Here is a 67,791-nt window from a genome sequence, read left to right as displayed (position 1 = left end):
GGTTGGACTGGGCAGAGGAACTTTATGGAGTGGGCGGAGTAACTGTGTGGAGTGGGCGGAGTGAGTAAAGATAGTAAACATTACACTAACCAATTGATTGATGAAATGTAAACAGTGCACATGGCAAGCTTGATAGAGTGAGAAATTCATTTGAACTTTTAATTATTTCTATAGCACATTGAATTGCAATGTTGTTGCCCAAAGTGCTTCACAGTCACATGAAAACATACATTTATAAACACATTCGCAGCATTATCACCTCAAATACTCTCTACTGTAGAAAACTTATTTCCAAACCTTTAACCAGAAGCCGGCCAAACTGTCACCAATTCAAAATTAGATTTCAAATAGGGCAGAGAAGAGCGGTTAAAAACAAACTGCTCCAACTTGCTCACTTCACTGGCGTCTTCAAACGGTCGTAGTTTTAAAAACTATAAATCTTACAGCGAAGAGCTTTATATTGTAAGAATCACAAGACCCAGACCTACATTTTGATGCATAGTATGTCTCTGAAATATTAAAAATGAAGGCACAGTCGCAGTTTAGAGATTGCCCTTCAAATTTGAGGTGGCCAGAGTGGAGTTTCAATGAATGTCAATGGACGGCGTGAGTTGCAAACAAATGGTCATAGTGTGAAAACTATCAGGACTATGGCTTAGCCGTGGACATTTTTAGTGGCAGCAGGGATAGCTGAACGTTTTGATATAAGATTTTTGTAGGTGGGCTTGAAAATGAGGGAGTGATGGCAGTTTAGAAATCATGTCCTGATTTTTCAGCTCACACTCTAGCTTTGAACATTCCGCCATTCATTCCTAGGGGACCAATTTCACCACAAAAACGCTGATATTTTGTGAACCATTCCACGAAACGTTCCACAAAGTAATAGCAATCCAATCGGGAACAATCCGCACGTTTCCGTATATTACTGTCTATGAGGTGTAAAAACTGTGGGAGGAGTTAGGGGGGTAAATTTGGCTATAATAATATATATGTGAGATAACAGGAAGTGGTCTCCATGCAAAAATACTTCATAAAATGCCAGAACAGCTGGTAGTTGAAAGCATGCAGCAGCATTTAACCACGTCAAGTCCGGACACTTTCACCCCCTTCCTGCCCCCCAGACCAATTTTCAGCTTTCAGCGCTATCACACTTTGAATGACAATTGCGCGGTCATGCAACACTGTACCCATATGAATTGTTTACCATTTTTTTGAGACAGATAAAACTTTAATTTGGTGGTATTTATTCACTGCTGGGATTTTTATTTTTTTGCTATATAAATTAAAAAGTCCAAAAAGTTTGAAAAAAGTGTTTTTTTCATAAAATTTTGCAAATAAATAATATTTCATCATAAACCTTGGCCAAAATTTATTCCGTTATTTTTTTAGTAAAAAAAAAATCCAAATTAGTTTCTAACCAAAAATTATAATTTTTAAACTTTTTTTTACATTTTTATGTTATTTTTTATATTATTTTTTTTACATACTGTCACCCTAGCAGAATAGTCTCACCATGGTGACACTGTACTACTTGTGGGGGGGTGATGAAGATTTTTTTTTTTACACTGATTGCTTTTACACCCATATAGGATGTAAAAGCAATCATTTCTCCTTCTCTCTGGCTGCATTCTTGCAGACATTGAGAAATACTGTGTGAGCTGTGATTGGTCACAGCTTGTCACATGGTACAAGGCTGTTGTGAATAGCCCTGTACCATGTGACCTCTGTGATCATTCACAGATTTCACACGTAGTAAGCAATGTTGTCACAAGTGACATCTTGCTTACTACTTTGCATGTGATCACTGATTGGCCAATCAGTGATCACATGATCGGGACCTCGTACAGAGCTCCCGTCCGACGATCGGTGTTTCACTGTGTCAGGAGGACACAACGGGCACCGGATCAGGTAGCATGCACAGCTAGAAAAGGCGGGTGCCGTTTATGGACTGCCACCCTGAACCACCAAAATAAAGCATCAATCTCTGCGTGATTTTATGGAATAAAAAATAACCCTTCAAATAAAAAAAAAAATTGTTGGGGGACCAGGGAAGGTGACATCTAAGCAAATTAAACTATAGTTTACAAAGAATGGTTTTTTTTTTTTTTTTCGATACATAGTGTAAGGACCTAAATCTGACCCGGTATTTGGTCCCTGTACAGCAAAGCTCAGACAGGGGAGGGAGTAGCAGAAGACAATCATGTCTGCTGCTTCTCCTTTCACTGTACAGCTATAGGATGGGAGAGTGTTACTGACCTGCAGAGGAGGATATCAGGAATCCCCCTTCCCGCCGGACGGGGTTTTACTGTGTGGCAGGGCTGTGTAAATCTCAGAACTGGATGGACAAAAAAAAAAAAAACCCAAATCCTTTGGCAGGTAAAACAGGCCCCATCTTTGTAGTTTATCTTTGTTTTTAGCTTTTTGCCTGAATTTAAAGTGGCTGTAAACCCTTCCATATACCCAGTGAAGTGACTGGCCTCAGGTGATACACAGAGATGATACAAATCCTACTACAAGGGTTGTACCTGTTTATCTACAGCAGTCTGTCCCCTACATCCATTTAAAGTGTCGAATTTCCACAGGATCTCTCAGCTATAAAAAGCAGGGGGCGGGGAGCTGAAAATAAATGAGAACTCTGGTAGTTCGTTGGAGGGAAGGAAGACCCCCCCACCTTCACACTACAAACAGGAACCAAGTTGATGCTGTCAATCACAGGCTGTGCCCTCCTCCCCCCCGTCACCTCTTTTCTCTTGGTGTCAAGAAGGCTCATCAGAAGTGACTCGTTTATAGCAGAAGGAAGACGCAGCGAAGAGAAATGGTACATAGTGCTTCAGATTGAGAGAAGTACACACTATAGAGGATATGCTTTGTTCATATTTCATGTCTCAGGTTTACAACCACTTTAACCATTAGCCACCTGGCCGCAAAAATGCTTTAGCTTTCCGGGGTGTACACCATTTGGCATCCTCCCACACATGTGCAGTTCGCGCAGTTGCAGAGCCGCGCAGCGGCGCGATCTGTCACCGGCCGTGTACCTCGGACACGGCCGATGACAGATCTGAGTACCGACCCCCGTTGCCGGTACCATGTGACCTGCTGTGACCAATCACAGCAGGTCACATGACAGTTGTATACAATGGATGGCTTCATTCATGCCATCCATTGTAAACTACTGTATAGCTGTGAATGGTCACAGCAGGTCACATGCACATGTCATGTGATTAGCTGTGGCCAAATCACAGCTAAGCACAAAAAAAAAAAAAAACCCTGAATCAATTGATGTCATTCAGGTAAATGCTTGCTTATAGCAAAGTAATTCTTTGCTATAAGAAAATTGTGTAAAAAAAAGAAAATACTGATCACTTCCCCAAAGTAGTACAATGTTACTATGGTAACATTGTACTACTTTGGTCATAGTAAAATATGAAAAAAAAATCTTAAAAAAAAGTAATAAAAAATTAAAAATATAAAAAAAATAAAAAAAATATATATATTTTTTTTCATACTGTCACCAGTCAGTGTCCCTGATCACCGCCATGCCAGTTATATGATGACGCTGTACTGCACTGGTGACAGTATGTAAAAAAAAATAGTGAAAATAATTTTTTTAATTTTCCGAAAAATAATGACAAAAAAAATACAACTTAAAAAAACTCGCCATTCCTCTTATGAAGTACTTCGGATTGTCTACTCTGCAAAAAGGGGTCATTTGGGGGATATCTGTACTGTCCTGACATTTGGGGGATATCTGTACAGTCCTGACATTTGGGGGATATCTGTACTGTTCTGACATTTGGGGGATATCTGTACCGTCCTGACATTTGGGGGATATCTGTACTGTCCTGACATTTGGGGGATATCTGTACAGTCCTGACATTTGGGGGATATCTGTACTGTTCTGACATTTGGGGGATATCTGTACAGTCCTGACATTTGGGGGATATCTGTACAGTCCTGACATTTGGGGGATATCTGTACCGTCCTGACATTTGGGGGATATCTGTACCGTTCTGACATTTGGGGGATATCGGTCCTGTCCTGACATTTGGGGGATATCTGTACTGTTCTGACATTCTTGGACCTCAAGAAATTAGATTGTCTGTCAGTACTTCAGGATTGATCAATACTCAGATCTATCCCATAGTTTGTGAACTCTATAACTTTCCTACAAACTAAATAATACATCCTAATTTGGGTTATTTTCACCAAAGACATGTAGCAGAATACATCTCGCCCTAAATTTATGAAGAACAATTATTTGTTTGTAAACTTTTATAACAGAAACAAAGAAAAACGTGGTTTTTTTTTTCCTAAATTTTTGGTCTTTTTTTTGTTAATTTAGCAAAAAATAAAAACCCCAGCAGTGATTGAATACCACCAAAAGAAAGCTCTAGTTGTGTGAAGAAAATGATAACATTTTAGTTTGAGTACAATGTTGTATGACCGCGCAATTGTCATTAAAAGTGTGAGAGCGCTGAAACCTGGAAAATGGCCTGGGAGGGAAGGTGTAAAATTGCCCGGTATTGAAATGGTTAAAGCAGAGCTAACCTCCGCGATGCTTACCTCCCTTCAACGGTGACATATCTCACCAGCATCTTCTTTTAGATGCTGGGCTGTGGTCATTCTCATTAGCTGGCACAGAATCTACACATGCATAGGACTGCAGTCATCCTGGCACACATTCGCCGTGCCGGAATATAAACTGAGCTTCTCTTGCATAGGTAACCCATAGGGAGCCCATTGTCCTATGAGAGACCCACTGCTGTTTTGCTGACATCACCATACGCAGCCCAATGTCCTTATGGAGAACCATCGCTGTGTAGCCACCACCATAGAGAGCCCATTGTGCTCTCAGTGACCCACTGCTGTGTGGTCACCACCATTGGGAGCCCACTGTCCTATTGGTAGACCCAATGCCAATCTGCTGCCATCACCAAAGGGATCCCATTGTTCTGTCACAGACCCATTGCTGTTCTAATCCGCTAGGACAATAGGCAGCATATTGTCCTAATAGAGACCCATTGCTGTGTAGCCACCACCATAGGGAGCCTATTGTCCTATTAGAGACCCATCACTGTGTAGCCACCACCATAGAGAGCCCATTGTGCTCTCAGTGACCCACTGCTGTGTGGTCACCACCATTGGGAGCCCACTGTCCTACTGGGGACCCAATGCCAATCTGCTGCCATCACAAAAGGGATCCCATTGTTCTGTCAGAGACCCATTGCTGTTCTAATCCGCTAGGACAATAGGCAGCATATTGTCCTAATAGAGACTCATTGCTGTGTATCCCCCACAAGTAGCCTATTTTCCTATTAGAGACCCAGCACTGTGTAGCCACCACAAGTAGCCTATTTTCCTATTAGAGACCCAGCACTGTGTAGCTACTACCACAGGCAGCCCATTGTCCCATCAGAGAGACCCATTGCTGATCTGCTGCCATCGCCACAGGGAGCTCATAGTCTTACCACAGACACATCACTGTGTAACCACCACCATAGTGAGCCCATTGTCCTATCAGAGACCCATCCCTGTGTAGTCATTACCATAAAAAGTCCATAGTCCTACCAGAGACTTTTCTGCGTAGCCCCACCATAGGGAGCTCATTGTCCTATCTGAGACCCGTTGCCAATCTGCTGCCATCGCTCAGACATTACCATCTATGTAGCTGAGGCCTTGTAGGAAGCTCTACTGGGAACACAATGAGGCTGATTTAATAAAGAAGATGAGAATCTTCTGTAACTTGTAGCTCTGTGTACTCCAATTATGAGAAAAGGTCATTCCTATATACCTTTCCTTCTTTATCGTACATCACGGGACACAGAGCAGGCTATTCATGACTATGTGGGTTATAAGCCACCTATAGGTGAATGGACACTGGCCGACCAATCAGAGAGGAGGTCTTCCCCTATAGAACCCCTCCTATATAGGAAATACTTCAGTTTTTCATCAGTGTCTGTAAGGTGGATGGTCACTGAAAGTGTTGCTGTGCTCTTGGAGCATACATGAAGGTCCAGAACGGTTCCATCAGGGACTTTAATTGGATCCATCCGGAAAGCAATGAACCAAAATGTATGGTACCCAAGCCTCGCTGGATACGGAGAAGAATCCTCGAGATTTTGTCTGTAATGCAGCCCTACGGCGTTGAACCCCGCAGGGATGGAACCCTGTGCAGTTTTAAATCTGACTAAGGCACTTCCAGTGGGGTGCTATACAAGTCCAAGGCAGTGGCCCCTCAAAATGGGGACTGAGTCCTTGAAAGTCTGTATGACAATGACCGCCATGATGGGTGAAGGTTGGTGCCTGGCAGACGTCAGGGACCTGCAGCAGGACTGGTAAGATAGCTCTTTTTTGCTCTGTAAGGGAAAACAAAGCTCTAACTCCCTGTACACACTATAAGAAAATCGTACGAAAATTTTCGAACGAGGACCGATCGTTAGTACACAGCTTTCGAGAGCCAATCACGACAATTCGTGCAACAATATCCGAAGGGACAAGCGCTAACATTTTTTTCATATGATACCAGATTGTACGATTTTCGTTTAATCAGCACAGTAGTCATCCAAAAGTACAATACATGACATCACTTTCAAAATTCTTTTCTTTCATAGGAGAATTTTCGTATCTTTCGTAACCTTTTCACTTTCGATGTGAGACTAGCAGGTGAAAAAAAATGGGCGATCATTTGTCCGATATTCTCATCGTATGTATGGGGCTTAAGTTGGAGGAAAAAAGAGAGGTGTGGTGACTGTGAGTTTCCAGCAGGGGAAGTGCTCGCCATTGTTCCCGGGATGTGCTTGCTCTTCTGTTTTTCAGCCACTAGAGGGAGAACAGCCGGCCATGGTCAACGTGCGCACGAGGATTGCGCACACATGTGCAGTAGTGACTGGAAATGGAAGTCGGCCATATTGGTTTATCTGGAGGCCAGGACACACGTGGGCTGCTGCTGAGGAATCTGTGGCCGGGACACAGAGCGCACTATTCAGAAGGGACATATGAGTACTCCCCTGAGGGGGAAGCGTGGACCAGTCAGTCAGGACCCGCCCTAGGTGGCTCATATGGCAGCATTTGCATTGAGTGTTTTCTTCAGTACACTTCTTGCATAGCTGTATCTTGAGAACCGTGTTTACTAGTGGATGTACACAGGTATGCACTATCTGAAGTAATGTCTTCCAGAAAGCAAAGTGGAGGAGGCACTAATGTACCTCTGCCAGGTCCTGAGGAACCTAGCCAAAGGTCAGCTGTATTATCCTCTCCTGCCAGGCCAGACGCAACTGGGCAGTCTGAGCCGCTGCGTCTATCTGGCATTGTGGCTACTACTGGGGCTTCTGCCTCAACATATGTAACCAAGAAGGATCTTGCTTCAGCAATGGCAGGGTTAGAAGATAAAATCGCTGGGATGACTGCATCGGTTTCTCAGGGGACTAAGAAGCGGGATAGAACCCCGTAATTAGAACCACCAATCCTGGAGCAGGAAAGTGTGGAACCTGAGGATGAGGAAGAACTGGAGGAAGGTCAGGCAGTAGAATCTGTCTGAGGAATCACAGCCTGAAAGGAAGCAGGTCTCTGCCTCCCAGTCTCAGAGAATTTTAGTCCAGGACCTCACTGATATGGTACAGTCTGGACTCAGGCTACCACCGATGGAAACCCCTGAGGGTACTTATTCTCTTGGCTCTTTAAAGCCTTCATAGAGTACTCAAGCCTTTCCGGTGCATCCTCTTCTGGAACAGATAATGTATGCAGATTGGGATCACCCAGACAGGATTTTTGTTTCACCAAAGAGGTGTGTTGCACCCCATGGAAGAAAAGTTTAAAAATGGGGTTTGCCTGTAGTAGATGCAGCGGTTTCATCCCGGAATAAATCTTTAACATGTCCTGTGCACAATGGACAGGGTTTCAAGGACCCAGAGGATAAAAAGCTGGAGTCTCTCCTTAAAACCTCCTTCTCCCTGGCAGGTTCTGCGGCACAGCCAGTTGTGGCAGCTATTGGCATTTGTCAGAGTCTTTCTGACGATGTCAAGCAATGGATTGGAAGACTCAGTGCAGGGGGAATGCTCGCCGAGGATTTGGAGGATGTTCTGCGTGCTTTGCTGTTGATAAGGATTTAGTTCAGCAAATTTCTCGCTTGGCCCTCTTTATCAGTGCACATGCGCAGGGTTTTGTGGCTACAGAGTTGGTCGGCAGAACTGCCATGCAAAAAAATTGTTGGCAGGTTTTCCCTTTCATGGGGAACGGCTGTTTGGGGAAGACTTGGACAAATATATACAAAAGATTTCAGGGAGTAAGAGTTCTCTTCTACCCTCTAAAACGCCCTTCTTTTAAGATGTCAGTGGCTTCAAGTTTCTGGGCCCTCATCTACCAGGCAGTCGTTTCGTCACATACAGGTTCCAGCCTCCAGAGGTAGATCTCAGAATCAAAACCCAAGGAGGCCCTGGGTGCAAAAGTCGTCTAAGACACATCCAAAGGCCGTCTCTTTATGAAGGGGTGCCCCCACTCGTTCAGGTGGGAGGAAAGCTTGTGAATGTTGTGGCCGTGTGGAGGGCTCTAATCAAAGACAAATGGGTAATTTCCATGATTTCTCTGAGGTAAAGACTAGAATTTTGGGTATTTCCCTCTCCCTCTAAGATCAATTGCCTATTGGCTCAAGGAATAATCATGGTGGTTCCAGCGGACGAAAGGTTTCAGGGGTTTTATTCAAACCTGTTTACAGTAAACCAAATGGGGATGTAAGGCCTATTTTGGACCTCAAGGGGCTAAATCAGTTCCTAAATGTCCGATCCTTTCATATGGAATTGGTTTGTCAGTAGTGGCTTCCGTACAGGAGGGAGATTTTTTAACGTCCACAGACATCAAGGATGCATACCTGCATGTACCAATATTCATTCCCAGTTCATAGCACTACCGTTTGGGCTGACCACAGCTCCCAGAGTTTTCACATAAATTCTTGCTCCAGTATTGGGGCTACTCAGAAATCAGGGAGTTTTGGTTATAGGTTATCTAGACGCTCTCTTGTTCAGAGGTCGGTCGGTGCCAGGTCTGAAGCAGGATGTGGTCCTTACGATGCAGATCCTGGAGCAGCTGGGCTGGGCGCATAGCTTCAAGTCAGCCCTGGGACCAGTGCAGAGCCTGGAGTATTTGGGGATGGTCCTAGACACGGCTCAGGCAAAGGTATTTTTTGACTCCAGGGAAATGTTGCGCCCTGATCAAGGTTTGCAGTTTGAAGGCCAAGACATATCCTTTAATTCACCTCTGTATGAGGTTGCCAGGGAAGATGGTGTCCTCGTTTGAAGCTATTCCTTATGCTCAATTCCACTCCAGACCACTGCAAAGGTACATTCTGTCTGTTTGGAACAAGAAGATTCTGGTCCTGGATTACTGCATATCTTTCTCCAGGGTGCAGCAGAGCCTGAATTGGTGGTTGATAACTCACAAGTTGGAGAAGGGAAGATCCTTTTGGCCAGTGGTGTGGAAGTTGGTAACCACCGATGCCAGCCTTTCAGGTTGGGGGCCGTTCTGGAGGAGCCCACAGTTCAGGGAACATGGCTTCCACAGGAAAGTGTTCTTCCCATCAATGTGCTGGAACTTTGAGCAGCGAGGCTGGCTCTGAAGTATTGGACATCCAGGCTTCAGGGTTGGCCTGTAAGGATTCAGTCTGACAACGTCACAGCAGTGGCATACATCAGCCACCGGGGCGATATTAGGAGACAAGGCGCTCTTTCTTGCAGAGAACCAATTCTGGTTTTTCATAATGAATAAGGTGGTGTTGCGACCTCAATTGACTTTTTTTTTTTTACCAAAAGTGGTTTCTAGTTTTCATCTCAATCAGGACATAGTTCTGTCCTCATTCTTTCCTAGGCCTCAGTCAGCAAGAGAAAGATCTCTGCATACCTTGGATGTGGTACGTGCTGAAAAGGTCTTTTTGAAGGTGACAGCAGAGGTCAGATGCTCTGTTTGTGCTGCCAGAGGAGCCTAGGAAGGGGCAGGCGGCATCCAAGGTGACTCTTTCACATTGGATCCACCAATTGATCATTCAAGCCTATGGTTTGAAAGGTAAAGTCCCACCCTTTCAGGTGAAGGCACACTCTTCCAGGAGTGTGGGGGCATCTTGGGCAATGGCTCAGGTTTGCAAGGTTGCTACATGGTCTTCGCTTCACACATTCACAAGGTTCTACCAGAGCATTCTGCCTTTGGCCGCAGTGTTTTACGGGCAGCTGAGTAGGTCCTAAGGGATTATGGACGGAGTTATCTTGGTGTCACCCCTCAAAATTCTTATTGCTTTGGGACATCCATAGTCATGAATAGCTTGCTCTGTGTCCCGTGATGTACGATAAAGAAAATTGGATTTTTTCTACATACTTACCTGTAAAATCCATTTCTTGGAGTACATCAGGGAACACAGAGATCCCCAATATATCAAATAGGCATGCGCTAAATATATATATCACCACATAAATAAGTGTCCATATTAAATCTGTGCAAAGTCCAAAAAAAATCAATCAAAAATCCTTTGTGAACTTGTGAATAATCCACCACCAAATGAATTAAATAAACTCCCCAGAGCTAAATGCTGATCAGATTATAGACCAGCAATGGCACTTGTGCTCTGGGAGCGATGGGTGAAACGATATCCAGGTATTAGATGGAATAAATAATCAAATCCTGATGATCAATAATGGCAGTCGGCATAGAGAACAGCATATCACTACCAGAAGCAATACTCTGCAGCCAGGGATCTCATATTATATCTCTCCATTCAAATCCATCTCTCCAAAATGCATGAGGTGCACTCAGGGACAAAAAGAAAAAAACATAATGGTGCAATACGTTTTTTTTAAAAATGATATATTTAATAAATTTTCCAAGGTACCGTCCCCCTTGATGACGTTGTGGTGACGAAACACGTTGGGCGTGGCCTACTCGATGCTGACGTCAGGACGCTCTGTTCCCAATGTGTGTTGGAGGTGATCCGCAGTGAGCGGGGATCTTCGTTTGCTCAGTTGCTGTGTATCGCTGATTAAGCTGGTGTTTGTCTGGACACCTTTTTTGTGAGTTCCTTGGAAAATTTATTAAATATATAATTTTTAAAAAAACGTATTGCACCATTATGTTTTTTTCTTTTTGTCCCCGAGTGCACCTCATGCATTTTGGAGAGATGGATTTGAATGGAGAGATATAATATGAGGTCTCTGGCTGCAGAGTATTGCTTCTGGTAGTGATATGCTGTTCTCTATGCCGACTGCCATTATTGATCATCAGGATTTGATTATTTATTCCATCTAATACCTGGATATCGTTTCACCCATCGCTCCCAGAGCACAAGTGCTATTGCTGGTCTATAATCTGATCAGCATTTAGCTCTGGTGAGTTTATTTAATTCATTTGGTGGTGGATTATTCACAAGTTCACAAAGGATTTTTGATTGATTTTTTTTGGACTTTGCACAGATTTAATATGGACACTTATTTATTTGGTGATATATATATTTAGCGCATGCCTATTTGATATATTGTTGATTTTGCCAAATTTATTATATATAATTTTTGGTGGGGTGTTGCTGCTATATACACAATTTTATTTGATATATATATTATTTTTTGGCGCTTTTTCTTTGTTTTTTTTTTAGGACACAGAGATCCCGCCCCTCTTTTTGGAATTTCATTGCTTGCTACAAAAACTGAAGTACTTCCTATACAGGAGGGGTAATATAGGGTAGGACCTCCTCTCTATGTGGCTTTTAGGTGGCCTATAACCCACATGGTCATGAATAGCCTGCTCTGTGTTCCGTGATGTATGCGAAAAAATACATTTTATAGGTAAGTATGTAGAAAAAAATCCAATTTTCATCTACGAGGGGCATTCAAGTCAAACTGGGACTTTTGAGTTTATATAATAATAGAACAAATTTCAAGGAGTGGAAACTGCATTTATTTTTTGACATACTCCCCTGCTACATTTATACACTTATCTCAAAGTTTAACTAATGCCTGGAAAGCTTCAGCTTAGAAAGATTTGTCAGTACGCCTGAACCATCCTAGGACAGCCAGCTTAATTTCATCAATGATCATGTTCATCGTTCCCACAGAAAGATTCGGGTGTTCCACGCGCTGAATGTTCATAGGAATGGCTGCTGTGGGCTGGGAACCACCTCGACCGGGATCGTCACTGACGTACGGCCATCTGTGACATGTTTATACCATTCAAATGTCTTCCTGCGGCTGAGCGTCTCCTCACCGTACTGTGCTTGAAGTCTTCTGTAGATGTCCGTGGGTTTTGCGCCTTCGTTCACAAGTGACTTCATCCCCACACGCTGTTCCATGCACGCGCCAACACTGCAGTCTGCCATCTTGATTAACAGTCTCTGGACTGGCCTGCGAGCAGTGCGTCACCGATCAGTAATAGGACACACTTACTACTGCGTGTAGTAGCACCACGCTAGCATCCCTCTTTAGACCTGGAAAATTTAAAGTCCCAGTCCCTCGTATTTTTGTAGCTGGATGCTGTCTCCAGGCCTTTGTCCCAGAGACAGCGAGGAAACCTGAATGTTGAGAAGCAGGTATTGGCAGCCCATTTTTTTTTTCCCCCCTAAGTCCAGGTGTCATTTAAATCTAAAAATCCTCTAAGTCACACACAGCCAGGAAATCAGCATCTTCAGGAAGTTATGATAAGCCTCCTGCATTTTTCGCAGTATATTATGTAGAAATGGCAAATTCACTTTAAAATCAGCCGCAGACCCCCGTACAATTCCCACATACACATCACGTAACTACAGTCTTCACAACAAACTTTATTGAGCTGCTTGTGCTTGAACAGTGGACGAGCTCCACCCCATGCAGTGCCCACCACTCCCCCTCCCTCCAGACTCCTCCTCCTCCTCCCCCCCCCTTGTGGTTGAGATCAGCAGGTTGTGCCAGTGATAAAGTGCCGGGTTTGTTCCCCTGTGCAGAATCATATGTATATATTCTATATTTATATATCATTTATATCTGAACCCTGTCATTTCCCCAGGAACTACTGTCCCGGGACACACACACCATCAATAAATACAATCTATCCGTGTTCTCGCTGATCTGTGCAATATGTGAAGAGGATAGCCATGTCCTCGGACGTGCAGCCACTCAGGACGCCAGGATTCGGGTTATCCTGAATAAGTGCCATGTCGTATTAATGTGCTCACATCTCCGTCTCAGCGAGGAGGCTGTCCCCCAGGCCAGAGGTAAGGAGGACTCTGTGCGGTCCAGGACCTGTGGAGGAGGATACACAGAACGATCATAGATACTATGGGTAACACTCCACCCAACTCTGTACTGGATACACAGAAAGTATGACAATACACATACTGCCCTCTGCCATACCATGCACGTTCACAGTACATAGTGCCCACTGTCATACCCTCCACACTCCTCTCCTGTACATACTGCCCACTGTCATACCCTCCACACTCCTCTCCTGTACATACTGCTCACTGTCATACCCTCCACACTCCTCTCCTGTACATACTGCTCACTGTCATACCCCCCCACTCCTCTCCTGTACATACTGCCCTCTGCCATACCATTCACGTTCACAGTACATAGTGCCCACTGTCATACCCTCCACACTCCTCTCCTGTACATACTGCTCACTGTCATACCCCCCCACTCCTCTCCTGTACATACTGCCCACTGTCATACCCCCCCCCCCACACTCCTCTCCTGTACACACTGCCCTCTGTCATACCCTCCACACGCTTCTCTTGTACACACTGCCCACTGTCCTACCCCCCCACACTCCTCTCCTGTACACACTGCCCTCTGTCATACCCTCCACACGCTTCTCTTGTACACACTGCCCACTGTCATATCCCCACACTCCTCTCCTGTACATACTGCCCACTGTCATACCCCCACACTCTTCTCCTGTACATACCGCCCACTGTCATACCCTCCACACTCCTCTCCTGTACGTACCGCCCACTGTCATACCCTCCACACTCCTCTCCTGTCCGTACCGCCCGCTGTCATACCCTCCACACTCCTCTCCTGTCCGTACCGCCCGCTGTCATACCCTCCACACTCCTCTCCTGTCCGTACCGCCCACTGTCATACCCTCCACACTCCTCTCCTGTCCGTACCGCCCACTGTCATACCCTCCACACTCCTCTCCTGTCCGTACTGCCCACTGTCATACCCTCCCCACTTCTCTCCTGTACGTACTGCCCACTGTCATACCCTCCCCACTTCTCTCCTGTACGTACTGCCCACTGTCATACCCTCCACACTCCTCTCCTGTACATACTGCCCACTGTTATACCCCCACTCCTCTCCTGTACATACTGCCCACTGTCATACCCTCCACACTCCTCTCTTGTACATACTGCCCACTGTCATACCCGCCACACTCCCCTCCTTTACATACCACCTGCTGTCATATCCTCCTCTCTTATACTTAATACCTCTTGCTATACCATCCACACTCCATTCCTGCACATACTGCCCACCGTCACACCCCCAAAGTCCTCTCCTGCACATACTGCCCACCGTCATACCCCCACACTCCTCTCCTGTACATACCGATCACCGTCATTCCACCACACTCCTTTCCTGAACATACTGCCCACTGTCATACCCCCACACTCCTCTCCTGAACATACTGCCCACTGTCATACCCCCACACTCCTCTCCTGAACATACTGCCCACTGTCATACCCCCACACTCCTCTCCTGAACATACTGCCCACTGTCATACCCCCACACTCCTTTCCTGAACATACTGCCCACCGTCATACTCCCACAGTCCTCTCCTGCACATACTGCCCACGGTCATACCCCCACAGTCCTCTCCTGCACATACTGCCCACAGTCATACACCCACACTCCTCTCCTGAACATACTGCCCACTGTCATACCCCCACACTTCTTTTCTGCATATCCTGCCAGTTGTCATGCCTTTTGCACTCTTTTCGTGCACACAGTGTTTCATGTCATATCTCTCTCCTCTCCTGTACATACTTTCCTGCATGCGCTGCCTCTCCACACAGCTTTTTCCTAACCTTTCATAAATAATAGATTAATACCTCTGAGCAGTCCCCTTCCCCTAAACACTCCTCACATACCTAGATTGCTCTTCAGCCCTTTCTCCCTTACAGGGGGCTCCTGCCTGGGACCTTCGTTCTCATCCTCTTCCTCCCCTTCGGAGAGAAGGTCGGCGATCTGCTGCTGCAGCTCCATGCTGATGTTGTTCTCAGACAAGATCAGAGTCCTCAGGGGTGTCGGATAATTCTGGATCATGTCCAGCAGGACCTGCAGAAGACAGACTGCAAAAACTGAACATTTCCAACACACTTTGATCTTAGGATAATGTCCACGCACCCTGCGGTCTCAGGACAGTGGCCATCTGTGCGCACTGCAGACTCAGGACCGTGGCCATCCGTGCGCACTGCAGACTCAGTATCGTGTCTATCCATGCGCACTGCAGACTCAGGACCGTGGCCATCCGTGCGCACTGCAGACTCAGGACCGTGGCCATCCGTGCGCACTGCAGACTCAGGACCGTGGCCATCCGTGCGCACTGCAGACTCAGGACCGTGGCCATCCGTGCGCACTGCAGACTCAGGACCGTGGCCATCCGTGCGCACTGCAGACTCAGGACCGTGGCCATCCGTGCGCACTGCAGACTCAGGACCGTGGCCATCCGTGCGCACTGCAGACTCAGGACCGTGGCCATCCGTGCGCACTGCAGACTCAGGACCGTGGTCATCCGTGCGCACTGCAGATTCGGGATCATGTCTATCCGTGCGCACTGCAGACTCATGATAGTGTCCATGCGTGCGCACTGCTGATTCAGGATCATGGCCATCCGTGCGCACTGCAGATTCAGGATAATGGCCATCCGTGCGCACTGCAGATTCAGGATAATGGCCATCCGTGCGCACTGCAGATTCAGGATAATGGCCATCCGTGCGCACTGCAGATTCAGGATAATGGCCATCCGTGCGCACTGCAGATTCAGGATAATGGCCATCCGTGCGCACTGCAGATTCAGGATAATGGCCATCCGTGCGCACTGCAGATTCAGGATAATGGCCATCCGTGCGCACTGCAGATTCAGGATCATGGCAAACCGTACTAACTGCAGTCTCAGGATAAAATCCATCCATCCATTCATACTGTGGTCTCAGAATAATATCTGTTTGTTCATACACACTGCGCTCTCAGGATAATGTTTGTCCGTCCATACACATTGCGGCCCCGGTAGAATGTCCGTCCATACACATTGCGGCCCCGGTAGAATGTCCGTCCATACACATTGCGGCCCCGGTAGAATGTCCGTCCATACACATTGCGGCCCCGGTAGAATGTCCGTCCATACACATTGCGGCCCTTAGTAGAATGTCCGTCTATACACATTGCAGCCCCAGTATAATGTCCGTCCATACACATTGCGGCCCCGGTAGAATGTCCGTCCATACACATTGCAGCCCCAGTATAATGTCCGTCCATACACATTGCGGCCCCAGTATAATGTCCGTCCATACACATTGCGGCCCCAGTATAATGTCCCTTTGTACATATAGTATTCTCAGGATAATGTCCATCCGTCTGTACACTAGTGATGCACCGATACATCGGCTGTTGAAAACGATTGGAGCAAAAAAAGGATAATCGCCATTTTACCGATAGGAAAAAAAAAAAAAGTGTGCCTATAACGATAAGTGACTACAACGCATAATTGCATTCTGTTGACTTCAATGCAAAAATCAAGTCCCATTGCCTTCAATGCAAAATCACATCTCACTGACTTCAATGCAAAAAATGCCTCTATTTAAATTTTATATATATTTTATTTTATTTTCTGTCCAATTTTTGTGTTACTTTCAATAAAAGTTATTTTACATGACAGAATTGTAATTTTTGTTTAAAATTCATATTCATTTAGATTTATCATATTAATTAAAAAGTTGAAATAATATAATTATATATAAAAAATATTTTTTTGGATTAAAAATTGTCCATTTTAGTTTTGGTTTTCAGCCAAATGCATTCCTGAATTTTCAGTTTTGTTCCAGAATTTTCATTTCGGTGCACCACTATTGTACACACTGCAGTCTGAGGGTAAGGTCCATCCATCTGTCCGTACACAATGCGGTCCCAGTATAATGTCTATAGGTGCACACTGCAGTCTGAGGGTAAGGTCCATCCATCTGTCCATACACAATGCGGTCCCAGTATAAAGTCTATAGGTGCACACTGCAGTCTGAGGGTAAGGCCCATCCATCTGTCCATACACAATGTGGTCCCAGTATAATATCTATAGGTACACACTGCAGTCTGAGGGTAAGGTCCATCCATCTGTCCATACACAATGTGGTCCCAGTATAATGTCTATAGGTGCACACTGCAGTCTGAGGGTAAGGTCCATCCATCTGTCCATACACAATGCGGTCCCAGTATAATGTCTATAGGTGCACACTGCAGTCTGAGGGTAAGGTCCATCCATCTGTCCATACAAAATGCAGTCCCAGTATAATCTCCATAGGTACACACCGCAGTCTGAGGGTAAGGTCCATCCATCTGTCCATACACAATGCAGTCCCAGTACAAGGTCTATAGGTGCACACTGCAGTCTGAGGGTAAGGTCCATCCATCTGTCCATACACAATGCGGTCCCAGTATAATGTCTATAGGTACACACTGCAGTCTGAGGGTAAGGTCCATCCATCTGTCCATACACAATGCAGTCCCAGTACAAGGTCTATAGGTGCACACTGCAGTCTGAGGGTAAGGTCCATCCATCTGTCCATACACAATGCAGTCCCAGTACAAGGTATATAGGTGCACACTGCAGTCTGAGGGTAAGGTCCATCCATCTGTCCATACACAATGCAGTCCCAGTATAATCTCCATAGGTACACACTGCAGTCTGAGGGTAAGGCCCATCCATCTGTCCATACACAATGCAGTCCCAGTATAATGTCCATGGGTGCACACTGCATTCTCCGTTCAGTTCAGTCCATCCACGAATATAAATGCTGTAGTGTTAATCGATATGGGCAGCCAAAATGAGAGAAGCCAATGACAGGACACCTGTCACCTGACAGCCAGTGCTCATGGAAGACATACAATCATTATGAACCATCTGTGTGTGTGGGGTGACACCATGACTAGATGAGATCTCATATGACACAAATCCAGCAGTGGAATATCAGGACTCACCTGGGCAGACAAATTGCTGAGACCCGTCCCTTCCAAATCCAGAATTTCCAGAGTCCGGCTAGAGGCCACACACACTGCTAGCATAGAGGCGATGTGGTCACCTGCCGGGACACAAGCATGGACATAGGATGTATGCCAATGCAGTTCAGGGGCCCATCTCCCTATTCAGCCAGAGATATAGTATCCTGGGGGCCCCCCAAGTTGAATGATTGTGGAATGTGGTCATCTGTCTCGCAGGATCTGACAGCAGCCCACACAGCACTGCAGACCGTGGAGGCTTCTGACAAATGCTAGAGCTGCCATCCCACACCTGCCATACAAACATAACATTATCTGGGTGCAAATAACATGGGGGGCCCTCTTCTTACCCAGTGGGTTGTAGTCCAAGTTCAGGGTTCTCACTTGAGAACTGTGAGCCACAGCGACAGCCAGACGAGCCCATCCAGTGCAGGTGATGGCTGGATTAGCGGAGAGGGTCAGTTCACGAAGTCCTGTACAGACAGATATAAAGACACTGCCAATGGTACGGCGCCAACCATTCGGCCGAACGCATCAAACAGACAGGCAGATATAACAATCATAAACAGGCAGTCAGAAGGGTCCACCTCACACCATTACTAGATACTGGGTCTAGATCAAAGATAGGAAACCCAAAGTCAGGGTGTCATGATGTCATTTGCCGTGGCTCCCAGAAGATCATCATGTGGCATGTGCAGAGACTCGGACTGGTCTGCCAGGGGACCGTGATATCCCAAGGTGGGCTCCTGCTCTCTACAAATACCCCTCCGTACCCACGGCTTACTGACCTCCATGACATGAAGGGCCCATCTGACTCCTTGCAGTAGCAGCATAGGCCCCCCTGCGGACGTTGTAGAAGCCCACCGTCCGACCCTCTTTTTCCACCTAATGGAACAACCAGCTGCTGCGACTATCAATGTAAAGCCCCTGCCTTTATGTGCAAAAGCTTGTTGGCCCCTCATCTAGATATATTCCAGCCCCCACCCCCGAAATCATTTGCGACTCTTACATGGATATTAATAGGCCAATAACAGCTTTGTAGGTGGATGGATTGGAGCTGGGAATCAATGTGGAAGGGTATCACCAGGGGCGGACTGACAACTCATAGGGCCCTCGGGCAATAGGGGATCATGGGGCCCCTGTGTCCTTGCCCAAACTCAAAAAAGCCTATGAAAAACGTACCAGGGGCATCTTGTGGGTCCCCTACTGACCATGGGCTCTCGGGCAGTCCCGGGTTTCCAAATGGTCAGTCCGCCCCTGGGTTGTTTTATGGGTTTTTTTTTTTTTTAGAGACAAAAACAAAACAAAGAAAGTAGACGTGATAAAGGGATCCATGCCCCTGAAACGCGTTGTCCCAGCAACTCAACACAACAACCTATCCCACGTCATCTCCAGCTGTCTTCCTGCTTGTACTGAGGGGCGCCAGCTGTTCGATAGCCACCACGCTCTGTGGTCTCTACCGATCAGTCTGTCCATTGGAGCACGGCTGCCTGAGCCTCGGGGTAACACACTTTGCCTAGCGGTCTGCTAACACCTCCCGGGACGGACTCATGAGTACTACACGGACCGATGCAGGATCATCTGGATGTTTATAAAGCACCCAGGAGAACGATTATCTGGACTAATTATTCCTGCTGGGTTTTCCCCAAGTCGCCCCTTTGTGAATTCAATGATTTTGTGTTTTTGGTTTGGCTTGTTATTAAAAGGTTAACTGCTCTAGGGGCTGTGCACTCTTTGTCTTGTTTATTTTTTTCTCTACAGTTAACTGGTTCATCAAGTTCTATATCAACCTTTTTACCATGGAGTAACCCTTGAAAAACCTTTTTGCCTTCACAGAACCCCTACTAATAATAATTATATTTACAGCTTGCAGTACATTGGTGTGATGGTCAGTGGGAAAAATGTTCCTTACACTTGTGGTCATTGGGAAGAATTCCCCCCTTACAGATTGCTAAAAAGATCATAGGTGTCAGTGGGAACTTATCTGAGAGGCAGAAATTGCTCATTGCTCAAGGAACCCCTAGCAACCTCTGGAGGAACCCTGCTCTACATGATCTCCTCTATGGACCAACTAGTTGGGGGTAACCTACAGGACATCTGGTCCTACAGGGAATGTACACAGACCATCTCCTTTCATCTGGTAAGGTGACCCAACTTATAACAAATCATCTGAACAGGAATGATCAAGGATTATCATTCCCTCCTCATGTACCACCAACTGGTATAGACTACCTGGACATCATACCAATAAATAACCAGAAGGTTTGGCAATCAGCATCTGAGGAAAAGCTCCACCTGCCACCCCTGTCCTGTAGCCGTTTCAGAAGGCTATGACCCAACTACACCCTTGATGAGGATTTTAACCACTTTTAACCATGGCCTACCTATCAGCAACAACCATCTCCTACCTACTGCAGCCTACCTACCACTGCCAACCATCTCCTACTTACTGCAGCCTACCTACCACTGCCAACCATCTCCTACTTACTGCAGCCTACCTACCACTGCCAACCATCTCCTACTTACTGCAGCCTACCTACCACTGCCAACCATCTCCTACTTACTGCAGCCTACCTACCACTGCCAACCATCTCCTACTTACTGCAGCCTATCTACCACTGCCAACCATCTCCTACTTACTGCAGCCTACCTACCACTGCCAACCATCTCCTACTTACTGCAGCCTACCTACCACTGCCAACCATCTCCTACTTACTGCAGCCTACCTACCACTGCCAACCATCTCCTACTTACTGCAGCCTACCTACCACTGCCAACCATCTCCTACTTACTGCAGCCTACCTACCACTGCCAACCATCTCCTACTTACTGCAGCCTACCTACCACTGCCAACCATCTCCTACTTACTGCAGCCTATCTACCACTGCCAACCATCTCCTACTTACTGCAGCCTACCTACCACTGCCAACCATCTCCTACTTACTGCAGCCTACCTACCACTGCCAACCATCTCCTACTTACTGCAGCCTACCTACCACTGCCAACCATCTCCTACTTACTGCAGCCTACCTACCACTGCCAACCATCTCCTACTTACTGCAGCCTACCTACCACTGCCAACCATCTCCTACTTACTGCAGCCTACCTACCACTGCCAACCATCTCCTACCTGTTGCTATTAACCTCCATTTACCTACTGCTACCAACGATCTCCTACCTATTTTGTGTTCTACCTATCTACAAGCTCACCAATGGTAACTGTATTCCGCAGATCCACTGGAGACACACAGAGACAGATGAAAGACAGGTGGATGGACAAATGGAGGTCTCACCTGGCTTGGCTCCATCAGGGGGAAGGAGGCCACAGATCAGACTGATGCCCTCATCACCAAGCAGGCAGTCCCCGAGGTCTAGGGAGACCAGGGAGGGGTGTCCAGCCAGTGCTGTGTTCAGAAGGGCGAGTCCCGTGTCTGTTAGCGGGTTCCCATGTAGGCTGTGTGCAGGACAGAGACAGAAATCTTAGAATCCCATGGGGTAGCCCTAACCCTCTTCCACCCACACAAGGCACTCTACTCACAAGAGAGACTGCAGCGAGCGGTTCTTGTGCAGGGACTGTGCCAGTTGCTGGACGCGGGAGGCACTGGACACCACGCCCAGGTTAAGGTTCAACTGAACCAAGGAGGGAGACTGAGCCACCCCCTGACACAGGCGGGCGAAGTCCCTGTCTGAGAGGAGGCACCCGCGTAGGGAGAGAAGCCGTACTGTGCCCTCTGTCAGCCCCTCACATACCCCCTTCACCTCTGCCCCAGACAGGGTCTCCCCCGACATCTGGATAGAGCCTGGCAACATCCTGCAGACTCAGCGGGTCTATGAGTGGCCTGTGTGTGGTGCCAGGCAGGTGACAGTAGGATATGGTGCTAGGTGAGGTGCCCCCCCACAGACTGGCCTGTTACAGCTGGGCGTGGTGCCAGGCGGAGTGCCCCGACAGGCTGACTCTCGTATCCACCACCACCTAATGCAAACCAGAAGAGACATGTTAAATCACAGAAAGAGGTGGGGAACTACACCCCCCCCCCGAGCAGGTACTGCATGGGGAACTACCCCTCCCCCCCGAGTACATACTGCATGGGGAACTACCCCTCCCCCCCGGAATACATACTGCATGCGGAACTACCCCTCCCCCCAGGAGTACATACTGCATGGGGAACTACCCCTCCCCCCCCAAGTACATACTGCATGGGGAACTACCCCTCCCCCCCCAAGTACATACTGCATGGGGAACTACCCCTCCCCCCCCCCGGAATACATACTGCATGGGGAACTACCCCTCCCCCCAGGAGTACATACTGCATGGGGAACTACCCCTCCCCCCCCCCTGGAATACATACTGCATGGGGAACTACCCCTCCCCCCCGAGTACATACTGCATGGGGAACTACCCCTCCCCCCCCAGGAGTACGTACTGCATGGGGAACTACCCCCCCCCCCCCCCCAGGAGTACGTACTGCATGGGGAACTACCCCTCCCCCCCCAGGAGTACGTACTGCATGGGGAACTACCCCTCCCCCCCCCAGGAGTACGTACTGCATGGGGAACTACCCCTCCCCCCCCCAGGAGTACGTACTGCATGGGGAACTACCCCCCGCCCCAGGAGTACATACTGCATGGGAACTACCCCTCCCCCCCCCCCCCCCAGGAGTACATAATGCATGGGAACTACCCCTCCCCCCCCAGGAGTACATAATGCATGGGAACTACCCCTCCCCCCCAGGAGTATATAATGCATGGGAACTACCCCTCCCCCCCCAGGAGTACATAATGCATGGGAACTACCCCTCCCCCCCAGGAGTATATAATGCATGGGAACTACCCCTCCCCCCCAGGAGTATATAATGCATGGGAACTACCCCTCCCCCCCAGGAGTATATACTGCATGGGAACTACCCCTCCCCCCCAGGAGTACATACTGCATGGGAACTACACCCCCAGGAGTACATACTGCATGGGAACTACACCCCCAGGAGTACATACTGCATGGGAACTACCCCTCCCCCCAGGAGTATATAATGCATGGGAACTACCCCTCCCCCCCAGGAGTATATAATGCATGGGAACTACCCCTCCCCCCCAGGAGTACATACTGCATGGGAACTACACCCCCAGGAGTACATACTGCATGGGAACTACACCCCCAGGAGTACATACTGCATGGGAACTACACCCCCAGGAGTACATACTGCATGGGAACTACCCCTCCCCCAAGGAGTACATACTGCATGGGAACTACCCCTCCCCCCAGGAGTATATAATGCATGGGAACTACCCCTCCACCCCCAGGAGTACATACTGCATGGGAACTACCCCTCCCCCCAGGAGTACATAATGCATGGGAACTACCCCTCCCCCCAGGAGTACATAATGCATGGGAACTACCCCTCCCCCCAGGAGTACATAATGCATAGGGAATGATGAATCCACCCTTAACTGAGAGCAAATACTGTATGGGGGGGGGCAATACAAATGGGAGGTGGTGTGAGATATACAGATGTGGGTAACAACCAGACCCCCTCAAACATACCCTTCCATCCTAACCTCCAAGACCCAACCCCCTAACTCTAACCTCCATCCTAACCCCCCCCCCCCCATCCTAAATGATCCTAACTCCCCCATCCTATCTAATCACACCTCTCACACTCCTATTTAACCCTAACTAACCCCCCCCCCCCCCCGTCCTATCAATCCCAACCTCTGTCTAGTCCAATACCACCCCCCCAATCCTAACTAACCCCCCCAATCTTGTTTAGCCCAGTTCTACAACCTATCACCCCCCCCCCCCATTCTATCTGGCCCTACTCCCCACCCTGTCTATCCAGCTCCGCCCCTTCCCCCAAACATGCTCACCCTGCCCCCCCCCCCTTCACAAAAAAATATTCATCCTCCTCTCCTTGACCTAACCTCCTAATCACCTAATCCCCCCACTAACTCCGCCTCCCCCCAGCCGGGGTCTGTCCCGTTTTGCCATGATCTGTTATTCCCTGTAACGTGAGTATTTTCCCTCTGGGGGGGAGAAGCCGGGACACCCGGGTGGGGGAGGAGTTCCCCCAATGGTGGGTTGGGGTATTCTTGCCCGGATGGGGGGTTGGGACATCACCCCGGGTAGGGGGATGGTGCTACCTCTGGGGGGGGGCTGAATTACCCGATCTCCGGGGTGACATGGGCCGGTTCCGGGGTCTCCGCTCCTCCAGCTGATGCCGTCTTGTTTCTATGACAACCAGCGCGTCACCGCAGGACTCCGCCCACTCCCCCGAAACGTCAAGACGCACCTACGTTCCCTCCCAACCACGTGTTTCTCCGCCCGCCTGATAACGTAATGACGCACATGTGGTCCCGCCCAAAAACGTCCGTCATCGTCGGACTCCGCCCTGACATGGCGCATCTGCCGAACTTGCCCATCCAATATACGTCACCAAAAACGTCATACGCTCCCCGGTGCCGGCCAACCACGTGCGTTCATTACGTTCCCTTTAACAAGAGCGCGGGCCAGTGCTGCAATCACTTCCGGGTCCGTCCCGTACAGCTCTCGGGTTGGCGGTAGTCGCGCCGTCTGCTCGCTGACATGGAGAACCCTTCCGCGGGTGAGGAGGAGTCCCTCGCCTTCTGGTGTCACATCTGTAAAGTCGCCTGTGCCTCGGCTGTCAACCTTCAGAGCCACTTCTTGGGGGCCAGGCACAGGAGGGCCGAGGAAGCCCTGAAAGACAACAAGGAGGGGGATGGAGAAGATGGGGAAGAGCCCCCGAAACCCAAGGAGACCCTGGAGGACCAAATCAACGCCTGCCAGAACGCAGAGCCCGCGCTGGGCCTGGAGTATATCTACGAGTACGTCCAGGGTCACGGCTACAGCCGCTACGAGTGTAAGCTCTGCAACTGCTTCCTGGCCCGCAACCACATGTTCATGCACATCGTCGGAGCCAGGCACCGAATCCAGTACCTGAGCAAACATCACCCCACCTTCGGGATCACCCAAGCCACTATCCTGAAGGGGCCAAAGAAACTCAAGAAGTTGCGGCAGATCTGCGTGAAGGTGGAAGAGGAGTTCGGGAGAAACCAAATCAATATTGTGAAGGGGGAGGACAAGATGTTTAGCCAAGACGCTCCATCGCCTCCTCCTTGTGTCAATTACCAACCAAGCCCACAGCTCCCGAAGATGGACTTCACCAACGATGAGTTTTTGGAGGATGAGAAACCTGACCCCGAGGCAGCCAAAGAACCCCACGTGGTGACCTTCCGACAGCTGAAGGAAGCCTATGAAGCCAGCCAGAGGAAGCAAGTCATGTGGAAAACAAACTACGGTCAGCCAACTGCAGGAGGACAGGAGAAGGACCAGCTGGCTGGTGGAGGACAGGAGAAGGACCAGTCAGCTGGTATAGGACAAGAGAAGGACCAACTAACTGCTGGAGGGTTGGAGATGGACTATTCGGCTGGTGGAGGGGAAGAAGAGATGGACCAGCCAGTTGGTGGAGGGGAAGAAGAGATAGACCAGCAGGTTGGTGAAGGGGAAGAAGAGATGGACCAGCCGGTTGGTGGAGGGGAAGAAGAGATGGACCAGCCGGTTGGTGGAAGGGAAGAAGATTTGGACCAGCCGGTTGGTGGAGGGGAAGAAGATTTGGACCAGCCGGTTGATGGAGGGGAAGAAGATTTGGACCAGCCGGTTGATGGAGGGGAAGAAGATTTGGACCAGCCGGTTGATGGAGGGGAAGAAGATTTAGACCAGCCGGTTGATGGAGGGGAAGAAGATTTAGACCAGCCGGTTGATGGAGGGGAAGAAGATTTGGACCAGCCGGTTGATGGAGGGGAAGAAGATTTGGACCAGCCGGTTGATGGAGGGGAAGAAGATTTGGACCAGCCGGTTGATGGAGGGGAAGAAGATTTGGACCAGCCGGTGGATGGAGGGGGAGAAGAGATGGATCAGTCGGCTGGTGGAGCGGAGGAGATTGACCAGTCGGCTGGTGGAGCGGAGGAGATTGACCAGTCGGCTGGTGGAGCGGAGGAGATTGACCAGTCGGCTGGTGGAGCGGAGGAGATTGACCAGTCGGCTGGTGGAGAGGAGGAGATTGACCATCCAACTTCAGGGGGTCAGGAGAAGGACCAGCCAGCTGGTGGAGAACAGGAAAATGGCCTGGAGGAGAAAAAAGAAAATAATATGGATGATGGAGGTGGTGACAGTGATACGGACTGTAATATTGAAAAGGCTTTTCCCAGCAGCAAGGAACTTTTTGAGTTCTTGGAGAACTTTCAGGTTTGTGAACTTCGTCATGTACACTTCCTCATAAAAATTTCTGAAAAACTGGGAAAAGCCTTGGTTCGCCATAAAAAAGATACAGAGAGGAAAAAGATGGAGGCCAACGGCAATGCACAAGATGGGAATAATAACCAGTTTGTAGGTTCTTTTGATACAAATCAAGAATCTTTAACCAACTTTCAGAACCAGCAGGGTACCATCTTACCTCCAGGTTCTGCTTCATACCCAACACACTCTGAGGAGGAAAATCAGACTGCCAATGAAAGCAACCAATCAGAGGAGCTTTCTGCAAACCAGCTGGGTAACGGAGATCCACTGGTACCCCTAGCAGCAGAGTATAAGCGTTCAAACAAAAAGCTCTCCTTCCGGATTTCTGGAGTTCCTACAGAAAAAAATCCACTGGTGTCCAGTGAGTCGCTAACAAACATGCAACACGACTTTGCAGCTAAAAGTAATCCAAGGATGATGGCTCGTTTGGAGGGTAAAAATCTTACGGCAGATCCAACACCGTCCTCCGAACCTGTACTTGACAGCACTCAAGATGTTCAGGAAGAGCAGTTTTCACCCTCAAAGCTGAACAATCAAGAAACTTCTGAACAGCAAAGACATGTATTGCCCAAACCTCTGGATAGAGCTGGTGCCGAATCTATTGGAGGTCCACCTCCAAATGAACATGTAGAAAGATCTGCCGTTAACCCTTCCAGACCCTCCTATCCACACGAAAATCCTGCTGGCGCTGGTGCCACTCGGGTATCCAAGGTACATGAGCCCTCTAAGAATGCTGATCTCTCATTTTCTGTAGCCCCAAATACACAGGAACGAATGAGGAATTCAGCTGCTCACATACCTCCTCGGGAAACAATGAGAAGTTCTGGTGATTCTCTTTACCCTCATGAGCCTAAAAGAAACTCTGCTGATCCTAACTTCCCTCGTGAAGCTATGAGAGGTTCTGCCGGTCCCCGTATCTCTCCTCGTGAACCTATGAAAGGTCCTGCCGATCCCCACTTCCCTCCTCGTGAACCTATGAGAGGTCCTGCCGATCCTCATTTCCATCCTCGTGAACCTATGAGAGGTCCTGCCGATCCTCATTTCCATCCTCGTGAACCTATGAGAGGTCCTGCCGATCCTCATTTCCATCCTCGTGAACGTATGAGAGGTGCTGCCGATCCTCATTTCCATCCTCGTGAACGTATGAGAGGTGCTGCCGATCCTCATTTCCATCCTCGTGAACGTATGAGAGGTCCTGCCGATCCTCATTTCCCACCTCGTGAACCTATGAGAGGTCCTGCCGATTTTCATTTCCCTCCTCGTGAACCTATGAGAGGTCCTGCCGATCCTCATTTCCCACCTCGTGAACCTATGAGAGGTCCTGCCGATCCTCATTTCCCACCTCGTGAACCTATGAGAGGTCCTGCCGATCCTCATTTTCCACCTCGTGAACCTATGAGAGGCCCTGCCGATCCTCATTTCCCACCTCGTGAACCTATGAGAGGTCCTGCCGATCCTCATTTCCCACCTCGTGAACCTATGAGAGGTCCTGCCGATCCTCATTTCCCACCTCGTGAACCTATGAGAGGCCCTGCCGATCCTCATTTCCCACCTCGTGAACCTATGAGAGGCCCTGCCGATCCTCATTTCCCACCTCGTGAACCTATGAGAGGCCCTGCCGATCCTCATTTCCCACCTCGTGAACCTATGAGAGGCCCTGCCGATCCTCATTTCCAACCTCGTGAACCTATGAGAGGCCCTGCCGATCCTCATTTCCCACCTCGTGAACCTATGAGAGGCCCTGCCGATCCCTTTCACCCTCCTTGTGAACCTATGAGAGGTCCTGCCGATACTTATTTCCCTCCTCGTGAACCTATGAGAGGTCCTGCTGATCCCTTTTACCCTCCTTGTGAACCTATGAGAGGTTCTGCTGATCCACACTTTGCTCCTCGTGCATCTATGAGAGGTTCAACGGGGTTTGCTTTTCCAAGAGTCCCAGGTTCACAGGAAATGTTAAGAAATGCAGCAGGTACTACCAGAACCCCTGATGCCTACAGCCAGCTGGGAAATTCTTCTGGTCCTCACTGTAGGGCCCCATTTGCCCACCCGTTAAACACAGCACCAAGAGCTTCACCACCTGCCTTCCCTGTGGCAAAGGATGACGTTACAGCTAAATTTTTTGAAAGCCTCAAGGACATGGAAGTTTCTGAGGTGACTGCAACTCTTAACCAAATAACAAAGACAAATCCAGCTTTCCAAGGGATTCACGTCCCAAGCCTTGTACAATATTTGAGGGATTCAGGGAAGCTGAAATCACCCGGTAATGCTCCGGGAAAGATCTAGTCAAGTTTTTTTTTGTTTTTTTGCAACAAATCCAATGTGTACAGTTCCTGTCATGTATCAGTTCATTTCTTATTGACCTCGAACATTAAAATATGCAGAAATGTTCACATCTACAGTGATTGTATTTGAAAATTAGAAGCACTTTACTGTTCAGCTTCGTACACATTGGCACCTGGGGCCATGCGGTATAAAATTCAGGTGTATTTCCCAGCTTATGAGCCACAGGGGGCGCCGTACAGTTGCTCATATCAAATCAAAGTCATCGGTTGCTGTAAAACAACTCCTAGGCTGGCAAATACATGTTACTTTTCCGTCACATAGTCCCTTGTATACCCCAGTGCTTGCGTACAGGCTGTGACCAGAGTCACCTGTTTATGCAAGCACCGGCGTATACCCGCATACAGCCGCTGACTTCGAGTGTTGGCCGTACGCAGAACCTGGGCGGGGAAGTACGCCCGAATTTTACATCCTAGGGGCTCAGGTGTAGGGGGGGCCTTGGGCCTCATTCACATGGGTGTACTACGGCGCACACTCCTACGAGGGCCATGTGTACCCACATGCATCCCTGTGCAGGCAGTCACATTGGTGTCCATTGGAATGCAGTCGCTACTTGCAATATGACGTGCGTGTGCGGCCCTGAACACAGTGTGTGTGCGTGGCCCCGAACACTGCATGCACGGCCCTGAACACAGACAGTGTGCGTGCGTGGCCCCGAACACTGCATGCACGGCCCTGAACACAGACAGTGTGCGTGTGTGGCCCCAAACACTGCGTGCACGGCCCTGAACACAGACAGTGTGCGTGTGTGGCCCCAAACACTGCGAGCACAGCTCTGAACACAGACTGTGCATGCGTGGCCCCGAACACTGTGTGTACAGACATCGTGCACGGCCCTGAACACAGACAGTATGCGTGCGCGGCCCCGAACACAGTGTGCGTTCAGGGCCCCGCAGCTGCACAAATGTCAGATTGGGAGCAGCAGCTGTGTCTCTGCAGCCACTGCATCCTATTGACATGAATGGGACTGCATGCACAGGGATGCATGGAACACCATGTGGGTCAGCCCTCCCATGGACATACGCTGTAGTACACCCCTGTGAATGGGGTCTTAATGTGCGACTGCAGCAAAGACCTACTTTTCGGATAGAGTGGTGAGGGATTAGAACGCCTGTCAGGTTTTTATCTGTCTCCCTTCAGTGTTTTTTGTTTTGTTTTTTTGCCTGGAAACCATTCTCCCGAGAGTGAAAGAAAATCCAAATTTTGAGCCGTCACCAGCACAGGAATATAGGAGTATTCCAATGGGGACACCAATTCTAGATTTGGAGACCACTTCCTGTTGTGGCTATAGGACAGGAAGTGAAGGGAAATCTCAATGGGACTCCAGATGGCAAAAAAAAAAATCTGACAGGGTTGTAACCCTCAATTACTGTATGCAACATGGAGGAAAAATGACTTTAGTTCTACTTTCACTTCTTAGAAAATTCTACAAAGCACACCAACAACTCAGTGATTTGTAATGTAGTACTTGACTGTGTTTTCTACAAATGTTTCTCTGTTGGGTTTAGTTTTTATTAAAAAAAAAAATTGAACTGACTTGGGGCAGCTTGGTGGCAGTGTGATGCAATAATTTAAATTAAAAAAAAAATTATAACAAAAATAAAAAAAAAAAAAAACATATATATATAAAATATATCTCAGCCTTGCAGATGATGCATCTTGCTGATCCAGTGTCCTACCTCAACCTTGGTCTCATACTGTCACCTCCTGTGTACACACTCCTGGTGTATTTAATTGGTGGGGGAGTGGGATCAGGTTAGTACATTGGGAATGTGTATACCACAGGGGCGGACTGATAACTCACGGGGCCCCCGGGCAATAGGGGATCATGGGGCCCCTGTGTCCTTGCCAAAATTCAAAAAATCCTATGAAAAGTACCAGGGGCATCTCATGGGGCCCCCTACTGACCCCGGGCCCGAGTTTCCAAATGGTCAGTCCGCCCCTGATATACCAGTGGAATTCCAGGCTACCACCTAACCAGCTTTAAAGCTGCCCCCCCCCCCTTCAACACCTATGCTAACTAATCTGTGTAACATATTTTTGCCTCTTTTCAGCCTGCCCCGATCACATGATCCTGTGTCAGCCAGTGGTGGCTGCAGGAGAGAGTGCCCCAAAATGGCTAATAAAGCCTGGAGCGGTGACATCACCTGTAGGCTCCTGTGGCCCTTCTTTTGTTGGCACGCTCTTCTCTCCCCTGCAGCTGCCACGGGCCGACACAAATGAGACAAATCACATGACTGGACCAGAGCGAGCTGAAAATTTATATATATATATTTATTTCAGGTACTTGTATATCGCCGTCCATTTACGCAGCACTTTACATATATGTTGTACATTCACATCAGTCCCTGACCCTCAAGGGGCGTACAATCTAAGGTCCATAACCCTCAAGGAGCGTACAATCTAAGGTCCCTAACCCTCAAGGGGCGTACAATCTAAGGTCCCTAACCCTCAAGGAGCGTACAATCTAAGGTCCCTAACCCTCAAGGAGTGTACAATCTAAGGTCCCTAACCCTCAAGGGGCGTACAATCTAAGGTCACATTCATACATACACATATTAAGGACAATTTAGACAGGAGCCAACTCACCTACCAGCATGTCTTTGGAGTGTGGGAGGAAACTAGAGTACCCGGAGGAAACCCACGCAGGCACAAGGAGAACATGCAAACTCCAGGCAGGTGGTACCGTGGCTGGGGTTTGAACTGATGACTCGAGTACTGCCAGGCAGAAGTGTTAACCACTTAGCCACTGTGCTGCCCTCAAAGGTATACAGCGATAATAAAGATGACTCCGGAGCGCCACAAAGTCACGTACGCTCCACTCACTGGACGTGTCGCCACACAAAACTACCGAAACTGGAAATTGCGTCAACACAACCATTTAGCCACTGTGCTGCCATATTATATATAGATAGATAGATGTTAGCATAGGTGTTAGGAGGGGACAGATTTACCAGAGGGTCAGGTCACACCTAAGCGGTTTCCAGAAGCGCACTACAGTCCATTGAACATGATTTCCTATGGGACAAGTTGACATCTCCATGTTTTCACCCGGTGCGTTTTTTTGGAAAGGGTCAGGGACTTTTTTTAATGCAAAAACTTGCATTTTTGGTTCTATAGGTTTCAAATATAAATGCTACAGAGAAGCAGGTGATGCGTTTTTTATGCATTTTAAATCTGCCCAGCAACAAGAAAAATAGAAGAAAAAAAAAAAAGCTTCAAAAAGGCAATGCAGAAACAGATCAAATGAAACCCGCATAGGTGTGAACCGAGCCTGAAGGCTAGTTAGCTGGTAGCCTGGAATTCCACTTTGTGCCCCGGAACACACAAATGCAGTGCGGGAAACACAGTGAATCCTGTTCGTTTCCTGCACTGCATTGCACAGTGTCCATGTGATCTGTTATGGGTGTCAATGTTAAATTAATGACACCCCGAAACGGATCGCATAACACAGTCTAGTTCCCAGAATTCGCATCGCACTCCCCTCTGCAAAGCAGGATTTATACTTTTCCTGGAGTTATTGTTATTATACAGGATTTATATAGCGCCAACAGTTTGCTCAGCGCTGTACAATATAGTGGGGGACAGAACATGAGACAATACAGTAACAATACAATACACGAGGGGATCGAGGGCCCTGCTCCTTGGAGCTTACAATCTAGGAGGGAGGGGATGGTGGTACGGGAGGAAATAGCTGTGGGGGATGGAGTGGTAGGAGGAGTGGAGGAGATCAGCAGTTAGGTGAGGTTGGGGTAGGCTTCCCTGAAGAGGAGGGTTTTCAGGGTGCGCCTAAAGGTGAGGAGGGTAGGTGACAGTCTGATGGATTGGGATAGTGAGTTCCAGAGGATGTGGGAAGTCCTGAAGAAGTCCTGGAGTCGGGCATGGGAGGTGGAGACCAGGGAGCTAGAGAGTAGGAGGTCTTGTGAGGAGCGAAGAGTACGGGTTGGGTGGTATTTGGGTATCAGGTCGGTGAGGTAGTTCGGGGCAGCGTTATGAACAGCTTTGTACGTCAGTGTTAGTAGTTTGAATTTTATGCGTTGGGGAATCGGAAGCCAGTGGAGGGATTGGCAGAGGGGGGTGGCGGATACGGAGCGGTTGGAGTTGGGCTTTAACATTGTAATGGGACTCATGGAAGAAGCGGAGGGCTGCATTCATCAATGACGTATTCTCAGGCTGGGGGTGTCGCTCCTCTCTGGCTCTTCAGTCATTTCTTTTATTTGTCATTTTTGTGTACTCCTTATTTAACACATTGGAGATTTACTAAAACTGGAGCACTCACACAATCTGGTGCAGCTGTCCATGGTAGCCAATCAGCTTCTTCATTTAAACTTTGACAAAACCTGGAAGCTGATTGGTTACTGCGCAGAGCTGCACCGTGCAGTTTTAGTAAATAACTCCCCCTTTGCTGACATTTGGGATTTATGCAGAAAAGTGATGGGTTGCAAACTACTTATTATTGGATATGGGCTGGGATGCAGTTTCCCAAAACTGTTGTAAAGAAAATGTTGGGGAGTGGGGGGGGGGGGGTCACAATCTTTTACATTTTTTATTTTTTTATTGCAGGTATTTAGTGGAAGGGATAAAGTAACACGTTTAAAACATCGTCTCTGCTGCTATTTTTTAAAATTCGAATTACTTCTGAGTGGTCGCGGGGCTGAAAAGCTGCAGCTGCTCTGTATAGGTGTGAGAGCCGCCAACAGAGCTGAATGACACAGCCGTGACGTCACCCACCAGCCTCCATTGCTGCAGCCATTGTCACTCACCAGCCGCTCATTTACATAGAGCAGCCAAAGCTTTGTGGTCATGTGACTGTTCAGAAGATTTAAAAAAAAAAAAGAAAAAAAAAAAGGTATTTACATTGCATTTTCTTGCAAACACTATGCAGCATGTAGGAGAGCAGTGGGGGCAATGGTTTAAATCTGGGTTATTTTAGCCTAAAAACAAGTTTCACTGAGCACCAAAGCAAGTGTAGTGTTGTCACTGAGCACCAAAGCAAGTGTAGTGTTGTCACTGAGCACCAAAGCAAGTGTAGTGTTGTCACTGAGCACCAAGGCAAGTGTAGTGTTGTCACTGAGCACCAAGGCAAGTGTAGTGTTGTCACTGAGCACCAAAGCAAGTGTAGTGTTGTCACTGAGCACCAAGGCAAGTGTAGTGTTGTCACTGAGCACCAAAGCAAGTGTAGTGTTGTCACTGAGCACCAAGGCAAGTGTAGTGTTGTCACTGAGCACCAAAGCAAGTGTAGTGTTGTCACTGAGCACCAAAGCAAGTGTAGTGTTGTCACTGAGCACCAAGGCAAGTGTAGTGTTGTCACTGAGCACCAAGGCAAGTGTAGTGTTGTCACTGAGCACCAAGGCAAGTGTAGTGTTGTCACTGAGCACCAAAGCAAGTGTAGTGTTGTCACTGAGCACCAAAGCAAGTGTAGTGTTGTCACTGAGCACCAAAGCAAGTGTAGTGTTGTCACTGAGCACCAAAGCAAGTGTAGTGTTGTCACTGAGCACCAAAGCAAGTGTAGTGTTGTCACTGAGCACCAAGGCAAGTGTAGTGTTGTCACTGAGCACCAAGGCAAGTGTAGTGTTGTCACTGAGCACCAAAGCAAGTGTAGTGTTGTCACTGAACACCAAGGCAAGTGTAGTGTTGTCACTGAGCACCAAAGCAAGTGTAGTGTTGTCACTGAGCACCAAGGCAAGTGTAGTGTTGTCACTGAGCACCAAGGCAAGTGTAGTGTTGTCACTGAGCACCAAAGCAAGTGTAGTGTTGTCACTGAGCACCAAAGCAAGTGTAGTGTTGTCACTGAGCACCAAAGCAAGTGTAGTGTTGTCACTGAGCACCAAAGCAAGTGTAGTGTTGTCACTGAGCACCAAAGCAAGTGTAGTGTTGTCACGGTACACCAAAGCTAAATGTAGTGTTGTCATGATACTCCAAATCAAATATAATGTTGTCATGGTGAGCCAAAGCAATAGTGTTGTCACGGTACACCGAAGCAAATGCAGTGTTGTCACGGTGCACTAAATCAAATGTAGTGTTGTCACGGTACACCGAAGCAAATGTAGTGTTGTCGTGGTGCACCAAAACTGCTGTAGTGTTGTCACAGCGCACTAAATCAAATGCAGTGTTATCATGGAACACCGAAGCAAATGCAGTGTTGTCACGGTGCACTAAATCAAATGCAGTGTTGTCCTGGTACACCGAAGCAAATGTAGTGTTGTCGTGGTGCACCAAAACTGCTGTACTGTTGTCACAGCGCACTAAATCAAATGTAGTGTTGTCACGGTGCACTAAATCAAATGCAGTGTTGTCACGGTACACCAAGACTGCTGTAGTGCTGTCACATAGCACCAAATCAAATATAATGTCATGGTGAGCCAAATCAATTGTAGTGTTGTCACGGTACACCAAAGCAAATGTAGCGGTGTCCCTGAACAAAAGCAAAGTGAGGGGTGTATTTTTAAAATATTTGCAGAGCTCTTTGTCCTGCAGCGCTGCCTGTACATTCCTTCTGTGCAAATAAGTTAAGATCGGATGTTATGAGGCTATTTTCTCTCCAGGTCACATGTTACTCATTCATACAGAAGACAGTGGATCGGAATGACACCTCACTATGGCCGCTAGAGCCTGGAAATAAATACTTCTGGATCCTCGCCTCTAGTAGTATTTTCCCAATCTGCTGTATTTTTAATGACTAGATAACCATTTGACCTGCAGAGGAAATAGCCGAATAATCCGTTGTGTCCCCACTTGCACAAACAGCTCTGTTGACTTTTTCTAAACACACCCCTTAGAACACGTGTGCACGGGTGTATTTAAGCACACGCCTGTGCGAGGGCCGTGTTAGCCAGCATGGAGGATGGACAGGTGTTCCATGCAGGCAATCCTATACATGATCATTTGGGATGCAGGGGCTGCATGGACAAAGCAACTGCCCCCAGTTTGACAGCCGTCCAAGTGCGCAGCCCCAAATGTGTGCGTTTGGGCTGTCAGTGTTGGAAGCAGCGGCTGTTTGCATGCATCCCTATGCACAGGTGTACACTGAAAAGTGCTTGTAAACCCTTCCATGCACCCGGGGAAGTGACTGGTGATACACAGAGATTAAACAAATCCTCCATAAGTTGTACCTGTTTATCTACAGGTGTCTGTCCCCTGCATCCAAAGTGCAGAATTTACACTCTGAAGTTACATTAGTGAGAACTCTGAGAGCTGATTGGAGGAAAGGGAACCCCTCCCCCCCCTTTTCATAGCTCAGAGCTGAGGCTGTCCTTCAGCTGGAGGCCCCTCCCCCGTCACCATTTTTCTCTTGGTGTCAGGAAAACTTGTCAGAAGTGACTTGTGCTGATAGCAGAGGAAAGAAGCAGTAGACAGAAATGACACTCAGTGCTCTGGACTGAGACAAGTACACAGTATAGAGGGAAATGCTTTGCTCATATTTCATGTCTGAGGTTTACCACCACGTTAAAATAAAAAGCTAATGAAGCCACCAGAATGGAGGACTGCCAAGGAAAACTCATCAGATGTGACTCATGCTGATAGCAGAGGAACAAGGCAGCAGACAGAAATGACACTAAGCCATAGTTCACATCAGTACGACTTGTCATGTGACTTGACAGTTCAAAGTCACATGACAAGTCTCACCCAATTTGTGGCAAAGGAACCGTTCAAGTTGCTGCGACTCAGAAAAAGGTTCCTGCACTATTTCTGTGCCACTTACATTGACATCTGTTAAATGAAATCACACAGATGGCAGCAAGCTGTACTTGAAATTGCACTAATAGTCGGCTTTGACGTTGCACAAGTGTGAACCAGGGCTTAGTGCTCTGGACTGAGACTAGTACACACTATAGAGGGATGTGCTTTGTTTACATTTCATGAAAAAGAAAAGAAGTGCCTCTAAGTGCAGCAGAACCACTTTTATTAACCACTTCCAGTCCGGACACTTTCATCCCCTTCCAGTCCAGACACTTTCCCCCCCTTTCAGTCCGGACACTTTCCCCCCCCCTTCCAGTCCGGACACTTCCCCCCCCCCTTCCAGTCCGGACACTTTCCCCCCCCCCCTTCCAGTCCGGACACTTCCCCCCCCCCCTTCCAGTCCGGACACTTTCCCCCCCCCTTCCAGTCCGGACACTTTCCCCCCCCCCCTTCCAGTCCGGACACTTTCACCCCCTTCCAGTCCAGGTCAATTTTCAGCTTTCAACGCTATCACACTTTGAATGACAATTGCGCGGTCATACAACACTGTACCCATATGAATTTTTTAGCTTTTTTTTTGAGACAGATAAAACTTTATTTTGGTGGTATTTATTAACCACTGGGATTTTTATTTTTTTTGCTATGTAAATTAAAAAGTCCAAAATTTTTTTTTAAAAAAAGTGTTTTTCTTATAAAATTTAGCAAATAAATAATATTTCATCATAAATCTTGGCCAAAATTTATTCCGTTATATTTTTAGTAAAAAAAAAAAAAAAAAAGAAACCCAAATTAGTTTATAACCAAAAATTATTTTTAAACATTTTTTTTTACTTTTTTAAAACATTTTTTATATTATTTATTTTTTTACATACTGTCACCATGGTGACACTGTACTACTTGTGGGGGGGTGATGAAGATTTTTTTTTTTTACACTGATTGCTTTTACACCCATAAAGGATGTAAAAGAAATAATTTCTCCTTCTCTCTGGCTGCATTCTTGCAGTCATTGAGAACTACTGTGTGAGCTATGATTGGTCACAGCTTGTCACATGGTACAAGGCTGTTGTGAATAGCCCTGTACCATGTGATCGTTCACATATTTCACACGTAGTAAGCAATGATGTCACAAGTGACATCTTGCTTACTACTCTGCATGTGATCACTGATTGGCCAATCAGTGATCACATGATCGGGACCTCTTACAGAGGTCCTGCCCGACGATCGGTGTTCCACTGTGTCCAGAGGACACCAGCGGGCACCGGATCGTGGTGCTGCGCGCTCCCAGGGAACGCGCACAAGCAGGGTGCGGGAAGGCCGTTTATAAACTGCCACCCGACCCTGCACTGCCACCGTCCGGCTGGACAGGAGGTGGTTAAGTACCAAATGGTGCGATGTCAGCGTGATGACGTCAAGGACCAGCATGCATAGCGACATGTTTCAGAGCATGCGCTAACCTCTAAGGGTGGAAGCATGCTCCTTTGTCAACCTTGACGTCATCACACCGACTTCGCGCCTCAACGTGCGTTCGAGACGCCATCTTCGGGAGGTTACACATGCCGGCCAGCTTCTCCCTCCTGCCACCATGTTATTCCTGGGTGCAGACGCTGCTGTCAAAGCCGGGACACAGCCGTTCCTCTACCTCCTTGAGGCCGCACCTCAAATAAGCCTGTTTTACTACCAATACATGTGAGTTGTTCTACATTTGGTAATTAACCAATACACGCCCGGCCAATAGCCAAAAAGCGGACAGAAAAATGTACTGGATTTCCGGGTTGGACACCAAATGGCGTCCTCCCACACATGTGCACTTTTCGCGCTTGCAGAGCCGCACAGCGGCGCGATCTGTCACCTGCCGTGTACCTCGGACTCGGCCGATGACAGATCTGAGTATCGGCCCCATTGCCGGTACCATGTGACCTGCTGTGACCAATCACAGCAGGTCACATGACAGTTGTATACAATGGATGGCTTCATTCATGCCATCCATAGTATCCTAGTGTCTAGCTGTGATTGGTCACAGCGATCACATGCACATGTCATGTGATTAGCTGTGGCCAAATCACAGCTAAGCACAAAAAAAAAAAAAAACCCTGAATGAATCGATGTCATTCAGGTAAATGCTTGCTTATAGCAAAGTAATTCTTTGCTATAAGCAAATTGTGTAAAAAAAAAAAAAAAAAAATACTGATCACTATAGGACATAGTGAAATATGAAAAAGAAATGTAATAAAAAAAAAAATTTTTTTTTTTTTCATACTGTCACCAGTCAGTGTCCCTGATCACCGCCATCCCAGTTATATGATGATGCTGTACTGCACTGGTGACAGTATGTAAAAAAAAAAATAGTGAAAATAATTTTTTGCATTTTTTCATTTTCCAAAAAATTATGAAAAAAAAAAAATACAACTTCAAAAAACTCGCCATTCCTCTTATGAAGTACGTCGGACTGTCTACTCTGCAAAAAGGGGTAATTTGGGGGATATCTGTACTGTTCTGACATTTGGGGGATATCTGTACTGTCCTGACATTTGGGGGATATCTGTACTGTCCTGACAATTGGGGGATATCTGTCCTGTCCTGACATTTGGGGGATATCTGTACCGTCCTGACAGTTGGGGGATATCTGTACCGTCCTGACAGTTGGGGGATATCTGTACCGTCCTGACAGTTGGGGGATATCTGTACCGTCCTGACAGTTGGGGGATATCTGTACTGTCCTGACATTTGGGGGATGTCTGTACTGTCCTGACATTTGGGGGATATCTGTACCGTCCTGACATTTGGGGATATCTGTACTGTCCTGACATTTGGGGATATCTGTACTGTCCTGACATTTGGGGATATCTGTACCGTCCTGACATTTGGGGGATATCTGTACCGTCCTGACATTTGGGGGATATCTGTACCGTCCTGACATTTGGGGGATATCTGTACTGTTCTGACATTCTTGGACCTCAAGAAATTAGATTGGCTGTCAGTACTTCAGGATTGATCAATATTCAGATCTATACCATAGTTTGTGAACTCTATAACTTTCCTACAAACTAAATAATACATCCTAATTTGGGTTATTTTCACCAAAGACATGTAGCAGAATACATCTCGGCCTAAATTTATGAAGAACAATTATTTATTTGTAAACTTTTATAACAGAAACAAAGAAAAACGTGTTTTTTTTTCAAAATTGTCGGTAGCAAAAAATAAAACCCCCGGCGGTGATTAAATACCACCAAAAGAAAGCTCTAGTTGTGTGAAGAAAATGATAAAATTTTAGTTTGGGTACAATGTTGTATGACCGCGCAATTGTCATTCAAAGTGTGAGAGCGCTGAAACCTGAAAAATGGCCTGGGGGGGAAGGGGGAAAAGTGCCCGGTATTCAAATGGTTAATGAAAGTGGTTCTGCTGCACTTAGAGGCGCTTCTTTTCTTTTTCATTACACAGAGTTCTGCTGCAATACTATATGAAGTTTGCCCAAAGTGCCCCATGGACCCTAATTTATTGAACTTTCATAATCCGTTTGTAATTGGTGGTAGTTTTTGCGTATTTTTTCTTTTCTCTTGCTTGTTCACATTTCACGTCTCAGGTTTACCTCCAATCTATGTACGCCTGTCTTAGTGTTGCCTCTGAGCACCAAAGGCCATATAGGGGGTTATTTACTAAAACCGCATGGTGCAGTTCTTCATAGAAACCAATCAGCTTCCAGGGTTTACTGAACAAGCCGATTGGCTGCCATGCGCAGCTGCACCATATTCTGAGTGCTCCAGTTTTAGTAAATCTCCCCCACAGTGCTGTCACTGCAAAGCAATTCCAGGTTCCACACTCAGGAGACACATTTTATTTGATTTTTTTTATTTAATTTACTATTACATCTACAACTCGCTGATTACATCACACTAACATACCGAGAGCTGTAGGTCAGAAAGAGATTTTGGGGGATCCTCCAGGATGAAAAGACCACCTTCTATGGCTTTCGCACCGGTAACTGCAGGCATGTTAGGAGGAGAATTCCTACAACTGAAGAGATGACAAGGCCCATCCATTCACAAATGTGGTTGGACGATGGATTTCAAGTTCTAGAAACATAATCTTACATCATTTTATTATGTATTGTGGGACCTCTGATGTACAGGTGGCTGTAGATTTTGTACCGGTCTACTACATAATGAAGAGGGTCGGATAGGTGCTGCTTCCCAGCTCCTGAGTGTACAGGAAGATGACGGGGCAGCCTGCGTGGGTGTTCTCTGGCTGAAGTGTCGGAGGAGGTAATGACTGGTTCATGGTATGGCTGACCCCACAATGGACCAGTGTTGTGTCCATACAATCCCCCCCTCCTTTTGAGGGATGGGGATGCCCCCTGCCTATGAGTAGCAGCACACTGATGAGGTCATCTGCTCATTCTTCCTATGCAGCACTCCTAGCTTGCCCATCCCCCTTCAGTTGGCACGCTGCTGTGCAGGGAATGAGGATATCAGGATTTCACACACAGCCTGATGTATAATATATGAGCCCAGAGGTGGAGTAGATAGTGAATTCATATCTGGCTTCTATACGGAAAATCCTCCCCAGACCGGCTGCAGTATTCTCTCCATGGGAAATAGCTGGAGAGTGAGGGAGGTTGAAGTAGCAGAGCCCCCCCTAGGGACGGGTAATGTGCAGTACAGCCTGAGCTGACCTCTGCCCCTGGTGCAGCCCCTCCCATGTGTCTCAGCAACCAATCAGGCTTCCGCTTACCTGGCTGTAGTGAATTTTAATTGGCTGTTAAAAGGTTACTGCACTGTGCGAGTAGCTACTAGCAATTTTACCCCACAATTATTTGCCTGAATGGTTCAGGGTGGAGTCAGGCCCATAAAGGAACACAGATATGTTACAGAGCAGAAACGGAAAGAATCCTGACGTCTGGGTGCAGCGTTGGCTCTGGGGCCCAATGGGATACAGTAGAATGCACAGGTACCCAGTCTCCCTAGAACCATCAAGGGGCAATGGCTGCCTCAGGATGGGGCCTGTACAGATGGGTAGACTGACACAAAATGTGGGGTCAGAGATGGAAATCACAGATCTGGCAGGTGAAACCATTACATGGATGTTTTCTGTGTTTGGCTGGAGTTCCACTTTAACCCCCCCCCCCCCCCGGTTCACACCTATGCGGCAGCGTTTTGCATGGGCACGAGAGCCCATTCATTTGAATAGACTCACATACCCCGTGACACGCAGGGAAAGAAGTTCCTGCACTACTTTGGAAAACGCAGCCGAGGTTCTCAGTACGAATGCGTTTCCCAGTGCAGTCGGCGTGCCATTAGAACTATGGCACCCGCCCGCGGGTCCGCAATTCTCTGTGCGGGTGGTGTGGCTGCACGGATTTTCGTGCGGATCCGCAGCGGCACCACCCGCACAGATGTGAACCGGGGGTAATTTCTCATCACCAATTCGGATGTGAGGATACCCTGTACTGGACTCTACGCCCACCCAACTGGAACATGTGCCCGTGAAGAACAAGCCATTTGAACATTCCATGGAGTACAAACACTGGAACCTTCATTGCTCCCTACACACAAGCAATGAGCCCCCACCTGACACCTCCTGCTATGACACCTCTAATGATCCCAGGTGGGGTCCGATTGCTTGTTTGTCTAGAACAATGGCTGCCAACCTTTGAACTTTCCTGGAGTGCAGCCAGCTCTTTTTCTTTTTTTCCCTTTCCAGACTCGTGATTTATGGGGTATAAGACGAGCTCATGCTGGCGGTCAGCATCCGGGCCTTTAAAGCGGTATTAAATGCCCAAAATAACAAAAAAATTAATAACGGGCCCCCTTCAGGTTTAGGTCATATTGTACTAGTGTGCACCGCATTCTAGTACATGATGACAGACTTGCCTGTACACAGAGCCCTCCAGCACCGTGCTGTCACAGCTCCCCAGCGCTGTCATCTCTACCCAATTTTCCTTATGGGTTTGTGGGCTCCGGATGTATGAATGACCAGAGGTGCGAAGATGCGACTCCTGCGCATGCACACGGGAGCCCTCAGCTGTGGCACGGAGCTCTGAAGGTCACATCACCGGCTGCATGCTGTGTATCACCAAAATGGTGCAAGTTTGGGAGATATTCACTACACACAGGGAAGCCTTACATTATATGCTCACCTGTAGGTACAACTTACAATGTGGACTTTACTTCCACTTTAAGAGTGACCAGACTTAGGGCTTGGGAGCGGAGCACGCTACATTGTTATCTAAGCCAACAAAGAATGCCGGTCTCCTCCCCCTACATATAATATCTTTCAATCCACAGACACAGGCGGTGTTGGGCCCCTCCAACCACATATGCCTACATGCTGGTTCTAGCCATCCAAAGACTCAAATGGGGCCAGGTCCTTCAATATATATGTACATGGCCGGGTTCATGCCTTCACACACGCCTACATCCATGGCTGGGTCCATCCATCCAAAGACTCATACAGGGCCGGGTTCCTCCCTCCACACATGCCTACAGGCTGCTTTCATCCATACAAAGACTCATACAGGGACAGATCCTTCCACACATATGTACAGGGCTGGGTTCATCCCTTCACACATGGCTGGGTCCATCCATCCAAAGACTCATACGGGGTCAGGTCCTTCCACACACATGTACAGGGCTGGGTTCATGCCTTCACACACGTCTACACACATGGCTGGGTCCATCCATCCAAAGACTCATACGGGGCCAGGTTCCTCCCTCCATACACACCTACAGGCTGGGTCCATCCATCCAAAGACTCATACGGGGTCAGGTCCTTCCACACACATGTACAGGGCTGGGTTCATGCCTTCACACACGTCTACACACATGGCTGGGTCCATCCATCCAAAGACTCATACGAGGCCAGGTCCTTCCAAACTTATGTACAGGGCCAGGTTCATCCCTTCACACATGGCTGGGTCCATCCATCCAAAGACTCATACAGGGCTGGGTTCCTCCCTCCATACACACCTACAGGCTGGGTCCATCCATCCAAAGACTCAAATGGGGCCAGGTCCTTCCACACACATGTACAGGGCCAGGTTCATCCCTTCACACAGGGCTGGGTCCATTCATCCAAAGACTCATACAGGGCCAGGTTCCTCTCTCCACACATGCCTACAGGCTGGTCTCATCCATCCAAAGACTCATACGGGCCCGGGTTCCTCCCTCCACACATGCCTATAGGGACACGTCCTTCCATCCACAAAAGCCTACAGCCTGGGACCATCTATCCAAAGACTTGTACAGGGCCAGGTCCTTCCCTCTTTCTACACTTCCCTCCATCCACAAATGCATTCAGGTCAATTCCCTGCAGCCATACAGGTTAGGACCCACCATATGATAAAGTCATGCCTGTGAAAGGAAATGTTGGTAAGTATGAGAAGGCGATGTTCTCTGCAATGTCCCCAAACAGTGGGAGAATACAGTAGATCTATTCTCTGACTGGATGACATTTAGTTTTTCTTTCTTGTTCAGTGGAGGACACAGCTGAATTTCTCATGGATGGGTTTGATGCCGCTGCCTTCAGGAGCAGGACACAAGTGCAACCTAAACTAAAAGCACACCTAAAGGGACAGCCTTCTGGTGGTGGCCTATAGTCCAATCCCCCATCTACAACCCAAGATTCAATTTTTGCCTGGAGCCTGTAGCTCCATAGTTACACAGTAGTAATTTTTAGATTTATGTTTTCCCTTTTGTTCCATCTCTGTGCTGCTGATCTTTGCAGCTATTTCCCATCCACATGCACTCCAGAGATGGCTGCATAGCATTTATCAGGGCAGGTTCTCATGATGGTGACCACAGTGGACTGTGTCTGTGTTATGGGTGATGCAATGGCCATTTAAAGTCTCCTGTGGAAGGGTGACAACCAGGGGCGGATTGACAACTCATGGGGCCCCCGGGGATTGGGGATCATGGGGCCCCTGTGTCCTTGCCCAAACTCAAAAAAGCCTATCAGAAAGGTACCAGGGGCACAACATGGGGCCCCTACTGACTCTGGGCCCTCGGGCGATGCCCGAGTTTCCAAATGGTCAGTCCGCCCCTGGTGACAACGCAGAACAACTAGGAGACAGGAACAGAACGTTGTCATCCTACAAAAGGTTGCTTGAACAAGGACTTTCAGGGAGGATCACTGGGAATTATTTATTAGACGATTGAAATTAACGCTTTATATAACATTACCAATTTATATAAAATGAACTAACCTTTCCCAAACTGAGGTGGGCCCTAACCCCTGGAGGAATGGAAGACTCAGGGGTCACACCGCTCTAAATTTATTATGAAGCCTAAAATAATCGATGAAGATTTCATCAGACAATGAGAACCAACTATACAAAGGAATTGGTGGCTTTGGTGGAATTCTGTACATGAGTAGAGGTGGATTCTCTAGCCAGACAGCCAATAGCTTCCAGAAATCACTTCCTGTAAACTTGCCATCATCAACGCTCAGGCTGCTGAGGGAGGGGCTGACCAAACATTATAACAGCATCTTAAAATAAAATTAGTGTATCAGGAGAGGGGGTATGTGACCCTTTACAGAGATCCAGTCCAAAAGAAGAACCCAGCAAACCCAACTGGGCACCGTTCAGAGGAAATAATCCTTGGAACCCTCATACCATCTCTAGAAGATACGTGCCCTACAAGGGTCAGTCTTTGAGGAAGTCCTTTGTATCTGCATCACTTCCTGTCATGTGACCTGCGATCAGCCAGACTCGGCGGGCAAGGCCTGGAGGGTCACATTCAGAACCGAGTTGGTGCCCAAGGACAAATCACGAGCGACTCTTTGGAAAGGGGGTGGCATGTTCTGTCCGTCCAGTGTGTCCAGGATACCTGGTAAGGAGAGGGCATGGGGGGTGAGCAGGCACAGGAAATATTACAAATAGGAATCAGAATTTTTCTACAACCCCCCCCCCCCCCAGTGACTCCACCCACAATACCAATCAAGCCCTGTCCTTCCAACTGGATGCTCCTAAGCTCCCAGGATGTAGAATAGAACTCGGCCAGAGCACAAAAGTAAAATCCTGGCCACACGTGGATGATAGCTGTACAACTGCAAGACTGAAAAGAGGTCCGGAGTTCAGATTTAATATGTGACCTCTCTGAGGTGAAGCCTGAACACTCTACGTCTTTCATTTCCATATGACAGGTCCACTTTAGCTCATATTGTCTCTACGCCAACAGAAGCCATACCAGACCCCTCGGCATACAGACGATGTCCTTACCTTCCACCACCTTGTGATAGGCGAAGTGCAGGTAGAGGAGGAACAACATGTGCAGAGCGGCTATAAAGCCACAGAGGATCAGGCGCTGCGTTTGACCGACTGTGCGTGAGAGCAAAACCGCCACCTGCAAGATGACAAGGGAACAGCGTCAAATTAGATCACAGTGATAGAGAGGGGATACGAACTGCTCCCCATGGGGACATTACTCACCATGCGCAGGGTAGATAGGCCACCGATCACCAACCAGAAGATGTAGAAGAGAGAGTGGAAATGAATGTTGTAGGTGATGAAAAGGACGATGCAGTGTCCGAAGAGGCCATAACCCTGCAAGAGAAGAGGGTCACACTGAGTGCCCATAACACAGGATTCCCAGAGCACTATGGCTTATCTAAATAGACAGCACAGCATTAGGAACCTGCTTTTAATCACTCTCTCTGAAACATCGTCTTATTTACTTAGCGCTTTCTGAAAATGCAAGTGCAAAATCTTATTACTGGAATACTAGTACTCACCAGCAGAGAGAGGGTCTGCAGCATGGTGATCTGAGAGTTACACAAATAGGCAACAAAATAAATGAAGGATGAAACTCCAAGCCAATATCCGAAGCAAGTCCCAATGGCGGTGCCCATGAGTGTGCCCTCCACCTGTGTGCCAAAGAATAAACTCTTCATTAAATCAGCCTCCATCTTCTACCAAATCTTCCATCCTATCCCATACCACACCCTCCATCACCAACCAAACCCTTCATCCTGACCTGTACTGCACACCCTGTACCACATTCACTATCCCATCCCATACCAAACTCTCCATCCTATACAGCATCCTCCATCTCCAACCAAACTCTTCATCCTATACCGCACCCACCATCCCCAACAAAACTCTCCATCCTAGACCACATCCTCCATCTCCAACCAAACTCTTCATCCTATACCACATCCGCCTTCCCCAACCAAACTCTCCATCCTATACCACATCCGCCTTCCCCAACCAAACTCTCCATCCTATACCACATCCGCCATCCCCAACCAAACTCTCCATCCTATACCATATCTGCCATCCCCAACCAAACTCTCCATTCTATACTGCATCCACCATCCCCAACCAAACTCTCCATAGTATACCACATCCGCCATCCCCAACAAAACTCTCCATCCTATACCTCATCTGCCATCCCCAACAAAACTCTCCATCCTATACCTCATCTGCCATCCCCAACAAAACTCTCCATCCTATACCTCATCTGCCATCCCCAACAAAACTCTCCATCCTATACCGCATCCGCCATCCCAAACCAAACTCTCCATCCTATACCGCATCCACCATCCCCAACCAAACTCTCTATCCTATACCACATCCACCATCCTATCCATTACTGCACCTTCCCGCTTCTACAAAACTCTCCATCCTATACCGCATCAGCCATCCCAAACCAAACTCTCTGTCCTATACCTCATCTGCCATCCCCAACAAAACTCTCCATCCTATACCGCATCCACCATCCCCAACCAAACTCTCTATCCTATACCGCATCCTCCATCCTATCCATTACTGCACCTTCCTGCTTCTACAAAACTCTCCATCCTATACCGCATCAGCCATCCCCAACAAAACTCTCCATCCTATACCTCATCCATCATCCACAACCAAATTCTCCATCCTATGTCTCATCCGCCATCCACAATCAAATTCTCCATTCCTTACTGCATCCGCCATCCCCAACCAAACTCTCAATCCTATACTGCATCCACCATCCCCAACCAAACTCTCCATTCTATACCGCATCCACTATCCTATCCATTACTGCATCCACCATCCCCAACCAAACTCTCCATTCTATACCGCATCCACTATCCAAAACAAAACTCTCCATCCTATCCATTACTGCCCCTTCCAACTTCTACTAAACTCTCCATTCTCTACAACATCCCCCATTCCCAACCAAATTCTCCATCCTATACCGCATCCACCACCCCAAATCAAACTCTCTATCCTATACCGCACCTCATCCACCCCCAACCAAACTCTCCATCCAAAACCACATCCGCCACCCCCAGCCAAACTCTCCATCTTATCTAATACTGGACCCTATATCACCAACCAAACCCTTCATTCTGAACCAAACTGTACATCCTATACCTCATCTACCATATCCTATACTGTGTCCACCATCCTATCCATTACTGCACCTTCCATCTTCAACCAAACTCTCCATCCTATACCTCATCTGCCATCCCCAACAAAACTCTCCATCCTATACCTCATCTGCCATCCCCAACAAAACTCTCCATCCTATACCGCATCCGCCATCCCAAACCAAACTCTCCATCCTATACCGCATCCACCATCCCCAACCAAACTCTCTATCCTATACCACATCCACCATCCTATCCATTACTGCACCTTCCCGCTTCTACAAAACTCTCCATCCTATACCGCATCAGCCATCCCAAACCAAACTCTCTGTCCTATACCTCATCTGCCATCCCCAACAAAACTCTCCATCCTATACCGCATCCACCATCCCCAACCAAACTCTCTATCCTATACCGCATCCTCCATCCTATCCATTACTGCACCTTCCTGCTTCTACAAAACTCTCCATCCTATACCGCATCAGCCATCCCCAACAAAACTCTCCATCCTATACCTCATCCATCATCCACAACCAAATTCTCCATCCTATCTCTCATCCGCCATCCACAATCAAATTCTCCATTCCTTACTGCATCCGCCATCCCCAACCAAACTCTCAATCCTATACTGCATCCACCATCCCCAACCAAACTCTCCATTCTATACCGCATCCACTATCCTATCCATTACTGCATCCACCATCCCCAACCAAACTCTCCATCCTATACCTCATCTGCCATCCCCAACAAAACTCTCCATCCTATACCTCATCTGCCATCCCCAACAAAACTCTCCATCCTATACCGCATCCGCCATCCCAAACCAAACTCTCCATCCTATACCGCATCCACCATCCCCAACCAAACTCTCTATCCTATACCACTTCCACCATCCTATCCATTACTGCACCTTCCCGCTTCTACAAAACTCTCCATCCTATACCGCATCAGCCATCCCAAACCAAACTCTCTGTCCTATACCTCATCTGCCATCCCCAACAAAACTCTCCATCCTATACCGCATCCACCATCCCCAACCAAACTCTCTATCCTATACCGCATCCTCCATCCTATCCATTACTGCACCTTCCTGCTTCTACAAAACTCTCCATCCTATACCGCATCTGCCATCCCCAACAAAACTCTCCATCCTATACCTCATCTGCCATCCCCAACAAAACTCTCCATCCTATACCGCATCCGCCATCCCAAACCAAACTCTCCATCCTATACCGCATCCACCATCCCCAACCAAACTCTCTATCCTATACCACATCCACCATCCTATCCATTACTGCACCTTCCCGCTTCTACAAAACTCTCCATCCTATACCGCATCAGCCATCCCAAACCAAACTCTCTGTCCTATACCTCATCTGCCATCCCCAACAAAACTCTCCATCCTATACCGCATCCACCATCCCCAACCAAACTCTCTATCCTATACCGCATCCTCCATCCTATCCATTACTGCACCTTCCTGCTTCTACAAAACTCTCCATCCTATACCGCATCAGCCATCCCCAACAAAACTCTCCATCCTATACCTCATCCATCATCCACAACCAAATTCTCCATCCTATGTCTCATCCGCCATCCACAATCAAATTCTCCATTCCTTACTGCATCCGCCATCCCCAACCAAACTCTCAATCCTATACTGCATCCACCATCCCCAACCAAACTCTCCATTCTATACCGCATCCACTATCCTATCCATTACTGCATCCACCATCCCCAACCAAACTCTCCATTCTATACCGCATCCACTATCCAAAACAAAACTCTCCATCCTATCCATTACTGCCCCTTCCAACTTCTACTAAACTCTCCATTCTCTACAACATCCCCCATTCCCAACCAAATTCTCCATCCTATACCGCATCCACCACCCCAAATCAAACTCTCTATCCTATACCGCACCTCATCCACCCCCAACCAAACTCTCCATCCAAAACCACATCCGCCACCCCCAGCCAAACTCTCCATCTTATCTAATACTGGACCCTATATCACCAACCAAACCCTTCATTCTGAACCAAACTGTACATCCTATACCTCATCTACCATATCCTATACTGTGTCCACCATCCTATCCATTACTGCACCTTCCATCTTCAACCAAACTCTCCATCCTATACCTCATCTGCCATCCCCAACAAAACTCTCCATCCTATACCTCATCTGCCATCCCCAACAAAACTCTCCATCCTATACCGCATCCGCCATCCCAAACCAAACTCTCCATCCTATACCGCATCCACCATCCCCAACCAAACTCTCTATCCTATACCACATCCACCATCCTATCCATTACTGCACCTTCCCGCTTCTACAAAACTCTCCATCCTATACCGCATCAGCCATCCCAAACCAAACTCTCTGTCCTATACCTCATCTGCCATCCCCAACAAAACTCTCCATCCTATACCGCATCCACCATCCCCAACCAAACTCTCTATCCTATACCGCATCCTCCATCCTATCCATTACTGCACCTTCCTGCTTCTACAAAACTCTCCATCCTATACCGCATCAGCCATCCCCAACAAAACTCTCCATCCTATACCTCATCCATCATCCACAACCAAATTCTCCATCCTATGTCTCATCCGCCATCCACAATCAAATTCTCCATTCCTTACTGCATCCGCCATCCCCAACCAAACTCTCAATCCTATACTGCATCCACCATCCCCAACCAAACTCTCCATTCTATACCGCATCCACTATCCTATCCATTACTGCATCCACCATCCCCAACCAAACTCTCCATCCTATACCTCATCTGCCATCCCCAACAAAACTCTCCATCCTATACCTCATCTGCCATCCCCAACAAAACTCTCCATCCTATACCGCATCCGCCATCCCAAACCAAACTCTCCATCCTATACCGCATCCACCATCCCCAACCAAACTCTCTATCCTATACCACTTCCACCATCCTATCCATTACTGCACCTTCCCGCTTCTACAAAACTCTCCATCCTATACCGCATCAGCCATCCCAAACCAAACTCTCTGTCCTATACCTCATCTGCCATCCCCAACAAAACTCTCCATCCTATACCGCATCCACCATCCCCAACCAAACTCTCTATCCTATACCGCATCCTCCATCCTATCCATTACTGCACCTTCCTGCTTCTACAAAACTCTCCATCCTATACCGCATCAGCCATCCCCAACAAAACTCTCCATCCTATACCTCATCCATCATCCACAACCAAATTCTCCATCCTATGTCTCATCCGCCATCCACAATCAAATTCTCCATTCCTTACTGCATCCGCCATCCCCAACCAAACTCTCAATCTTATACTGCATCCACCATCCCCAACCAAACTCTCCATTCTATACCGCATCCACTATCCTATCCATTACTGCATCCACCATCCCCAACCAAACTCTCCATTCTATACCGCATCCACTATCCAAAACAAAACTCTCCATCCTATCCATTACTGCCCCTTCCAACTTCTACTAAACTCTCCATTCTCTACAACATCCCCCATTCCCAACCAAATTCTCCATCCTATACCGCATCCACCACCCCAAATCAAACTCTCTATCCTATACCGCACCTCATCCACCCCCAACCAAACTCTCCATCCAAAACCACATCCGCCACCCCCAGCCAAACTCTCCATCTTATCTAATACTGGACCCTATATCACCAACCAAACCCTTCATTCTGAACCAAACTGTACATCCTATACCTCATCTACCATATCCTATACTGTGTCCACCATCCTATCCATTACTGCACCTTCCATCTTCAACCAAACTCTCCATCCTATCCCGCATCGTCCATCCTCAACAAACCTCTCCATACTATACAGCTTCTGCCATACTATTCCATACTGCATCCACTTTCCCCAGCTATGTCTCCATCCTATACCACATCCACCATTCTATCCTATCCCACAGCCTTCACCCCCAACAAAACTCTTCATCCTATACCACATCAACCATCCCATCCCACACCCTTCACCCTTACCCATACTGCACTCCCTGTACCACATCTACCATCTCATCCCTTCCTTCATCTACCATACTCTACACCCTTTACCCCATCCATTATCCTATACCATACCACATCCTCCTATACCATACCACATCCTCCACCCCCAACCAAACCCTTCAATCTAAACAGCATCCACCATCATATACCATACTGCATCCACCATTCCCAACCATCCCTTCATCCTATACCACATCTAGCATTCTATCCCATACTGCAAACTCCACCTAAACCAAACTCTCCATCCACTACTACATCCGCCATCCCCAACCAAACTCTTCATCCTGAACTGTACCCAACGTCCTGCACAACATCAGTCATCCCATCCCGCACCCACCATCCCCAACCAAACTCTCCATCCTATATCACATTCACAAATCTATCCAATACCATACCCTTGATCCCCAACCAACCCTTTCATCCTGAACTGTAGCTCACATTCTGTACCACATCCATTATTTGATAACGCACCCCCCAACCCCTCATTGCCCTTTTCCCCTTACAATGACTGTTCCAGATGATTTCATGCCATGAAGCAGAATGGCCACCATGGTAAACACCAGCATGAGGGGTCCGTACAGCTCTCCAGCAATTTTCTGCAGACAGAAGAAGGAGCCATGAGACCTTTTTTTCTGAACCAGATCGGGGGTAGATTAGTCATGACTGGACTGTCATACACACCTGTGGGAAGTTGATCATCTTTACGGGAATCATTGACTCCAGCAGCCTGGGAAAGGGAAATAGGAAGAGATGTTATGCTGGTGTCATCACAGGGGGTCCTCAAAACTCTATAGGGGGAACTTACATCATATTTACATTTCACTAAATTACATAAGAACATTTGATCCAATATTGTAAATACAGTTCTTAGTATAGAAAATGCCATTGGAAATTTCCGGCAAATGCGAGGGAATGGCCAGTACAACACCATAACTACCTCGATGTGCTGTGTGAGAATAATACCGCCCCCGTGTGCAACAATAATAATCCTACCTCTCTCTGCACAGTACTCAGTACTCTACATGTGACTGTACTGGAGGTGTGAGATCATTATATCCTCCAATCCTCAGACTATGATCCTCTGTCACCCCACTATGGGGGTCACACTCACCGGTTCCGGACCTGCATGGGCTCCACATCAAAGTATGGGCGCAGGATGTCTATGTTGGCGTAAAGATTAAAGGCCTTGGAGGCCTGCCGCTTCCCCGCCTGCCACATCTGAGGGAGAAAAAGAGAGGGTGACCCCGACTGCATAGACAGCAGGCAATGAGAGGAGTGGGCAGGTCACCTACCCCACACACTGAGGTTGGTTAGAAGTAAGGTCTAGGAGAGAGGGTGAGGAGAAATGGGTGGGTAGTTCGGACACGGAGGACAGTGGGTAAGGAGGGGTAGGGTGGGTAACCCAGACTTGGAGGACAGTGGGTGAGGAGGGTAGGGAGGGAAACCAGGCAGGCAGACAGTGGGTGAGGAGAAGTAGGGTGGGTAACCAGGCCAGGTGGACAGTGGTTGAGGAAAATATGGGTGGGTAACCTGGACTCAGAGGACAGGGGGAAATAGGAAAAAGAGGTGGGTGAAAATTAGTGGAGTGGGTAACCAGGCCAGGTGGACAGGGGTGAGAAGTAGGGTGGGTAACCAGGAAGATGGAGAGTGGGTGAGGAGAAGTAGGGAGGGTAACCAGGAAGGTGGAGAGTGGGTGAGGAGAAGTAGGGTGGGTAACCAGGCTGAGTGGACGGTGGGTGAGGAGAAGTAGGGTGGGTAACCAGGCTGGGTGGACGGTGGGTGAGGAGAAGTAGTGTGGGTAACCAGGCTGGGTGGACGGTGGGTGAGGAGAAGTAGGGTGGGTAACTAGGAAAGGTGAACAGTGGGTGAGGAGAAGTAGGGTGGGTAACCAGGCAGGCGGACAGTGGGTGAGGAAAAGATGGGTGGGTAACCAGGCCAGGTGGACAGTGAGTGAGGAAAAGATGGGTGGGTAACCTGGACTCAGAGTACAGGGGGAAATAGGAAAAAGAGGTGGGTGAAAATGAGTGGAGTGGGTAACCAGGCCAGGTGGACAGGGGTGAGAAGTAGGGTGGGTAACCAGGAAGATGGAGAGTGGGTGAGGAGAAGTAGGGTGGGTAACCAGGCTGGGTGGACAGTGGGAGAGGAGAAGTAGGGTGGGTAACCAGGAAGATGGAGAGTGGGTGAGGAGAAGTAGGGTGGGTAACCAGGCTGGGTGGACGGTGGGTGAGAAGTAGGGTGGGTAACCAGGCTGGGTGGACGGTGGGTGAGGAGAAGTAGGGTGGGTAACCAGGAAAGGTGAACAGTGGGTGAGGAGAAGTAGGGTGGGTAACCAGGCCAGGTAGATGGTGGGTGAGGAGAAGTAGGGTGGGTAACCAGGCCAGGTGGACAGTGGGTGAGGAGAAGTAGGGTGGGTAACCAGGCCAGGTGGACGGTGGGTGAGGAGAAGTAGGGTGGGTAACCAGGCCAGGTGGACGGTGGGTGAGGAGAAGTAGGGTGGGTAACCAGGCCAGGTGGACGGTGTGTGAGGAGAAGTAGGGTAGGTAACCAGGCCAGGTGGACAGTGGGTGAGAAGTAGGGTGGGTTACCAGGAAGGTGGAGAGTGGGTGAGGAGAAGTAGGGTGGGTAACCAGGCCAGGTGGACGGTGTGTGAGGAGAAGTAGGGTGGGTAACCAGGCCAGGTGGACAGTGGGTGAGGAGAAGTAGGGTGGGTAACCAGGCCAGGTGGACGGTGGGTGAGGAGAAGTAGGGTGGGTAACCAGGCCAGGTGGACGGTGTGTGAGGAGAAGTAGGGTAGGTAACCAGGCCAGGTGGACAGTGGGTGAGAAGTAGGGTGGGTTACCAGGAAGGTGGAGAGTGGGTGAGGAGAAGTAGGGTGGGTAACCAGGTCAGGTGGACGGTGGGTTAGGAGAAGTAGGGTGGGTAACCAGGCTGGGTGGACAGTGGGTGAGAAGCAGGGTGGGTTACCAGGAAGGTGGAGAGTGGGTGAGGAGAAGTAGGGTGGGTAACCAGGCTGGGTGGACGGTGGGTGAGGAGAAGTAGGGTGGGTAACCAGGCCGGGTGGACAGTGGGTGAGGAGAAGTAGGGTGGGTAACCAGGTCAGGTGGACGGTGGGTGAGGAGAAGTAGGGTGGGTAACCAGGTCAGGTGGACGGTGGGTGAGGAGAAGTAGGGTGGGTAACCAGGCTGGGTGGATGGTGGGTGAGGAGAAGTAGGGTGGGTTACCAGGAAGGTGGAGAGTGGGTGAGGAGAAGTAGGGTGGGTAACCAGGTCAGGTGGACGGTGGGTGAGGAGAAGTAGGGTGGGTAACCAGGCCGGGTGGACAGTGGGTGAGGAGAAGTAGGGTGGGTAACTAGGTCAGGTGGACGGTGGGTGAGGAGAAGTAGGGTGGGTAACCAGGCTGGGTGGACAGTGGGTGAGGAGAAGTAGGGTGGGTAACCAGGCTGGGTGGACAGTGGGTGAGAAGCAGGGTGGGTTACCAGGAATGTGGAGAGTGGGTGAGGAGAAGTAGGGTGGGTAACCAGGTCAGGTGGACGGTGGGTGAGGAGAAGTAGGGTGGGTAACCAGGTCAGGTGGACGGTGGGTGAGGAGAAGTAGGGTGGGTAACCAGGCTGGGTGGACGGTGGGTGAGGAGGGTAGGGAGGGTAACCAGGCTGGGTGGACGGTGGGTGAGGAGAAGTAGGGTGGGTAACCAGGCCAGGTGGTAATGTACAGGACCCAGGAGCTGACACTCACCTCATCGGCCACTTGTCGCCCCAGCTGACCCTTTATCCCCTTCATGCCCAGGAAAGCTCCGTCCTCATCGCCCTCCTCAGGGACTCCGTCTGCTTCCCCCTCCTCCTCGTCCTCCTTCATCCTCTGGTGGATCTCCCCCATGTCCTCAAAGCTGGAGCCCGATGTGTCATCCATGTTCTCCATGTCAATCACCGCAGCCCCGCCCCCGGTCTGCAAGAAAAAATACTTGTTATTAAGTGTGGAATGGAGGAACCAAGGTGGGGGGGTCAGGGGTCACCTACATGTCAGGAGGAGGGGGGATCAGTATGGGGGAGGGGTTAGATATGAAGGAGACCCCCACTTGGTCAGGTATAATAGTGGGGGGAATATGGGGGGGGCGGTTCATTGGTGGCAGGAAGGTGAAGGGGGGGTCAGTATTGGGGGATCGGATATGAAAGGAGACCCTTAGAGGTGGGGGAGGGGTCAGTATTGGGGCTCATATGGCGAGTAGTATGGGGGGGGGGGTCTCCTGTACTGGGGGGTCAGTATTCTGTGATACTGGAGGACAATGAAGGTGAAGGGGTAGTGCGGGCTAGGCCGGTATTTGGGGGTCACCTGCACATCGTCCTGGAAGCCCCCCCAGTCTGGAAGGTTTCTGCCCCCCGGAGCCGCCATTCTGCCCCTCTCGGGGTATCTCCGATACTCTTCCTGACACCCGGAAGTAAACAGGAGACGTGGAGGGGCGGAGCCGTAAGCTGAAGCTCCCCGGTAATGGATGTAATGGGCGGGGCCCGACAGCCATCTTGCTAGAGGCCTGCTGTTCTAGAGGTAGGCGGAGTTTGGCTGCCATACTGGACGTGGCCGTGGTGGGCGGTCCACGTGGGAGGAGTCAGAGATGGCGGCGGTGGAGGAGATGAGGAGCCGCGTGCAGCTGGGAGAGTTCTCACTGCAGAATGTGAGCGACCTACTGGGACCGCCTACCCGCTACTGACCACCCTACTACACACCACTTACCTTCTATTGCCCACCAACCGCCTACTGACCACCCTACTACACACCACTTACCTTCTACTGACCACCCTACTACACACCACTTACCTTCTACTGACCACCCTACTACACACTGACCGCCTACCCGCTACAGACCACCCTCCTACACACCACTTACCTTCTATTGCCCACCCGCCTACTGACCACCCTACTACACACCACTTACCTTCTACTGACCACCCGCCTACTGACCACCCTACTACACACCACTTACCTTCTACTGACCACCCTACTACACACCACTTACCTTCTACTGACCACCCTACTACACACCACTTACCTTCTACTGACCACCCGCCTACTGACCACCCTACTACACACTGACCGCCTACCCTCTACTGACCACCCAACTACAGACCAACCTCCCTCAACTGCACACCACTTACCTTCTACTGCCCACCCTACTACACACCACTTACCTTCTACTGACCACCCAACCTCTACTGCCCCCCAAACTGCACACCACTTACCTTCTATTGCCCACGCACCTACACACCGCCTACTGACCACCCAACTACAGACCAACCTCCCTCAACTGCACACCACTTACCTTCTACTGCCCACCCTACTACACACCACTTACCTTCTACTGACCACCCAACCTCTACTGCCCCCCAAACTGCACACCACTTACCTTCTATTGCCCACGCACCTACACACCGCCTACTGACCACCCAACTACAGACCACCCTCCCTCTACTGCCCCCCAAACTGCACACCACTTACCTTCTATTGCCCACCAACCGCCTACTGACCACCCAACCTCTACTGCCCCCCAAACTGCACACCACTTACCTTCTATTGCCCACGCACCTACACACCGCCTACTGACCACCCAACTACAGACCAACCTCCCTCTACTGCCCCCCAAACTACACATCACTTACCTTCTACTGCCCCCCAAACTACACATCACTTACCTTCTACTGCCCACCCAACTACACACCACTTACCTTCTACTGCCCACCCAACTACACATCACTTACCTTCTACTGCCCACCCAACTACACACCACTTACCTTCTACTGCCCACCCAACTACACATCACTTACCTTCTACTGCCCACCCAACTACACATCACTTACCTTCTACTGCCCACCCAACTACACACCACTTACCTTCTACTGCCCACCCAACTACACACCACTTACCTTCTGCTGCCCACCAAACTACACACCACTTACCTTCTACTCGCACATCCACCTGTATACTGCCCACCCAACTACATCTACTCTGCTCCCTGCGCTGTGAATGCGCCTCTGCCTGCTGTTCCCCCATCTACCCCCCCATACTGTGTACTACCAATCTGTCTGCCCTGTCAGCATGTTAGGGGCACCTACCCCCCCCCCCATCTCCTATTATACAGAACTAACCAATCAGCTCTCAGCCTTCATGTCTGTGCTTGATCTGGAGATTGTCCTGGAGAACGGTGGGGGGAGGGGACACGGCGCTGTGATGTCACCTGTCTGTGTTCTGTCCTCCTAGGTGCACAGTACGGACTTCCCCGGGAATTACCCCGGATATGACGACACCTGGGACCTGGAGCGCTTCCAGAAGGTGAGTGTGTGACCGCCATGGTGGGCAGGGCCCCTGTTAGAGATCATGGGGCCCCAAACTGCCTTCTTGACAGGGCCCCTCCCCCCCCCCCCCCCCCCCGGTGTACGGCCACTGGGGCCTCCAGCTGTTTGTACAACCACTGCGTCCCCATAGAGCAGGACATGGGAAGCCGCCTGGTGACACCATCACTTGTTCATGACACCCCCATGCATCCCCAGACATGCCAGACCGCATCGTGTTGCTGCAGAGCATTTCTGGCAAAGACTCAAACTGCATGAAGTGCACGGGCCGCCTACGTCACACGCTAAAAACACGCCTGCACGTGATCGCACCTAGAGATGTGAACTGAGCCTAAGAGGCGCCTCCAAACCACACATTCCTGTGGCCAGACAATGAGCCCTTAACCCCTCCCCCTCCAGAGGATTCCCCCCCCCCCCCCCTTCCTGACCAGGCCATTTTTTGCATTACGGACAATTGCGCGGTCATGCAACGCTGCACCTAAATGAAATTTCTGTCTTTTTTTCTATAATGACGCTTCACATACTGCACTGCTTGACCCATTGCCTGCAGAGTATATTAGATGGAGGACCCCAACCTGCCAAACCCTGGGGGGGGTTAATTATGGGTGGAGTGAACCTCTAACTTCCATCTTCCCATTAACCCAAAGGCAGCCATGGTAGGTGGAACTCAGTACTCTCCGGTCCCTGGAGTCGGCGCAGGCTCTTGATGACTTCATTCTGAAATGTTACATGACTGTCAGCTGTGTCCATATTTCCTCCGTAGGTGGTGGCATGTCACATGACCTATGTGGGAGGGGTTGTTCTTTACCCAAAGACCTCTCCATCCCTCTTCTCTGTCTCCTCTGCAGAATTTCCGGATGGAGATCACCAAGATGGAGGACGACCTCCTGGAATTCGATATGGTCGGAATAGACGCGGCGATGGCGAATGCATTTCGGCGCATCCTGCTGGCCGAGGTATGATGGATTCAGTAGGTGGGCGGGGCAGAAAAGATAGATTTGATTGGTGGGCATTGCAGGAGAGGTAGGAGACCTGATAGGTGGGCCAGAGATCTGATAGGTGGGTAGGGCAGGAAATCTGATAAGTGGGAGACCTGATAGGTGGGCCAGAAATCTGATAGGTGGGTGGGGCAGGAGATCTGATAGGTGGGAGACCTGATAGGTGGGTGGGCCAGAGGTCTGATAGGTGGGGCAGGAGACCTGATAGGTGGGAGACCTGATAGGTGGGAGACCTGATAGGTGGGAGACCTGATAGGTGGGTGGGGCCAGAGATCTGATAGGTGGGTGGGGCCAGAGATCTGATAGGTGGGTGGGGCCAGAGATCTGATAGGTGGGTGGGGCAGGAGATCTGAAAAGTGGGAGACCTGATAGGTGGGTGGGCCAGAGATCTGATAGGTGGGGCAGGAGATCTGAAAAGTGGGAGACCTGATAGGTGGGTGGGCCAGAGATCTGATAGGTGGGTGGGGCAGGAGATCTAATAGGGGGGCTGGAAATCTGATAGGTGGGAGACCTGAAAGGTGGGCCAGAGATCTGATAGGTGGGTGAGGCAGGAGATCGCCCCCTTATTTCCTGGGTTTTCCTTTTTATATTAAAGATAAAGTTTAATTGGCTTAAATTCTGTTCCTTGGCTCCTCCTTTTCTCCTCATCAACTTTCTATTGACATTAATATGTAAAAGCTTTCCATTCTCATTGCATACCTTATTTTAGAATGGGTCTCTGTGCTTCTCTATGCAGCGCAGACAGGTTATGCGGAGATGTGGAAATTTTTGAAAAAACTACTTGTCCAGGGACTAAATCGGGGCCCCAATCTACTTGTCCCTCATGACAATCTGCTTGTCCAGATATAAAAAAAAAAAAATCAATTTTAATCAAAACCGTATTTAAATCTAACGTGCTGTTAGGATGTCTGAGGCTTTTAAAAGCAAAAGCGACTTTATGGCGACTTAAGCGTTTAATTTTTTTAACATTGCACTGTTTATCTCCTCCTACCCTCCCTGCCTGTCTCCAGCACCGCCCCCCCGGGGACTAGCAGGGAGGAGAGAGACCTTGCAGTATAATGAGCACCGATTGGCTGCTCCTCAGGAAAGGGGAGTGTCCGGCTTATCCTTTATCTCTTTCGCTGCCAGAGCCGTTTTTACACACGTTTAAAAAACCATTTTAGGCCTGAAGATTACACAAAACCCCCAAACATTATATATTTTCTGAAATTGGAGACCCTAGAGAATAAAATAGTGGCAGGTCCAGTTTATGTCGCATGATATTATCACAAAGGTCTAGGAAACTCCAAAATTTCAGTAAAAAATACACAAAATTAATTTTAGGGCACAAAAAAGCAATAAATTACCCTATTTTTTGTTAAAATATAAAAGATGAGGTTCCACCGAGTAAACAGATATCCAACATGTCAAACCTTAAATTTGCGTGCGCTCGTGAAATGGCGACAAACTTCAGTACCCTATATTTTTTTTTATAGATCATCAGTGTAGAGGAGGTCTGGTGCTAGAATTATTGCTCTCATTCTTGCGCGCGGCGATATATAACGTGTATTGCAATCGTTGTTTTCATGCGTAGGCGCCCCGGCGTGAGCGTTTACTTTTGTGCGTGCGTATATGTGGGGGCTCAAATTTTTCCTTTTTTTTTTTTTTTTTGAAAGAATGTAATGTGCTTGGGTGCAGCTTTGATTTTTTTTACTAGTAAAAAAATATATTTTTTTTCTACGTAACTTTTTTTTTTTTCATCACATGGGGGACAAAAAGTCCCCTATGTGTTGATTTTTTGGTGACAGGTTCTCTTTAATGAGGCATGCAGGGTCTAAAAGACCCCCAATGTCTCCCCTGTGCTCCCCTGAATGTAATGCAGTGCACATCACACTGCATTACATTCTTTCCCAGTCGAGAATCTGTGAATGGGGACCTGGAAGTGATGTCAAACGTCACTTCTGGGTCAGGACAAGAAGGGGAGGGGAGCGGACTTGTTCGTTCTCCTCCCACCCCTCTAGATGCCGGCACACACTGAGCCAGTCTCGGGCACCGCAGATGGGCGAGCGGAGACCGAGATACTTGGCAAGTGGGGAGGTTCACATGTGGGGGGGGGTGAACAGGGGGGGAAACGGAGGCTGGCACCGTGGGCTGCGTGGAAGCAATCGGGCAGTACCTCTGCCTCCCGAATGCTTCCACCTGACAGGCGAGCCCTGATGGGGCTAAAGGTTGAAAAAAGCTACCTACCTGGGACTACATGTGTCGGGCAACACAAATTTAGCATCCTTGTCATGGCTGGTGGAAGGGGCCAGCAGGGAGCTGTACATAGTTTCCTCTGCCTCAGTACTTCTCTCAGGATCCCTGTGCACTGATTCAAGCAATGGGCTGCCTCTTAGGAAGAGTCAGGCTGGGGAAGAAAGCGCTAGATGATGCTGGATGTCCTCCAGCCAGAAAATAGGGTGGGCTTTATCTGCCTCCAGGACAGGAAGTGGAGGATAATCTCCCCAGACCAGACAAGGCTCTGCACCCTCAGCACTCCACCAAAAACAGCCAAAATCCAAGTTCCCTCTCCCCCTGTGCTCAGTCTGAGGGGGTTATCTCCCTGTTCTCCCCCGCAGGTCCCCACCATGGCCATAGAGAAAGTTTACGTCTATAAGAACACATCGATCATACAGGACGAGATCCTCGCCCACCGCCTGGGCCTCATCCCCATCCGCACCGATCCCCGCCTGTTTGAGTATCGGAACTCGGGTAAGGTAACTTCTCATGGGTGTACCCAGCTGCATGTAATACGAGACTGTCAAAGTCCTTCATGGCTGCTGTCGCCCCCTAGATGACGCAGAAGGAACGGAGATTGACACATTGCAGTTTGAGCTGAATGTGAGATGTACGCGGAACCCCCGTGCGGCTAAGGACTCCTCCGATCCCAGCGAGCTCTACCTGGACCATAAAGGTGAGATGCTTGCTCTCCATTTGGGTCTCTGTTCTCTCAAGGGCCCCTGCTGATTCTACCCCCAGAGTACAAGTGGCTGCTCCATCTCTTCAAAGCCCCCTCCCCTTAACCATAATTGGACCCCACACCCCGGGGCTGTCACATCTCTCCAGAACTGGCTCCCTAATGGGGCTTCCTTCTTCCTCAAACCTCCCCTGACCTTGCCCTGTCCTGGACTCCCTTATCCCTTCCTCCCGAAGTTGCCCCCGACACCATCTAGGGCAGGGGTCTGCAACCTTTAAGACATAAAGAGCCACTTGGACCCGTTTCCGAGAGGGGAAAAAAAGACTGGGAGCCGCAAAACCATTGCAACATTTAAAACAAATCCGACACTGCATATATTGCAAAAAGCGCTCTGGTCATGAAGGGGGTTTAAGGGCCCAGTAAGCAAAGGGTTAATCAGGGCCACAGTGTATCGTCATAATCGCAATCATAGCCTTAGGCCAGTGGTGGGCAACCTTTTTTTTTTTCAACTGAGCCAAATCTCGCCAAAACCAGGATTGAAATTTATTTTGAGAGCCACATTTTTAAAACTGAAAATTCATCCCCCATATAGTAATTCATCCCCCCTATAGTAATTCATCCCCCCTATAGTAATTCATCCCCCCTATAGTAATTCATCCCCCCTATAGTAATTCATCCCCCCTATAGTAATTCATCCCCCCTATAGTAATTCATTCCCCATATTAATTCATCCCATATTAAGTCCCCAAGTCCCCCCTGTGTCAATTCACTTACCTTTGCTCCGCGCGTTCCTCTCGCCGTGTTCCCGCGCCGTTCCGGTGTAGCATGAAAATCTGTCTCCTATGAGGATCTGTCCCCCTTGACGTATCTGCGCATGTGCCAGTTTCAGGCATTCGCAGCCGATCGGCGATCTCCGGCACATGCGCAGATACGTCGAGGGGGACAGATCCTCATAGGAGACAGATTTTCATGCTACACCGGTCTTCAGGGCGGACTGTGAGAGGAGCCTAGCGGGAGCCTAGCTCCGCGGGCCGGATTAAAAGGTCCGCCGGGCCGTAGTTTGCCCATTGCTGCCCTATTGCCTGTCACCTGGTGGGCAGTGTGCTCCGGAGCCGCAGCCAAGGTGAAAAAGAGCCGCATGCGGCTCTGGAGCCGCGGGTTGCCGACACCCGATCTAGGGGCTGCCCCATGCCTTCAGAATGTGCCCCCAATGAAGCTTCCCTCTTCCGTTGGACTTCCCTGACACTGTCTTGTCCTTCCTAACTCCCTCATCCCCTCTTTCCAAGGTTGCCCCCAACCCTAATTGGGCCTCCCACCCCACTCCAGGGCTGTCCCTTCCCTCCAGAGCAAGTCTTTCAATGAAGCTTCCCTCTCCCCTTGGGCCTCCCCCGATGCTTCCCTGTCCTTTTTGGATTCCTTCATCACCTCCTCTGACAATTGCCCCTAACCCTAATTTGGGCCTCACCACCTAGGGACTGCCCAATCCCTCTAGAACCTGCCCCCCCAATAAGGCTTCCCTCTCCTTTTTGGGCTCCCCTAACCCTGTTGCTTTCCTCTGCAGTATACACCAGTCACATGAAGTGGCTCCCACAGGGAAACCAGTCGGATCTCTTCCATGACACTGACCCGCCTCGGCCCGTGCACAGCGACATCCTCATCGCTCAGCTTCGGCCCGGCCAGGAGATCCACGTCATCGTGCATTGCGTCAAGGGAGTTGGTAAGATACCTGGAAAGGGCAGGGTGTGGATTAGGATGGGGTGGGATAGAAACATGGGAGCTGTCTTTGTTGACTTCAGTATGCCGTCTCCCCGAGTGGTCTTTGTTATCCTTGGCTTCACTACCTTATAAGGCAGACCTGGAACATGCATGGAGCCTGCTGCTAACTCAGTGCTCTGGGAATCTCCTTCTAGTCAAACTTTGTATATACAGTGGGGCAAAAAAGTATTTAGTCAGCCACCAATTGTACAAGTTCTCCCACTTACAAAGATGAGAGAGGCCTGTAATTGGCATCATAGGGAGACCTCAACTATGAGAGACAAAATGAGAAAACAAATCCAGACAATCACATTGGCTGATCTGGAAAGAATTTATTTGCAAATTATGGTGGAAAATAAGTATTTGGTCACCTACAAACAAGCAAGATTTCTGGCTCTCACAGACCTGTACCTTCTTCTTTAAGAGGCTCCTCTGTCCTGCACTCATTACCTGTATCAATGGCACCTGTTTGAGGTTGTGGACAGGTGTCTTTTATACTGATAAGTTCAAACAGTCACTCCAAACTCCACTATGGTGAAGACCAAAGAGCTGTCGAAGGACACCAGAAACAAAATTGTAGACCTTCACCAGGCTGGGAAGACTGAATCTGCAATAGGCAAGCAGCTTGGTGTGAACAAATCAACTGTGGGAGCAATAATTAGAAAATGGAAGACATACAAGACCACTGATAATCTCCCTCGATCTGGGGCTCCACGCAAGATCTCACCCCGTGGGGTCAAAATGATCACAAGAACGGCGAGCAAAAATCCCAGGACCACACGGGGGGACCTAGTGAATGACCTGCAGAGAGCTGTGACCAACGTAACAAAGGCTACCATCAGAAACACACTACGCCGCCAGGCACTCAGATCCTGCAGTGCCAGACGTGTGCCCCTGCTTAAGCCAGTACATGTCCCGGCCCGTCTGAAGTTTGCTAGAGAGCATTTGGATGATCCAGAAGAGGATTGGGAGAATGTCATATGGTCAGATGAAACCAAAATAGAACTGTTTGGTAGAAACACAACTTGTCGTGTTTGGAGGAGAGAGAATGCTGAGTTGCATCCAAAGAACACCATACCTACTGTGAAGCATGGGGGTGGCAACATTATGCTTTGGGGCCGTTTCTCTGCAAAGGGACCAGGACGACTGATCCATGTACAGGACAGAATGAATGGGGCCATGTATCGTGAGATTTTGAGTGCAAACCTCCTTCCATCAGCAAGGGCATTGAAGATGAAACGTGGCTGGGTCTTCCAACATGACAATGATCCCAAACATACCGCCCGGGCAACGAAGGAGTGGCTTCGTAAGAAGCATTTCAAGGTCCTGGAGTGGCCTAGCCAGTCTCCAGATCTAAACCCCATAGAAAACCTTTTGGAGGGAGTTGAAAGTCCGTGTTGCCCAGCGACAGCCCCAAAACATCACTGCTCTAGAGGAGATCTGCATGGAGGATGGGCCAACATACCAGCAACAGTGTGTGCCAACCTTGTGAAGACTTACAGGAAACGTCTGACCTCTGTCATTGCCAACAAAGGATATATTACAAAGTATTGAGATGAACTTTTCATATTCACCAAATACTTATTTTCCACCATAATTTGCAAATAAATTCTTTCCAGATCAGCCAATGTGATTGTCTGTCTGGATTTGTTTTCTCATTTTGTCTCTCATATTTGAGGTCTCCCTATGATGCCAATTACAGGCCTCTCTCATCTTTGTAAGTGGGAGAACTTGTACAATTGGTGGCTGACTAAATACTTTTTTGCCCCACTGGTAGATGGAAACCGACTTGAAACCATTATCATTCATCCAGTTTCTATGTAAAAAGTATTTTTATTATCCTCAGGCTCTTGTGTTCCTTCTTCCAGGGCATAGTCAACATTGTACTTTTTTTTTTTTTTTTCCTCCTACTATCAGTGTCTTATTAACCCATTGTTATATTTTGGAAATCTAATAAAAAAAAATAAATCACAAAAGTGAGGTAAAAAGGCATTGCATGTGTGAGCAGGGCCTGAATGTGTGCTGAACTCTGTGTGTTCCCTGCAGGGAAGGACCACGCCAAGTTCTCCCCCCGTGGCCACAGCCAGTTACCGCTTACTGCCGGAAATCACATTGCTGCACCCCATAGAGGGCGACCTGGCGGAGAGGCTGCAGAAATGTTTCTCGCCTGGAGTTATCATGGTGGATGATGTGAATGGTGAGTGTCATCCTCCTCATGCTGGTTAAGTCTGTCAGTGGAGAGGATTTGGGGGGATTGGTGTGCGGTCACACTGGTGGAGAGTGCTGACATTCTCCTGGTACTCGGGAAGTCTGCTGGTCTCTTCCATCATCATGGAGAATGACTGGGGGGTTGGTTTGTGGTGAGCATTGTTCTTCTCCTAGTACTCCGTCTGTTGGTCGCTCTTGTTTTTGGAGGAGAGAGAGAGATAACAGTGGTGGGGAGCAGAGTTCCCCCTCCTTGTTGCTTGTGTGCCAGTCTCTCACCATAAGTATGCTGGGGGTGCTTTCACCATTTAGTTGCATTGTGTAGAAGACTGGGGCATCCATAGGCCGTAATACAGCTTCCCACCCATCACTGGGGCATCCATAGGCCGTAATACAGCTTCCCACCCATCACTGGGGCATCCATAGGCCGTAATACAGATTCCCACCCATCACTGGGGCATCCATGGGCTGTAATGCACCCCCCCCCCCCCCCATCATTGGGGCATCCATAGGCCGTAATACAGATTCCCACCCATCACTGGGGCATCCATAGGCTGTAATGCACCCCCCCCCCCCATCATTGGGGCATCCATAGGCCATAATACAGCTTCCTACCCATCACTGGGGCATCCATAGGCTGTAATGCACCCCCCCCCAAATCACTGGGGCATCCATAGCCCGTAATGCACTCCCCCCCCCCCCCCCCCATCACTGGGGCATCCATAGGCCGTAATGCACTCCCCCTCCCCCCCCCCCCCCCCCCCCCCCATCACTGGGGCATCCATAGGCCGTAATGCACTCCCCCCCCCCCCCCCCCTCCATCATTGGGGCATCCATAGGCCGTAATACAGCTTCCCACCCATCACTGGGGCATCCATAGGCTGTAATGCACTCCCCCCTCCATCACTGGGGCATCCATAGGCCGTAATGCAGCTTCCCACCCATTATTGGGGCATCCATAGGCCGTAATGCAGTCCCTCCCATCACTGGGGAATTCATAGACCGTAATGGAGTCCCCCCCCCCCCCCCCCCCCATCACTAGGGCATCCATAGGCCATAATGCAGTGTTATTTTTTGCAGGGAAGAAAGTGGCCCGTGTAGAGAACTCGCGGATGGATACGTGTAGCAGAGAGATCTTCCGCCACGAGGACCTGAAAAACCTGGTGCGCATGGCACGGGTGCGAGACCATTTTATCTGTGAGTATGGTGTGCCCTGTGTATTACTGTATGGAGATTGTCCTACAGCAGGGATTGTGGGAGTTGAGAGGCACCAAAGACTACCAAAAGGGTTAGCAAGGCGTTCTCCATCAGCAGATCTCCACCCTTGGGGTTTGGTGTGGCGCTGGACGCCATCCGCCTGAAGTCTGTACTGCAGAGGGAGCTGCTGGAATGAGAAGAAAATCTTCATAAATGCAAAGTAAAGGAACTGCTATGTCTGCGTACCCAAACACTGAGCTAGATTGGAGGGTGGGGCCTGGGGGACAAGGACCGCCCACAGAGCCTGAGCAGAGGGACCCCTCTGTCTGCTGACCCCAACACTAAGCTAGATTTGAGGGTGGTGCCTGGGGGAGAAGGACCGCCCACAGAGCCTGAGCACAGGGACCCCTCTGCATGCCCAAACACTGAGCTAGATTGGAGGGTGGTGCCT

At 48.9% G+C, this 67,791-nt stretch overlaps 3 protein-coding genes across 3 annotated transcripts; 1 reads left to right on the top strand and 2 right to left on the bottom strand.

The window, feature by feature from the left end:
* Positions 1-11,902: 11,902 nt before the first annotated feature.
* On the bottom strand, positions 11,903-24,504 carry LRRC73 (leucine rich repeat containing 73). The gene is made up of 7 exons (XM_089660912.1): positions 24,367-24,504; positions 21,748-22,182; positions 21,503-21,663; positions 18,560-18,682; positions 18,192-18,292; positions 15,092-15,278; positions 11,903-13,241 (listed from the first exon to the last, which is right to left on the bottom strand). Exons 2-7 carry the CDS (start codon positions 22,017-22,019, stop codon positions 13,171-13,173), a joined length of 915 nt encoding a protein of 304 aa, XP_089517038.1. The 5' UTR covers positions 22,020-22,182; positions 24,367-24,504; the 3' UTR covers positions 11,903-13,170.
* A 20,145-nt stretch (positions 24,505-44,649) lies between these two features.
* Positions 44,650-56,393, bottom strand: YIPF3 (Yip1 domain family member 3). The gene is made up of 9 exons (XM_089660910.1): positions 56,239-56,393; positions 55,645-55,854; positions 53,025-53,131; positions 52,595-52,640; positions 52,417-52,509; positions 46,267-46,398; positions 45,965-46,078; positions 45,755-45,878; positions 44,650-45,362 (listed from the first exon to the last, which is right to left on the bottom strand). Exons 1-9 carry the CDS (start codon positions 56,296-56,298, stop codon positions 45,235-45,237), a joined length of 1,014 nt encoding a protein of 337 aa, XP_089517036.1. The 5' UTR covers positions 56,299-56,393; the 3' UTR covers positions 44,650-45,234.
* Positions 56,394-56,440: 47 nt separating this feature from the next.
* Positions 56,441-67,504, top strand: POLR1C (RNA polymerase I and III subunit C). Its single transcript, XM_089660931.1, is given in 9 exon segments — positions 56,441-56,578; positions 58,159-58,230; positions 59,099-59,206; positions 61,846-61,978; positions 62,061-62,180; positions 63,745-63,900; positions 65,985-66,007; positions 66,009-66,135; positions 67,224-67,504. Coding segments are annotated over 9 exon segments (1,080 nt in total). The 5' UTR covers positions 56,441-56,518.
* Positions 67,505-67,791: the final 287 nt, after the last annotated feature.

The sequence above is a fragment of the Staurois parvus genome, unplaced genomic scaffold (genome assembly GCF_062004578.1).
Source record: "Staurois parvus isolate SC_StPar_1 unplaced genomic scaffold, SC_StPar_1.0 ptg001288l, whole genome shotgun sequence".
Lineage (NCBI taxonomy): Eukaryota > Metazoa > Chordata > Amphibia > Anura > Ranidae > Staurois > Staurois parvus.
This window is presented reverse-complemented; position numbering and strand designations above follow the sequence as displayed.

Excerpts from the sequence above, each read along its gene's own strand:
- LRRC73 (XM_089660912.1), bottom strand. The coding sequence starts at position 22,019 with ATGTTGCCAGGCTCTATCCAGATGTCGGGGGAGACCCTGTCTGGGGCA. Across the intron at positions 18,683-21,502 it reads CCCTGATGGAGCCAAGCCAG|GACTTCGTGAACTGACCCTC; the intron begins GTGAGACCTCCA and ends CTGTCTGTACAG. Across the intron at positions 18,293-18,559 it reads CTTGGACTACAACCCACTGG|GTGACCACATCGCCTCTATG; the intron begins GTAAGAAGAGGG and ends GTGTCCCGGCAG.
- YIPF3 (XM_089660910.1), bottom strand. The coding sequence starts at position 56,298 with ATGGCGGCTCCGGGGGGCAGAAACCTTCCAGACTGGGGGGGCTTCCAG. Across the intron at positions 55,855-56,238 it reads GCTTCCAGGACGATGTGCAG|ACCGGGGGCGGGGCTGCGGT; the intron begins GTGACCCCCAAA and ends TTTTTCTTGCAG. Across the intron at positions 45,363-45,754 it reads CTATCACAAGGTGGTGGAAG|GTATCCTGGACACACTGGAC; the intron begins GTAAGGACATCG and ends TCTCCTTACCAG.